General features: G+C 32.2%; 7 protein-coding genes across 7 annotated transcripts; 2 read left to right on the forward strand and 5 right to left on the reverse strand.

The window, feature by feature from the left end:
* Positions 1–3,569: 3,569 nt before the first annotated feature.
* On the forward strand, positions 3,570–20,910 carry LOC130447376 (dnaJ homolog subfamily C member 21). Its single transcript, XM_056784169.1, has 4 exons — positions 3,570–3,668; positions 9,944–10,144; positions 18,564–18,651; positions 19,573–20,910. Exons 1-4 carry the CDS (start codon positions 3,593–3,595, stop codon positions 19,721–19,723), a joined length of 516 nt encoding a protein of 171 aa, XP_056640147.1. The 5' UTR covers positions 3,570–3,592; the 3' UTR covers positions 19,724–20,910.
* Positions 11,546–16,849, reverse strand: LOC130447375 (adipocyte plasma membrane-associated protein Hemomucin-like). The gene is made up of 5 exons (XM_056784167.1): positions 16,656–16,849; positions 15,049–15,374; positions 14,266–14,434; positions 12,888–13,296; positions 11,546–12,044 (listed from the first exon to the last, which is right to left on the reverse strand). The coding sequence occupies exons 1-5, from the start codon at positions 16,763–16,765 to the stop codon at positions 11,814–11,816; spliced, it is 1,245 nt and encodes a 414-aa protein (XP_056640145.1). The 5' UTR covers positions 16,766–16,849; the 3' UTR covers positions 11,546–11,813.
* A 1,474-nt stretch (positions 20,911–22,384) lies between the features above and the next one.
* On the reverse strand, positions 22,385–27,100 carry LOC130447225 (cAMP-dependent protein kinase type I regulatory subunit). The gene is made up of 2 exons (XM_056783926.1): positions 26,249–27,100; positions 22,385–24,300 (listed from the first exon to the last, which is right to left on the reverse strand). The coding sequence occupies exons 1-2, from the start codon at positions 26,700–26,702 to the stop codon at positions 23,636–23,638; spliced, it is 1,119 nt and encodes a 372-aa protein (XP_056639904.1). The 5' UTR covers positions 26,703–27,100; the 3' UTR covers positions 22,385–23,635.
* Positions 27,101–27,387: 287 nt separating this feature from the next.
* On the forward strand, positions 27,388–28,699 carry LOC130447226 (39S ribosomal protein L19, mitochondrial). The gene is made up of 6 exons (XM_056783927.1): positions 27,388–27,500; positions 27,557–27,766; positions 27,826–27,959; positions 28,019–28,178; positions 28,234–28,411; positions 28,498–28,699. Exons 1-6 carry the CDS (start codon positions 27,455–27,457, stop codon positions 28,622–28,624), a joined length of 855 nt encoding a protein of 284 aa, XP_056639905.1. The 5' UTR covers positions 27,388–27,454; the 3' UTR covers positions 28,625–28,699.
* Positions 28,700–30,562: 1,863 nt separating this feature from the next.
* Positions 30,563–40,610, reverse strand: LOC130447794 (ubinuclein-2). The gene is made up of 12 exons (XM_056784813.1): positions 40,362–40,610; positions 38,381–38,491; positions 38,059–38,320; positions 37,795–37,967; positions 37,463–37,736; positions 36,236–36,425; positions 35,800–36,039; positions 34,678–34,761; positions 32,321–33,688; positions 32,032–32,225; positions 31,582–31,978; positions 30,563–30,818 (listed from the first exon to the last, which is right to left on the reverse strand). Exons 1-11 carry the CDS (start codon positions 40,530–40,532, stop codon positions 31,599–31,601), a joined length of 3,447 nt encoding a protein of 1,148 aa, XP_056640791.1. The 5' UTR covers positions 40,533–40,610; the 3' UTR covers positions 30,563–30,818; positions 31,582–31,598.
* A 929-nt stretch (positions 40,611–41,539) lies between these two features.
* LOC130447503 (uncharacterized) lies at positions 41,540–45,556 on the reverse strand. Its single transcript, XM_056784361.1, has 3 exons — positions 45,485–45,556; positions 45,127–45,368; positions 41,540–42,579 (listed from the first exon to the last, which is right to left on the reverse strand). The coding sequence occupies exons 1-3, from the start codon at positions 45,540–45,542 to the stop codon at positions 42,289–42,291; spliced, it is 591 nt and encodes a 196-aa protein (XP_056640339.1). The 5' UTR covers positions 45,543–45,556; the 3' UTR covers positions 41,540–42,288.
* Positions 45,557–52,845: 7,289 nt separating this feature from the next.
* On the reverse strand, positions 52,846–54,032 carry LOC130447868 (cytochrome c oxidase subunit 4 isoform 1, mitochondrial-like). Its single transcript, XM_056784905.1, has 3 exons — positions 53,875–54,032; positions 53,624–53,780; positions 52,846–53,073 (listed from the first exon to the last, which is right to left on the reverse strand). The coding sequence occupies exons 1-3, from the start codon at positions 54,030–54,032 to the stop codon at positions 52,846–52,848; spliced, it is 543 nt and encodes a 180-aa protein (XP_056640883.1).
* Positions 54,033–71,604: the final 17,572 nt, after the last annotated feature.

Genomic DNA, 71,604 nt, shown 5'->3' on the forward strand with positions numbered 1-71,604 from the left:
CATTTATTTTATAGTCGGTTTACTCAAATTAGTCAAGATTAAGATACCCTTTTCGTGCTTTGTTGAGTAAAAAATTAGGAAAAGAAACAATAAAAAATTATAACGAAATAAACTTGGGTGTTTTCCATAAAAGTTAGTTGTATAGAACTACAACTAGAAAACATTTATTTTATAGTCTGTTTACGCAAATTAGTCAAGATTTTTTTTTTGTGTTTTGTTGAGTAAAAAATTAGGAAAAGAAACAATAAAAAATTATAACGAAATAAACTTTGATGTTTTCCATAAAAGTTAGTTGTATAGAACTACAACTAGAAAACATTTATTTTATAGTCGGTTTACTCAAATTAGTCAAGATTAAGATACCCTTTTCGTGCTTTGTTGAGTAAAAAATTAGGAAAAGAAACAATAAAAAATTATAACGAAATAAACTTGGGTGTTTTCCATAAAAGTTAGTTGTATAGAACTACAACTAGAAAACATTTATTTTATAGTCTGTTTACGCAAATTAGTCAAGATTTTTTTTTTGTGTTTTGTTGAGTAAAAAATTAGGAAAAGAAACAATAAAAAATTATAACGAAATAAACTTTGATGTTTTCCATAAAAGTTAGTTGTATAGAACTACAACTAGAAAGCATTTATTTTATAGTCGGTTCACGTAAATTAGTCAACATTGAGTTACCGATTTAGTGCTTTGGTGATTAAAAAATTAGGAATAGACATAAACAAAAATTATAACGAAATAAATTTGAATGTTTTCAATAAAAGTTAGTTGTACAGAACTACAACTAGAAAGCATTTATTTTATAGTCGGTTTACGCAAATTAGTCAAGATTGAGTTACCCATTTAGTGTTTTGGTGATTAAAAAATTAGGGATAGAAATAATGAAAAATTATAACGAAATAAACTTGTATGTTTTCAATAAAAGTTAGTTGTACAGAACTACAACAAGAAAGCATTTATTTTATAGTCTGTTTACGCAAATTAGTCAAGATTTTTTTTTCGTGTTTTGTTGAGTAAAAAATTTGGAAAAGAAACAATAAAAAATTTTAACGAAATAAACTTGAATGTTTTCCATAAAAGTTAGTTGTATAGAACTACAACTAGAAAACATTTATTTTATAGTCGGTTTACTCAAATTAGTCAAGATTAAGATACCCTTTTCGTGCTTTGTTGAGTAAAAAATTAGGAAAAGAAACAATAAAAAATTATAACGAAATAAACTTGGGTGTTTTCAATAAGAGTTAGTTGTACAGAACTACAACTAGAAAGCATTTATTTTATAGTCGGTTCACGTAAATTAGTCAAGATAGAGTTACCGATTTAGTGCTTTGGTGATTAAAAAATTAGGAATAGACATAAACAAAAATGATAATGAAATACATTTGAATGTTTTCAATAAAAGTTAGTTGTACAGAACTACAGCTAGAAAGCGTTTATTTTATAGTCGGTTTACTCAAATTAGTCAAGATTAAGATACTCTTTTCGTGCTTTGTTTAGTAAAAAATAAGGAAAAGAAACAATAAAAAATTATAACGAAATAAACTTGGATGTTTTCAATGAAAGTTAGTTGTACAGAACTACAACTAGAAAGCATTTATTTTATAGTCGGTTTACGTAAATTAGTCAAAATTGAGTTACCCATTTAGTGCTTTGGTGATTAAAAAATTAGGGATAGAAATAATGAATAATTATAACGAAATAAACTTGAATGTGAACAACGATAAAAATACGGTATCACCACAAAATTCCAACAAGACGCATGGATTTGCGGTAAATTTTGGCATTAAGTTCTATTTACCCCTTGACTTGAAAATCTACCAAATACTAATATATACAAATTATTGTAAGGGGTGAATACTACCCATTGTTATCAAAATTCAATAAAATAAAAGTTGAAGCATTTTTAAAGTCAAAAAAACACAATTGTAGGATGTTTTAGGATACTATTTATGTTTTTCAAAGACAAAGTAGATGTTGCCAGTACCACACACAAACAAAAGATTTGGAATACATTGAAACCTTCAATTCAAAAACGTTCAAAAGGCTTCAAAATGTTACCAATCGCTACTTTGAACTTTGAAAGGTTATATCGCGGTTAATTCTGAAGTTAAGAAAAAAATTTAACAAAAAACTAAATTTTATTAAAAAAACCTAACGTTTCGTTTTTAGTCAAGTTATTATTGATAAAAGTATTTTTTTTTAAATAAAATCCAATAAATTACGTACACAAATGAATATTTAATCATGCTTTCATCCGTATCTGATGATACGTCAATCCAAGGCAAACATCAGGATTTCCTTACGATATACGTGGCTATACATTTTAAGAATATTCAATTTTTTGATAATATACATCTATAATCATCGTCACGTGATCGATTAACGTGTATATGGTATTCATTAAAAGAAACATAAAGTTTTCTTTGAATCACTAAATCCCTTTCCTCATTCGAAAGCAATTGATTCAAAACATCAGGAGGATATACAACATACAATCTTGTTTGAGTGCTTTCCACTAAACACTCACGACAATCATGACCACGATCTTTCCCGTTCCACTTAGTCCAGAGCGTTATAATCCTAAACCTAAGTGGAAGCGAAATAACGAGATAGATTCTCATGATTGACTTTTGGAAATTCGTCATTCATAATTTTCTGCTGCGAAGCCCCGAAGAGCCAGAGAACTCCACGATATTATCGATAAAAGAGAAATCTTCACATTTTAAGTCAACGAACTATCAGTTATCGATTTGTTTCTTTTTGGGGTTGTCAATACACAGTAAGGTTAATTGTAGACCACGAAAAATCAAAAACGTGTAATTTGAGTCGATCAACAAACACGTACCATTAGAAACAGGGTAAAATATAGCGAACTTTTTTATGACGATCCTTCTATGTGTTCATTAATGGTGATGTGTCTCTAATTAGTGAACGGTGAACGTAATAATTTTACTTGACGATAAATAAGGTATTTATTATATAAAATATTAGTTATTCCAATGTTTATAATTTATATATTATACATTATTATATTTTAGTGTTTCGTTTCTAATGGTACGTGTTTGTTGGCCCACTAGAATTGCACGTTTTTGTTTTAACGTGGCTCTCAATTACAAGATTTCTCACAACAGGAAACATTATTTATACGCAAAAAGATAATCAAATGTCACTCAGAAATGTAGGCGTAATTACAAACATAAGCAAAGGACATTCACAAAGAAATTATGGAGCAAATAGAATTTATTTTTGCAAAGTCAAAATTTGTCACACTTTTCACAGATTGATAATTTCTTCTGACAAAAGTAAATTTCCCATTAATAGTGTTTCTCCTTTCCACAACTGTCGATATTGAAGCGAATCGACATGGATTTTGTTGTCCATGTCAATACAGCATAAACCGCGGCAAATTTAAATCTTGCGTTAATTTTGGGATGGTATTCTAGGTGTTTATTTGCAGCACCCCGTATGTACTATAACTGTTAAATGTATCAGAGTCGAAAGTTTCCATCCCTAACCGCGCCGGCTTCAAAAGGGAAATGATTTCTCCAACGTCGTCTCTGACAGTAGCTCTATATTCTTCGTATTGTCGACATGTTTTGGATTTTGCAAAGGACTCGATTTTCGAACGCTGCTGCGTTGCTCAATAACTTCAATTCTAATAGTGTCGGTGAGTAAATAATTAAATCTACTTATTTCCGTTTGTGATGCACTTACATTTAAATTAAAATCGAAAAATGTGTTTTTTGATCTAATTTTTTCGAAATTAATACTTTCCGAAGCGATACCATAAATTATTAAAACTATTCTATAGTAAATTGTTAAAATTTTGTGCAGACTCAAATATTTGGCGGAGGCGTTTATACTTTTTCCAAGTCTTTAGGTCTAAGCTTGGGTTTTATTCAAGAGTTTGATAAAATTTGATAATAAAATATTAAGAGCCAGTTTTCGAAGGGGGAGTATGGAAAATACTGAAAAACAAAGAACTCAGGGACTGGTAGAGACGACCAGATATTGTGACTGTGATAAGAAGTAGAAGAATTAGGTGGTTGGACTATGTAAGAAGAAGAGATGAAGAAACAACAATAAGAAGAGCGTAGAAAGGTTAACCACTGGGAAGACCAAAAGCAAGAGGAATAACCAAGTGGGTGAAGATGTAAAAAGACTTGGTGAAGAAGTAGACAAGGCTGAGGATAGAAACTTATGGAGGCAAGGCCAAAAATCAACTTGGCTTTGAGTGGTGACTGTATTTGTAAACAATTTTATCAGAAAAATTGTTTATGTGAGTTTTTAATTTTTCACTAGAGGTTATTTTTCTATCTTTCTTGTTTTCCGTAATTCTTTATTTGCATCTTTTATCATTTAACAATTTCTGCAGCCGTTGTTAGTGATGTATGTACAAATATGGTCCCACAACAAAGAAAACCCAAAAAATTTGGAAAAAAAATATATTTATCTATCAATTTAGTTTCCTTTTAGCTCCATTCACTTTTCCCAGTTATGAAACCGTTTCATTTGTATGAAAAATTGCCAAATACTCGATGGAAACATCTTCACAACGCAGCTTTTGTTCCATTATGAACAAACGCGGCACCCAACTTTCTCATGTCCAAATTTTCAGTTAATACCACATTTTTTGAAATATCTACTTCATCTACTAGTTCGTGCAGTTCCAGTCAAAAATCATCCAGTACCGCTTTGTGGATTTCCTTCAAAATTTCTGGAATCGTCACCTCATTTGGTCGACCAGTACGATGCTGGTCTTCGCTGATAGTACGGCCTCTGCTGTTTGCGTTCTGGTGATTACAGCTTATCTATTAACCTCAATCCTTTCAGAGAATGTGCCTTTTAAGTTCAGAATGTGGGATTGATTCAGCTGCCAGACATATTCGTCTTCTTTTTGATACACTCCGATGCGTAGTGCTCTGGAATTTCCTAGTGTTTTATACTTCTAGAGGGTCTACACTGGTCTAGCTTCTTAAGGTGTCTATTGATTAACAGTGCCTTTAGTAAGTTCAGAATGTGGGATTGATTCAGCTGCCAGACATATTCGTCTTCTTTTTGATACACTCCGATGCGTAGTGCTCTGGAATTTCCTATTGTTTTATACTTCTAGAGGGTCTACACTGATCTAGCTTCTTAAGGTGTCTATTGACTTACAGTGCCGTAGGTTAATACGTTCAGCAGTTCTTCTCTGGTTATAGTTTCCCAGGACAGTCTTTGCTTGTAGTTTGTACCAATAATTTTGCTTCGAACGTTCTTTTCCAACGCTTTTCGTTGTTGGTGGTTCTCATACTGAACTGTTTACACATTACCACTATACTAACACTCACAATTACCCTTACGCACGTTTCGATAAACACGACATCGTCTTCAGAGACTTAAAGGAAATTGTTCATGTTTAATCTCTGAAGATGAATTTAGTTATCGAAACGCGCCTTAGACAGTGTGATTAAGAGTGTTGGTGTAGAGATAGTATAAACAGTGTGTTCAATTTTTTCGAAAATATACATTTTCAAAGCAGTTTTTTTTAGGTTAAAGATTTGTTTTCCTTTTTAATTCATGTTTGCTGTTGCTTATACCACCCTGTATTCATTGTTTGTTCGTTATAATCTATTACTACCCTTTTTAAGTTTTAATCAGAGTTTTTCTTAATTACTGACGTTTTTTGTTACTATTATCATTAATAATCAGTTTTAAATACTCAATAAAATAGTAGAAATACCAATTTTCTTTTTATTTTCTTCATAGAAATTATTTGAAACTGTTTAAAACTTTTCTATTTGTTCTATTGATTAAACATTGCGGTACCAGCGTGTGCTCGGGTTTTAGCAAGGTTACTGCAACTATCTTTCAATAATAAAATCAAAATTTACCAAAAAAAGTTAATTTATGTTATTTTCTAAATTAATATATATAGAAATGTCGTTTGTAATAATTTATAACTATTAAAAACAGTTTTATCTTGAAAAAAAAAACAGACTAACTTCGTTTGAATTATTAGAACAAGATTTTTGACTCGAAACTTTGTTTTTTGGGTACTTTTTTTACAATATTTTGAAATGTTTCCAGTTTTTGCTCAATATTTCGAAAACGAAGCGTTTTTTAGCAAAATATACAAAATTTCTTCATCATTTTACATCACGACAATTGATCTTCATATTAAATAATAATATATGAAAAGTATCTTTAGAACAGAAATATTAAAAATATCATTATTTTCTTCGTTGACACTTTCTTCGATCTGTGGCAATTGCAAAAACTCTCACAATTCTTGCACAAATTGGTACATTCGATGCCCGATTTTGCGCATATCTTGACGCATCTGCATAACACTAACGCAGCAGTTTTTTAGAATTAAATTTGAAAAAAAAAACCTTTTTAGTCAATATATTATAATTATTTTTCTCGAAACTCGTTTCCTTTTATCCTTAAAACGAGAATACGTTCCCTCGGGTTACGAAAATAATTTTCGCTCTCTAAAACGTGGCCAAATAGAATAAATCTCATAACGATCGACTTACCATTCAATTTCCTGGAAATCCGGAAAAAATAAACGGAATTATCCACGGATCAATTTAGGTTATAAATTACAAAACATCGAAAAATCGGAATGAAATAATTAGACGATAATGGAAAGGAAGGGAAACATAAAGCAACTTAAAATGAATGTCAATATTTTACAAATAAAGTATGAGAATTTAGACTAAATCGCTTTAGGATTCTAGAGATAAAACAACCTTGGAGAAGCTCGTCAGCTCATAGTGAAGACCGAAGCATTTAGCGACGTCCATAGGCTAATCCGGACAGTAAAAGTGAAACCAGGAAATCTGATAGGATTCTTAAGTTAATAAAGAAAGCCGTGACAAACCATTGGACCAAACGCACGTTGAACAAAGATACTCCAGCAAACTCTGGTAAACAGACAGTTCAAAGCTAGCGTAAGGAGCTGGACTGAACATTTGAAATGCAAGCTCCACACCTTTAGGATTATCACACCGTTTTCCAGACCATACCTTGGACCATAGCCTTGCTGTAGCCTCACAAGATGCCACATCAATAACGAATTGAATGTCTAAAGAATCAGATGGAGTTTTACTTGAGAAACACTGGTCTAAGCTAAGAAGAATTTTTCGTGATGACCAAAAACGATATGAGGTTGGTGGTCGATTTTCTGGCAAGTCAAATACCACCTTAAGACGACGGGGATGACTGAGGACGACAACTGCAGGCACTGTGAACAAGCCAGCGAAACAGCAGATCATCTAATCTGCAAATGTCCTGCTTAATTCGCTCCAAGTACCTTGGAGAGTAGCTTTGAACAAGGAGATGTAAAGCTATTTTGAGTATTCTTAATAATCAGACTAGAGCCTTTGCAAATAAAAATCAAAAGTAGGATAGAACCTATTGAAAGAAGAAGGGAATATACAAAAATGAAAATAAAAATAATTTACAAGCTATTTTTTCCAAATTTAAAAGTTGATTTGGAAAAATAAATATCTCTGATCAATTGTTAAAATTCCAATCAAATCCAATATTGCAATTTAATAACGAAATTCAATTAAAAGTTTTAATTGTATTCCAATTCGCACCTGACCGATTTATTTTCTCTCAATGTGTCTTTTTATATATTTATTGAATTTTCTGGTGGACGATGAACGACACATCATAATTTCGTACGAGCAATCACCTCCAACTCGTAAAAACAAATAAAAAAGAATTTTTCATACAAACATACACGACTCCTGATATTTGGTTCCAAATCGCTGTCCTCTGAGTGCTCGTTTGAGAGATCCAAGCAAAAATCTTGAAGTGTTTTCCTACTGGTGTATGAGTTCTGGCGCTATCGTAGAAGAACAACCCTTAGCAGAAGGGATAATCTCGTCATTCGTTTGGATATTGGAGCTTAACTTGCTCCAAGAGGCCGCAGCTGTAGGTCTGACATCCTCCAATCCCTAAAAACCGTTGCCAATACTTCCCCTGGAGACAATCGAGTTTGCAGCACGCACGACCTCTGATGATTACTTCCAAATCGCTGTCCTCGTTTGTGAGATCCAAGCAAAAATCTTTAACAAAGTGTTTTCCTACTGGTGTATGAGTTCTGGCGCTATCGTAGAAGAACAACCCTTCGCGGAAGGGATAATCTCGTCTTTCGTTTGGATATTGGAGCTTAACTTGCTCCAAGAGGCCGCAGCTGTAGGTCTGACATCCTCCAATCCCTAAAAACCGTTGCCAATACTTCCCCTGGAGACAATCGAGTTTGCAGCACGCACGACCTCTGATGATTACTTCCAAATCGCTGTCCTCGTTTGAGAGATCCAAGCAAAAATCTTTAACAAAGTGTTTTCCTACTGGTGTATGAGTTCTGGCGCTATCGTAGAAGAACAACCCTTCGCGGAAGGGATAATCTCGTCTTTCGTTTGGATATTGGAGCTTAACTTGCTCCAAGAGGCCGCAGCTGTAGGTCTGACATCCTCCAATCCCTAAAAACCGTTGCCAATACTTCCCCTGGAGACAATCGAGTTTGCAGCACGCACGACCTCTGATGATTACTTCCAAATCGCTGTCCTCGTTTGAGAGATCCAAGCAAAAATCTTTAACAAAGTGTTTTCCTACTGGTGTATGAGTTCTGGCGCTATCGTAGAAGAACAACCCTTCGCGGAAGGGATAATCTCGTCATTTGTTTCGATACTGGAGCTTAATTTGCTCCAAGAGCCCGCAATTGCAGGTGTGACATCCTCCAATCCTTAAAAACGATATAGAGCAATGAGATCTGGAGTCTTGTATGGAATATCTTCTAGGTATAGTAGGTTTCAATACCTAGGAATCTTGTTTTGGATTTGGAATAGAGAAGGTGAACAAGGGGATCATAAACAAAAAAATCTCCAATCCTCCTGTGAATCTTAAGTATTGACAAAGAGAGACAGGAGTGAATTTGGAGCAGCACCTACAAAATATAGATAAAGAAGTGCCAGTTAAGAAAATTGAGGATTACCAGCTACATGGGACAACGCGCCTACAAACATCAATACAGAATAATTGCACATTTCATCTCACTCAAAGTCTTTTGAAATTAAAATTTTATTTACGTCAAATTCATTTATATAATCAAGTATTTAATTAATTAATCTTTTATATATCTTCTCTTTCTCTACGTCCTTTTTGGTTCATTTGAATACTACAAGACTTTAGATGTTTGATAAAACATAATTGTTTGACTGAAGTTTAATGAAAGCTCCAAACTTTCTCTAAAACGATTTCGGTGATCGCTCTCCGTGCTCGGTCTGGAATAATCTTCGCGTTCACTGAATATTCTCAAACGTCTCTAATAAGTTTTCGCTCACAGTTAAATTTTCTGCTATTTTGAGAGTTGTTGGAACAGAAATAAAAATAAACTTTTAATCACGATTCATTATATACTTTTTATATATAACTTTGAGCAGTGAAAACTGGAACTATCGCCATGATTATTACCTGTACTATCCTGGGAAAAGACTTAGTACGTAGTAGGTGTTTCTCAAGATCGATGTAATTTCGAAAGATTACCATTGATACCAGCTCAAAGTTATGGATGGTTTTTAGACAGTAGACAACAACTAATGGTAGCCAAAATATTGCTATCGCTCATTTTTTTTACTACTTTTGCGTGCGTTTGAACTATTTTTTTCATTCCGGTATTGAGGTATCTTGATTTGAACGCATCAACCGCTTCCAAACAACTCAAACAACACTCGTTTGACAACACGTTCTGAGTACGTCCAATGTCAAACTTTTTGACACCAGATTTGACATATTAAAGACAGTGTTACCATATCACAAAACCATAGAAGATCCAGTATGTTTCAAAAATGATTTTATGATTCTTTTTTGGTGTCGAATAGTCGTCAGACGTTTTTTGTTCTAGTTTTTAAAATTTAATTTAAATCCTGTTAATTTGGATTACAGACAATCGACCTTTTCGTAAAAACTACCACAAACTAAACAGTGACGAAAAATCTTCGACATATGAAGAAGAAGAAATCGTCAATCATGGATCGTCGTTTAAAAATAACAACATCGTGGAAAATTCTACCAGTACCGATACCGATTTCACTGATAACGAAATAGATAATAAAGATAACGATTTTACAGATGATTCAGATTTCGGTAAGTTATTTGTTATTAAATTCAAATTAAACAAGATTATTTTTTCAAAAATGTATAAACTTTCTCGTAGAATTTGCTTTGGAATTTTGATTAAATTAATCCGATACTGAAATTATGATATATCGATATCACTATCAAGGTATTTGTGTGACTCAGGGTTCATAGTGGATCAGAAGTTGAAAATATTTTCTAAGGCGTGGATAAAACACTCAAAGCCAAACCAGAAGATTAAAATGCGACCATCAAAACCCCGAGGACTATTTCAGGACACCTTAACATGTATAACTTTTAGATAATGTATGTTTAAACTTTGAGATAAGATACTGAGTCCGATGAAACAGATTTTTTGTCTGCTGATTGGTAATAGGATCAAGTTAAAGTTAAATGATTTTTAGACATTTTTAACAAACTAAAAAGTAATCGATCAGATCAAATATTCATATATAATTCATACGATGTTCACAGTACCAAACAGAAAAGGTTTAATCTAATTTCGAATGGAAAACTCTAAATTTGACTGGGCTATATGTGAAACAAGAGGTAGAGAGATTTAACAGAAATTAATTTACGTGACCCGAGATACACACAACATCGTCGAACGAGTATTGATTCCCGTTGAACGGTCGTATACCAAAAGGGAAATCTGCTGTAATATACTCTACCAATAAAATTGCAATTCAGACTTTTTTAATCATAATACTTCATATCAAAATATATTCCAAATATACTCCAAAGAAGGTTTTTCGGTATAATTTCTATTGACTATGTCACACACGGCCAAAATTAATAAATTAAAGTTTGAATGGCCACCTCATGCACCCGATTCGCCAAATTTAACCTCCTCGGATTATTTTCCGCTCCCGGAACATTTTGTTGTGCCAGGTACTTCTGGTATCATCCTCGTACATTATACACGTATAAAATCGCTTCCATTTAATTAAAATCAATTGTTTTAACACTATAAGAACACGAAGACAATTGAAATCTGATAATGGTGTTTTGTATCCATCGGGATATAAATAGAAACAGTCTAGAAATTGATTTTATCTATTGTTTACTCAGAGTATTGATTCTTTTCGATAAAGATAAGGATTAAACGGAAGATTTGTTACAAACTGAATTTTTTTTCCAAAATTTACAATCAAAGACATTTTGAAAGTTGAATAGCTCGAAAACAACGAAAAATAAATCAAATACAGAGTTTAATTTAACTCTCCGAAGATGATGTAGCTAAACCAGAGGATGGTGACCCACAAGCTGGTACAAAGATACTACGGTGCTTTCTGAAGAAGATGGCCAATGTACGTCACGTTAGAAGGTTGTACCTTCTTCTGGTGTATTGGCTCATCTTCGAGGTGATCTCGCACAACAGGTGGGAGGACTTACTCCTGAGACAATAAAATGATCTTTTGAAAGGTGTAGGGGACGTTGTCTTCCAAGGAAAGGTGATGACAAGTACCAAAAAGAGAGGAAAAGGATTTATCCCGAGGAAACACTAATTTTAGTTGATAGATCTGGTGTATTAACATCCAGATGTTGTTCGACTTGAATCACGTTAGTTGTGAAAAAATAGAGGTGAATTTATATATGGATGTCAAGAAAAAATCTATTGTAACATTTGTAAATTGTTTTAATGTAAATTCAAATCGTTTTCCCAACTTTTCCCGAGTTAATTTTGTATTAATTTTCCCCAACCAACTTCTGTTAATAAAATCCTCCCTATAAAATCATTGTAAGGCGATCCAAAATACAATTTATCCTTGAAAATATAAGCTTCAGAAAGTTGACTTATACGTCCGTTGAGATTATGTAAACAATCTAATATTTCACCTTCTTTTGAAAGTCTCAGTACTGTTACCCTCGATGGATTCAATATCTTCATGCTAGATCCGTGTCCAATCTTAAAGAAAAAATGATATTCCTTGATAAAACCTCACGTTAAGAGCGGTTTGTTAAAAAATTAGTGAAATCACATCAATCCCAATCATTTTTTCGAATTTTCTAATAAAGTTTGTATTTTCAACCCTTATTATTACCAAGATATCTTAGAAGGACAGCCTTAGTCCTACACCAATCAATTTTATCATCGATTGAATCATAGATATCATCAACAAAGTCCATTCAGGTTTTGAGGATGCACTAGAAGATGAAGAAGATTCAAACAAAAAAGATGATTTGATACTTTGATACTCAGCGTTTTAAGAAAAACTTAAGAGGAGGTTTATTATTAAAATCTGGACTACATCTGGTCAATGCCATCTTCACCTCTTTCACCAAGATATACGTTCCTCCAGCGTGAAGATACTCGGTCTAGAATCGTTTCAAGAAGTCCAGTTTGAGGCTGATGTTCTATTGGATTAGTGAACGGAAAAAACTTCCGCTAGAAGAAGATTGAAGATCTAGTGTCAATTGGACTAGTGAACATCACTTGGTACATCAAGATCTAAACGTATCAGAGAAAAAACTTCTGCTAGAAGAAGATTGAAGGTCTAGTGCAACTACAACTACAAGATCGAAAAAAAATACTAGAAATATAACAAAAAGTCAGAAAAATCCTTAATGATTGACAGGATATCGAATAAGGACAACTTAATCAAGTAAATCTAGAACTTCTAGAGGTTTCGAAAAACACGTCAAAGCGGTCGAGATTGTTAAAAGATGAAAATTCTTCGAAACGTTGTATTTTCGAGATTTGTATGTTTTGTACGTTCAGTATCATAATTTTCGTCCCTTAAATACTTACAAAATGCGTGATTTTTTGAAAAAAATCAGTAGGATAAATCTCGTTCAATATATTGAAAATAAATTCGATCAATCCCATGAATTTCGCTGCAATTTTTCTAACGAAAGGTTTATTTCCTAATAATTGTATTATCGATGGGTTATCGTCGCTGATACCCATATACAAAGCCACCAAAAAACCACCGCGACCATCCGATTGGATATTATCGGGCATACCAGGTAATCCGTCGATGAAAATATCAGCGGTACCTTTCAGCGTTCCCTTTAAATGATAACGTTGGATTCGATTTCTTAGTAATTCAGAATTGATTACGAAATCTTCGTCGTCAGATAACATAACACCATTTGAGAATGACATTTTATCGATTAGTATCGTATTTTCTCTGGAGGTGGCGTTGTAATGGATTAATCTGTAATAACAATAAACATCTTGTCATCTTTTTGTTTATACACGCTGTATATTATAAATATTGTTTTAAATATCTGGTTTTTTGTATAATACTGAATATGACGTACAGAAACGATAAATAACTTGAATGTAATTGAGTCTTTTCGCTTCCCTTAAAGAGATTTACGTGTCAGTACATGTTGAAAGTCATTTTCCAGTGGAAAGCGTGAAGAATAATGAAAAGAGAACAACGATTTGGTGATTTTGTGGTAAAAGGACAATTTTCAAGTGACGACAATCTAATAGTTAGATAGTTAACTTTATATACACGATTTATCATGTTTTTTTTTGTTTAATTCTTAAAAAAAGATGAAGCAATTTGAGAATGATAATTTAGATTTCTTATAACGTATTTATAATATACGAGGGTTGTCTGAAAAAATTGTTTAACCACTAGATGATGAACATAACGGTCTTCATCACCATTTCGGCAGTTTAGGCTTTTGTAATCCATGATATGTTTTTTTCGACATCTACCGTTATGAATCGACGCAAAAACAGGCTTAAACAGCGTCAATAATGCCTGGGAAACTTACATTGAAATGTACTTAGGCTCAAAGTTAATAAACACGAAATTAAACGCGTGGATTTTTCCATCTATCTAAAAATAATCCAACAAGCTTCCAGTAGCACTAACAAAGCATTAAAAACCGTCCTCGATTTATTTGGAGTCATTAAAAGCATCCAAAAGGATATGGAATCGTTTAGAGGTTAGCGCTTTTCTAGGTTATGTCCTGAACGTCAATTTGTGTCCTGAGATTTGTTTTAATTTCATTTAAAACCATTCAGAAACGAACGTTTCTTCTTGTTGAGTGTTTCCAGCAAAACAACGCAATGGAATTCCTCCAGGAAACATCTTTCAACTAAATACGTCTGTTTCTATTCCAATATTTAATGATTAATTTCACTTTTAGTTTATTAGATAACTTACCTTCCAGATGAATCGGACAATATGTCATAAACTATATCGTCGAATGTAAAATCCGAAGACGAATCACTCCAATAAATATCGCCATTTTTTGCTACAGCCAAACTGTTAAATACTTTCGGTTTTTTCCCTCCGATTTGTTCGTCCGGAGATATAAGCAATTCTTTAGTACCTATAACCACAAAAAAATATAATTTCGATCATTTTACATCTGATTCTAAATCCTAAATTAGTAGTCCTTCCTATTCTTCTTCTATTTAGTATGCTCGGGTCTTGAAGATCTGTAGTATTGAATTCTAGCTTCAATATATGTTAAAGATGTAAAAATTAAACCCAAGCGGGTAAATCATTAGAGTAGCTCGAAGTTTTTGTGCGGCTAATTCGGTTACTACACCAAAACATATTGCACCCAATCTCAACACCGGATTTTATATCCAGACTGGTCTAAATCCTGAACTGCAATAATAACAAAAACCTGTTGCATTAAACTCAATCAGATTGCTTCAAACCCACTCCAGAATGATCTGTTGCTGCGTAGAGATTTGGATGTTAACCGAGTTTATTGTCCCACTGATTTAGACCAATGCCGAGCCGCATTTCGCTCGGTTAGTTCACGTGCTGATTACGTACTGATCATTGCTTTAGTTTACTATTTTTCTTCGATAAATAGTTTAATAATTCCGTTTTTTAGGCTCCTTAGATTGGGTTATGCATTGAATTGCTTAAAGCTTGAAGTGTTTTTTTTTCTGTCGCACTTATATAGGAGGAAAAATGAAAAATCCTAACCTGTTTTGACGTCAACTTTGAATATGCCGTAATAAGAGTCGGCTACAAAAAGATTGCCGTGTATATCGAATTTTATTCCCATTGCTCTTCCACATAATTTTTCTTCGAAATAACCTCTGCATGTATTACCAGTTTTGACAACTGTTTCTATCTCGTTGTTTTCTTTTAATTTAACCACTTCTCCTTTAATTAGAGATGCGTATAATTCTCCGTCATATTGAGCAAACGTTTCTGCTCCTATCAAATCACCTTTGTGGTACAATTCGGAGGTTTTTAACTTATCCTCTAGTACCAAGGTTCCTTCTAAAGGGATTGTGGGAGCAAACCTATAAATATTTAAGATATTAAATTAATTCGAATTGTGTATATTTCTTAATCACAAAATCATTAAAATGAAATTTAACATTTCCGTTGTTATCGACTTAAAAAAAAACTGTTTCACAATTAATATTACCAAATAATTAAAGTCAAATAGTTCAAGTTCGTATTTACATATTCAAATTGTTATTGAAGTTACGAATTAAATACGTTTTTTGATGATTCTGTATGATTAAAATTCTTAAATTTCCATTAATTTTCACTAACATTCACCTATGCTCAAGGATTCAATAATAAACTGGGAGCTTATTTACGAGGGTTATCTAAAAAACTTCCGACATCAACAAGATGTCAGTCCTTATGTGACATATTCGCGCATGCGTCGAAGGATTCTCACTAATATTTCAGCCATTTTGGACGCTGAGTTTTTAATTGACAATTGTATAAGCATAACTTTTATTAAATATCTACTTGACTGCATAATTGAGAAACTTTTGAAATAAATCTGGAATATTGTTTACTAGAAATTGAATTTCCGTAGATATTTTAGGAAAATGTTTTATACTTTCATAAAAAAATATTCAAGGTCAAAACAATAATTAGTTTTTTAGAAATATCTCGTTTCCTATGGCTTAAATGCAATTTATATCTATTACAAATATTGTAGAAAATAAAATTTGCTACAACTTAGAAAAAATTCGGGAATGAATAGATGACGTAAAGATATTGCTGTGACATGAAAAGAAAATTTCTCGTACGACCCCTCGTTTCTGATCCGTTTCGGCCACTCAATTGCGTTTTAATAGCCCCCATAAGCATTTTCAATAAATAATTACAATTTATGCTAATTTTCTTCAGAATGTCTCTTTATGGCGAACAGTTCTCAACGATTTAAAAATCTACATATCTCCTAAACCATAAATTTTATCTAGTTAAACAAAGAGTACGTTTTTGTTAAAAAATCGATTAAAAAATTCATTTTTGTCATCTTTACATTATACCGTAAAAGTTACGGATTGTTAACCATTGGGCATGAGCCGCCCCTGACCTTCGGATAGTAGTGCAGAAGCATTTACTCCGTCAAACACATTATCCGTCAAACACACGTAATTATCCATTAGAAATTCATAATATTCCAATCTATGTCTATGGCTCAGAAACGTATGAGAAAATTTTTTCTATGTCACAGCATCATTTGCACGTCATCTACTCATTCCCGAATGTTTTGCATCAAGTCCCGGAACACCCTGTACAATACGCCGTATAAAAACTAAATATCTTCAACTTACTGAATTACTTCAGTGAAATTCGTATAAGGAGGAATAGGTCCATAGCCTAAAAATATCACAAACAAAACAACGTAACCACATTTTCTAAAAACTTTTTGTATTAGAAACATTCTACGTTATAATTGTACGTAAACTATATGTAAATAATTCTGATAAGTACAAGAATGATCAGTTGTAACATAAATTGTTAAACTGGTTGCCTGTCTAGTAGATACATAATAAATGTCAAGGCTTCAGACGATAAAAAAGAAGAATATAAGTTATGTCTTCTTTTAACGAGTTAACCATAGACATAGTAATTCTAAACTGCTGTATATATATATAAATTCTATATGAATGTGATTGGTGAAAAGAGATAAGCGAGTAGGAAATTATAACGATGAAAGAATTAAGATACAAAAAATTGAAAAGAACATTTAACAGAGATACCGCTAACTTTCTTTGTATCTCATTTTAATACTGGAATACGAATTTTATTGAAAGCGCAGTCTAGTATTACTTTGTCTATGGTTATTTCTTCCTGAGTTAACCAATAACTTACGAGGTTAGTCAATAAGTCGTCTCGAATATAACAATATTTGCTAAAGTGATATATTTTTCGTTATTTTCAACTGTTTAGATGTGTAATTAATTCATAATCGTTTTAAAACGTTTCAAAGCATACAAATGAACGGTGGAAATTGAAATAATTGCGAATAGGGAAAAATCTTTTGGTCCAAAGTATATCCCGCGATTTAGCCCTCGAACACGTCTATGAAAAATAAATATGAGAAAGAAAGGGAGACAGTGACATTATCCTGCGTCATTTAATATCGCGTCTGGATATTAAAAAAAGGGGGGAGTCTGAACTGAAACAAAACGAAGTCAATTCATGATATTTCTTTTGTTAACAATCGTAACGACGTGAAAGCTGCGAGAATACAGAAAAATGAACGATAATTACGAGCTGATGGAAAATGCTGGATCTAAAAGTGATGTTTATAGAATTTTTCTTATCTTATTGAATACAACTCCTATCAAAATTAGTTACGAAATAGTTTGATTTTTCTAATCGTTTTTTTATTTCATTTATATAAAAAATAGTCAATGACACAATGTTAACATAGACATAACGAAACTTTCTGGAACTTTCCGCTGAATTCCTGTAATTTCTCAAAGACGAAAACTTCCTTCACAAAGAACAGCAACTTTTCAACTTTATAGGAATAAAAACCTTCAAATACACGGAGAAGTTAAGTAACATCGACCTCCAAGTCAAATTAACCAAGTATACAAGGTGGCACAACTAAAACTTGAATTCCCAAATAGTTCGACGTTAATTTTAATCTACAGGGGGTTTAAACTTTCATTGTACATGCAACTCTTTCTTTTTATTAGAATGATTGGGATTTTAAAAATTGTCATCATATATAAAATTTGGATTGGAATAAACGTATTCTAATTGATGTCTTAGTTTTATGAAAACCATGGACAAAACTATCGGCTGTAAGGGTTTCATCGAATGATTTTGGGGGGGGGGGGGGTTTCAAGTCCAAAGTTTATTATGCTACACCTCTGAATTCCTCCCGAGATCTTCGACAAAGATGAAGAACGAAATCTGTTTGTACCTCGACATATATTAAATTAAAACTTTGCTTAAGACATCCTGTATGTTACATTATCTCTGCGTGAAGCTGGTTTTAATTTCCATGAATTAGTCACCCCTAGCTCTCCACTTTCAAAACTTTTGAATAATGGCAAAAGTTACAGTCGCCAACTTTATGATACGATCTTTCGAAAGCGAAGTTAGAAAGATGGATACATCGTTTCTTTGGTAATTTCTCATTTAATTTACAACTTGTTCATAACGATAAGTGATTGGTGAGTAAACGTCGTGTTTCCAAGAGTGAAACACCTGTTTTGTTTCAGAAGAAGCTCTTACTTGCAATGTATGTGACAGAATGTTCGCCTGTCCAAAACAATTATCGTCACACAAACAGAAGAAAAGACACTTTGGGTAAGTGATTAGAAAATTCGATGGTTTTAAAATAGAATTTATAGTCAAAAAAATCGCTAAAAAATTAACGGGTAGAGGTTATCTATTGATTCGTGATGGGTAGAGGGCATTCAGGGACCATTCTTCTTGTTATATGTCCCACTTCAAACTACCAAAGGGTGATTACCTTCAAAAACCTAACCAGGCAACTTGGTTTTAACCTTTTAATGTCCCTAAGCAAACTAGAAGGCTTGTTTAAGTGTTTTAACATCACACGTGTGTGTATTAGACATTCATTATTGATATGGTCTGTAATTTCTTTCTCATCCATGTGCCCCACGTACCAGAAGTGTTCCAGATCAACCATCATGATGATAGTATAAAGATGAAGTGAAGCAAGAGATGGAAAAGGTCCATTTATGTGTGCCATAGATTATCTAATACTTTGCACGAACATAACATCGAGTTTCATAGTTAAAAGTTGGATTAGGTCGTCGCAGAAGCCTTTAGAAATCCTCTTAAAACTCTGAAGAAAGTTGATCTTCGAAAATCGAATCCGGCACCTTGGTTTTAATCTGTCCAAGCTTTTGAACCTCAATGACTTGATCAACAGTTTCTGCTTGTTCCATGACCCTACGGCATGGATTTTAATTCGTTAATGACATGGTCTGTAGTTTCTTTTTCATCCACGGAAGCGTTCCGGATCATTCACGATGCTTATAGTACGAATATAGTGTCTTACCAGTCGAAAGGATTTGTTTGGTAAGAGATGCAGGTTTGTCCTGCGAGTTGAATTTTGAAAGATCTATTAGAAGATGTTCTGGGCGTATTGGGGGATTTGCAGATCCCAATCTGGCGAGGAAAACAGCCTCGTCATGTCAATTATGATCCTAAATATGTATTAGACTCATTTTTTGAACGTTTTTGTTTATTTTGTAATAGGTGTTCAGCTTGCGATAATATTTTTCCGTCGCTGATGTCTTTAGAACACCACAAAGATGAATTTGAACATTGGTCGGATGAAGAAGACTATTTAACTGATAGCGAAGAAGAAGACGAATCAGTTAGTGAGGAATGCGAAAGGCTTATTTAAATTAAATATACAAAGGGCCAGCTATCAAAGTACATAACATCTAATTATTTCAATATAAAATCTACATATCTTCTATTATTTTCATAAAATAGTTGAAAAGTCATTGCTTTCTTCGTTATTTAGCTAAATAGAAACTTATAATAATGGGACCTAGTAATTTGAATCAAATCATAATCGTATTTTATAGCGTGTTGAAGTTTGGAACCAAAAACTAAATATGCTGTAAATAATACATGTTTTATGAAATAAAAAAATATTTTTTCAATATTTTGGATTAACGCCTATTTTAAATATTAATAATTATATATTTAAGCTAAAATAGTTAATAATCTAAAAGTATAAGAGGTTAGAATTAGAAATGGCGATTCTTTCCAAAAACGATCGATTTTTATATCGATTCGAATCGTAACCAGACGAGTAAATCCATATAAAAATCGTGGTCTAAAAGATCGATTTCTAAAACATCGATTATGTATTTGTAATGTAAATATAAATTTTAAACAATCTTTGGTATAATATATATAATATAATAATCAGGTATAAAAGAAGACATGTATTAAATAGATAATTTAGCTTAACCTAACCAAAATGTTTGAAAATAACAGTCTGTCAAGTCTACTGGGATCTAAGCGGCTCCGGTCATAACTCCGATATTGCCAGCAATTGAAAAATAAGCAACAAATGATCCCAGGTGCACAACTGCCTGTGATAAATAATTCTTAAGGCATATATATAAACAAATTAATAAATTACAAGACAATACAATGACGCAATATCAATCTACAAAGTCTTTGTTGTTATTATTTTTACGGCCTTGGTGTTGCATCATAATCAACGTTTACAAACTTTAATTGAAGAGAAGCGCTGAAGATTAAGCACACAGCCATCTCGCGAGTTTTTGAGTAACTATCTTTCAACCGGCAACGCCGTAATATTACGAGTACATTAAACTAATTGTAAATATTTTTTTACCAAAACAGAAAAAATCGAATGTCGATTTTCAAGGGTGAAATATCGATTCAGTACAACATATCGATTTATTTGTTTGGAGGAATAAATTCTTCGATTAATCGATTCCAGATCGCCATCTCTAGTTAGAATTCCTCTCAATTGAAAATAAATTTAAATCCTTTCAGTAGAATTGTAATCATAAGCTGAATAAATAATTTTTAACTGAAATAAATATATTTTTATTTACCTTTCCTTTTCCTTGAAAACTAATATGTGAATGTAATATTTTTTATGTGGAACTCATATTTTCAAAGTATTGATACAAAATCGATAAAACTTGGAGTAGAAACACGTTAGAATTATTGAAAAAAACAGTTAACAATTATCACAAAATTAGTTTTATTCGCACAACCGTTTCAATATATTAGGCAACCAACCTTACAATTTGACAACTCTGTGTTTCAAGTTTGGATAACTATGATCCGACTTATTCTGTGAAAGATGAGTGACAATTGACATTTTTGACATTCTAACCGACTTTTGTTAATTCTGATTAAATTGTTAATTATAATTAAACACATAAAAACCTTTGATATAACAGTCACAAAAATATAAAAAACCAAATTACGTTATTAAAAATGTTGAATCATGTACAATATTATGAAGCTCGTACACGTCAAAAAATGTTGATGTGGACGTAATTCTTTATTATCATTCATATATTATACGAGGGTGGTTCAATATAAACTGGAGTTTACCTATAAAAAAATTTATTATCTAGTTGGAGTTGAAATTTTTTTTAATATAACGTACGCCTTCGGTATGGTATTAGCTTGTGATAAATTTATGATCGTTTTATTATACTGAAATATATCTGTCCCTTACTATTTTTAGTTTGATTTAATTTTAGTTTGGTGTGACGGACATCGAATGTTAAAAATAACTAAAATTTTGATTGCCAAAGCTGCATTTTTCTCTCGGTTATACGTAAAAATAAATTTATATTTACGACGAATTTAAAACATATAATATTTTTCATTATATTTAAAAGTATCATTGTGAATCATTGGAATACTTGACAGAAATAATAAGAATATAAATAAGAAAAAAATAATAGTTTTTACTAGGTATATTTTTATTTAATATTCAGATCGATATATTACATAATATACTTACGTCAATAAAAATAATTACTTGATTTACTCACCATGACAGATAACCTATAAAATCGTGCGTGGATAAATATCGTATAATTTAATCGATTTGGTGCCATTTTTATTATTTGCTAATCGCAAATCTAGGGAGAAATCTAGTTACTTTTTGTTTTATAACCAACGTAATGACAGTTAAATCACCTGATTGATTCAAAACTAACCTCGATTCGTAATTTTTATTACTGGCAATTATTCAGAAGAAAAAATCCACGAAACATCATGGAAATTTTAATGAAAAAAAAAAAAAAAGAAATTTAACAAAAATTCGTAAATAATTGTGGTGGGAGCATGAGTATACTGAAATTACAGTTAATTTTAATATTGAATAATACAGGATCTCGTTAATAAATTGCAGTGTTGCCATGTTGGTTAGTTTATCCTACAAGTCTGGTAAAAAGTTTTGAAATTAATTTTGGATCGTCAGCGCCCAAAATAATCTCGCGGCTACGAATTGGAGAAAGGGGGGCGAGGGAGGGGGTTGTTATTAAAACTACAATTACCAATTATTTCTTTAATGGAAGATATATACAATACACAAAAATATTATCCATGTAGCAGACAAGAAGACATCAAAAGTACCATTTTTTTTAAAGATTAATTATTCCGTTTTCGTGGTACTAGCTTTTAATGAAAGCAAAGGCGAATAAGTTAATGATAAGCAACATTAATTCGTAATATAATATATGAATGTTTGTTTTGGCTCGCATCTTTATCTCAAAACTGTTTCGCAGGCTCGCAATCCTTATATTAATAAAAAAATTCCTCCAATCCGTTAATAAGGTTTAATTTGATTAAATTACATTTGAATATACAGGCAATTGCTTGAAATATCCTAATTTTAATCTCGGAAATTTTGAAACCATCAAATGGTTACACGATTTTTTATTTTTTTTTTTTCGGGAAGCACCATATTGGAATTTGTAGTCAATATTTCCGAGAAAAACCATCTACTGTTAACTAAAAAAAAATGAAATCTATATATCATTTTTTTGTAATTATATACTTATTGGCACTAGAAATGACAGATTTTGATTATTAGTGACATATATAATAACATAGTTGGTGCTTTAATTATTTTAATCTCATATATATCGTTTTTACAAAAAAATTTCAATATCTCGTTTTAAAAACGATTTTTGGTGTAAAAATATCGAAAATTACTTTGAAATAAGCGAAAAAAATCTCGATATAAACATGAAGATGAACTAGAACTGATTAGAAACGTTTGTAATTAACTGACGAAGACGAAGGAAAAACATAATTTTATGGTTATGTAAAATTCATTCAAACAGTGATTTAAATACAATCAATTTTTATGTTCACGTATATATATAAAAAGAAACTAACCAATAGCTGATCAATTTCAATGACAGATTACGATGCAAAAAAAAGAAGAATTCATCCGAAACGAAAAAAAAAAAAAACAAAACGTTTTGTGGTTATTTTAAAAGTTGTGATTCATTTTAATGGAAAATTAATGGATTCCAAAGTGAAAAAAATGCAAGCAACCAATTCAAAATCAATTTTCACCATTACCAACATTTTTCTTTTAAATATTTCTAAATACTTACTCGATAAAACTTTTAATTTACGACTATAACATTATAAGGGACACTTAAACTGTAAAAATTTCCACCGAAACAGTCAGAAAATTTTAATAAAGTCACTAATTTCGCAATCACTCAACACCTTTCTTGTAAGCCTGCCAAACGGTCTCGAACAAACACGATCCAAAACTTTGTAGCCGTTAAACGGATAACGAAACGTAACTGTTATACTGAGTAATATTTCTTTTCAAAATATCGGCGCAAAGTCCCAAAACTCGTTCGAATCTAGCCCTATCTAATTTGACACATTTGAGGGGCCCGCTGGCTACGACCGTAGCGGCCCTAGGTCGGTCCAATAGCAGAGCAATCTCCCCGAAATAATCGCTCGGTCCTAATCTACCGACTTCCGTGGGTTCCTCACCGTCGATTCTGCTTTGTTTAACCACGGCGGTACCTTCGACTATTATGTAAAAATCGTCGCCGCGTTCTCCTTGTTGCACTATAGTTTCATTATCTTCAAAACTGACGGTTTCCAAAGCGTCCGCTACAGTGAGACGTTCCCATTTATCTAAATTTTCTAATATTGAAACGCGCGATAAAAATTCCTCATACATTTTTCTTTTACGGATAGTCGAACCCATCAAAATTCTTCTGTAGGAATCTCTATCGATTCCCCAAAGTTTCACGTCCGTTTTAGCTTTCACCGTAGCTGCTCTCGGGGTACCGTAAATCAGAGCTAATTCACCGAAACTGCCTCCTTCGCTTATTGTAGTTACTAGTTCATTATTTACGTATACTTCCACTTCACCTTGATCTATTACGTAAAAATTATCCCCTTCATCTCCTTGTTGTATTATAGATTCACCTAAAAATTTATTAAAACCACATTCATTCACAAAAATTTAGTCAATAATATAAATACACTGCTGAACATACAATTGTTTATTGAATGTAAGGAACAATTTAACTTTAGTATGATTTTTTATTAAACAAAAAGCTTTCAAAAGTGATTATCCCCTCATCTGGTAATCATAACAGCTTACAAATGACGAGACATACTTTGGATCATATACTACATAAAACTGTCCCATTCCTGTACCAATATGTCGCTAATTTCTCTAGAATTTCTAGGTAGTGGTACATGTGAATGTCTCCCCATCTCATATCAATTAGATTCAAATCTGGAATTCAAGCAGGGCATAATTTGAACCTCGTCAAGGTACTGGATAACGTCCCATACCATAACTGATTCTCTATCTAATGAAGCATATCTCTCGCCTTGTCGTCACCACACTCTTAAAAGACTATCTGAACCCATAAAACAGAATATATCTTGGTTAAGAGATAATCCATCAGTCAACTCTGGATAGCCTATTAAGTCGAATAGCTCTCTTCTGTATTGAGTAGAGCATCATCAGTGTATGCTTGGGAGCTGAGCTCCATAAGTGAGCGCAATACTTTGGGTCTTAAAAAGAGCTAATTCAACCATGAGGCTATACCAGGCCTAACCTCAACACCGAGAAGATGATATTTTATGTCCAAACAAGACCAAATCCTGAGCCAACATGGGTCTTTGCTACATTTAACTCAGATTGCTTCCACCCCACACCCAAATGTTTTTAAGATTGGTATTGATGGTAGTGTTGGGCGAGTTTATTGAGGTAGTTCAGTTGATTCAAACCAAGACACCAGTGTGCTAAGCCAGGATAATGCTACACAATTTGTAATAGACAGATAAAACGAAAAATATACTGATTATGGAAGCAATCAGATAAGAAACTATGGTAAAACCAAACAAAAAACTAAAAAAATTGAAATTTATTAAAATAAATAGCTCAGCAGTGTATTTTTTATAAGTACATAAACAAGAACTTGATAATCAAATTTAAAAAAATGATAGTTTCTAATATTATAACGTGTCAAAATTCACCTAGGGGATTGGGCAAATGATTATCCAAGATTTTCAGATTCTTCCCATTTGGAATACTTAGAAAGTACTTCATGGAAAAATCCTTGAATTCCCATTGACATTTTACAATAATGAGTCCTATAGAGATTTTCTGAATCCTGTAATGTTCATAAAACACCAGTTTATCATCGATTTTATCAAAGGGTTGATTTTTCTTTCATTTTCATGTACATATTTTAGCCCTTAGAACCCTCTCACCAAAAAAATGTATCAATAAATTAGTTTTATGAATTCAGAACTAAGAAAATCGCGACAGAACACACTTTTTATTTTTGGAAAATATCATTTCCCACGAAAACATTAATTCAAGTTTTCCTTCAATTGTAGGTACTCTTCGTACTTATTCGAGATGGAAGGAAAAGACCAAAAAACAGCATTTAACACTAAAAATTACCATAAGGACTTCTTGTACACGCCTTTTGGATTAGAAAATGCGTCAGCATCCTTCCAATATGTAGCCGAGAATATACTAAGAAGTGTACAAAATGAGATATGCCTAGTATACTTAGACAACATTATTGTATATTCAACTTCCTTACAAGAATATCCAGAGCGCCTAAAGATGATTTTTCAGAGACTCAGAAAAGCATACTTTCAAATTCAGTTGAACAAATTGGAGTTCTTGAAAAAAATCACATAATTACACAAAAAAATGTATGCAATACTCAACTATACAATTCCTAAAACACTTGGGATAAAGGACTTTGTACAACTAACCAAACAATTCATGGAATGTTTGAAAGAAGGTATAAAAATTGAACTTAATAACAAATACTTTCGAATGATATATTTAGACATTTAATTTGACCTACTTATGATATTTATATAAAATAACGATATTTACCTGGAAGACAGTTAACTGGAAACATAGCATCGAATATATCGGATCTCTCGTTTTCGTCCAAATGCGAAAAAAGAACATTCTTTGCAATTGCCTTTGAAAGAGCAGCCATGGTCTTGTAATCTTTAGGTACGACTTTTTTCACATAGCTCGTAGCGTCTTCTTCCGAAACTGGTTCTGCGGAAATTCCTCCCCGACGTCGAACTGGCTGTTGGGTAAGAGCTGGTAGCGGAGAAAGATCCTCTGTATCTTCAGGAGACATGGCTTGTTGTTTAGCGTCTAAAGCTTGTTCTCGTTCTAATTTTTGAAAATGTTCTTTCAGAAATGAAATGGGATTCGACGGACGGTTTACACATAACTGAACGATGCAATCCTTGAGAATTTGCTGGATGTTGTGAGCTTGAACATATGCCTCGCATTCACGAAGCGCTTGTTCTTCGTCGACATTTGTTGTCATTATTTTATATTTTTAAAATGTTTTTTATACCGCACTGTTGAATCACTAGATATTTACGTATATTTTAAACGTTTTGATAGTATTATGGATTTATTTTTTCACATAAGGACGAGCCTATATTTGTCAATGTCAATTTAAATAAAAATGACAACTGTGGATCACTGTAACAAACACTAGTCGATTCTTTATTTCGATTATTATTAATATTTTATAAACAAATTTTTAAATATAAAATATAAGTGATAGTTTTGAAGTTATCATTGTTTATATTAAAATAGGTATATATAAAACTAATTTCAAAACATTACAACAAATCATGATAATCGATATACTATATTTCATTTATTTATCGATCGATTTATACTAGACAATGCCCACACCCACATATGATTATAAACATGCGCATTTCAATATCAACAAATTACTGCTACCATAGTGAAATAAGTCAAATTTTCGAGAAATTCGTAATTTTTTATTTAAATTTCTAACGTATATAGATGAATTAGGAATCAATAAATATTATTTGAATAGTTAATTTGAAATATATCATATCGGGTAACTACTATGACGTCATTAATTCATTGATAATAATGGTAGTTTATTATAGCATTAATTCATGACGTCATTATCATCGGCATTTCGAATTGTAGACATATATATGCCTAACAAAATATTTTCAACAATAAAAATGTCAAATAAAAAAGAAGAAGAATCCAGCTTATTCCGTAGTGATCGTTTAAGATTTTTAAATAATGTTTTGTAGATATTGTACTAAAAATTTACCGACGAAACTCAATAGTTAGTAGTATATAGATACGTGTCAATTTAAACAACATTGAAATATGTATTTACAGGCTTTAAAAAATATTCAAGTGCAGTCAAAACTACCCCAATCCAAGTAAATGGAAACAACGTACGTAAAGAAGTATTAGAATATAGACACATTTATCCCGAATTCTTACCCGATCCTAAAATTGAATTCAGAAATGCTTTACGGGAAAAACTGGAAAGACACGATATGTTAGCTAGAAGAGCTATTATTAACATGCCCGAATTTTATGTTGGTAATTATTTAGGTTAATAACGAAGGATTACAGGTAAGTGATTGAATTTTAATTATTAGGTACAATTATGGCAGTTGAATCGTCGGATGAACACTCTCCTGGTAAACCTCACAGATTTGTTGGAATTTGCATACAAAGAAGAGGATGTGGATTAAGAGCAGAATTTATTCTCAGAAATGTTATTGATCATCAGGTTAATAACTTTTATAGTATTATTTATATAGAAAACGTTATGTAAAATAATTTTTTTAGGGAGTTGAGATACTTTATAAACTTTATGATCCTTCTATACAAAAAATAGAAATATTAAGATTAGAAAAACGCATAGATAACGAACTTTTTTACTTAAGAGACGCCCTACCAGAATATTCTACGTTCGATCCAAACATGGAGGTGGAAATATTACCAGAAGGTAATAATTTATAATTAATGTAAATGTATTCAATTTTTATTTAGTTATTTTTTAGGTTCTCCTATTCCTATTAATAAAACAAAAGTGAAACTAAAACCGAGACCATGGTTGGAAAAATGGGAAAGGAAAAACCTTTGGGGTATCCAAGATTTAGAATTGCCGGAAAAATACTATGAAAAGGCCAAAAAAGTTGCTACTCCATGGGAAAAATACGATTTAATGAAAGAATATATGTGAGTATATTTTTTTACAATGGGAATTCAGAAAGTAGGACTACTTTGTGTACAGCTCTTGTTTTTTTATTAACTTTGTTTTTCAGGAGAACTATTCCTGAAGAAGAACAGTATGAAATATATAGTGAAATCGAGCCAAAACTGCAAAAACTTCAAGTACAAGGAAAGAAAATGAAGAAGAGAGTGTTTGTTAGGCCAATGAAATTAGCCTAAAAATTTCTTTTTCATTCAATTTTAATAATATACCTATTATTAAATAAAATTCGATAATAAAAATCAAATATGGATGTGTTTTAATATATGCTTCTTAATTCCTTCTTAAACATATTGAGATGTTTATATACTATTTTTATAAATTGGGGTTTATTTAGTTAAAAAGAGTTTTTTTTTGTTAAAAACAGTTGAAATAACATTTTTTTTGAAATTAACTTTTGTAACTCTTGAAATTTTCGGATTATTTTGCGTTTTTTTTTGAAACAATACTTTATTGAATTTCCCAATAAACTAGTAACTAATATAAATGGGTTCAAAAATCAAGTTATTTTTTTATTTTAAATCAAAATATTAACATTCTAGGTATAATTATAAATTTGGCAAGGTTACACTTTTATTAACGCATTTCCGATGTTTCAGTCGACGGGATTATTACAGCATTGCCAATGTAGTGAACCGGCCATTTTGAGTGTCTGTACCAATTTATTTTTAATTTATTCGTTTATTAAATAGTATTGTTGTGGAATATTGTGTAAAATATAAACAATTTTAGTATGTGCTTCTGTAATTTGCAAAAACATAGTTCATTTCAGTCCAGATTCAATCTTAAGTTTTTTAGGTTAAGTTATATTTTCTTTTGACGCCATATAGTAGACAAACGTTTCAAAGTTATAATTTATTTTTATAATAAATAATTATCAAAAAACACTTATAATAACTATTTCAAAACAAATTTAGGGCAAATCAACGTGAAAAAGATAAAACTGTAATTTTGGAAATTATTAGCATCTACAAACTTTTTTACCAGAAAATTTCAGTACTCGATGATAATTCATTTATTTTTATGAATTTTCGTATTTTGGTAGAAATATTATGATGTATTGAATGTTTTTGTATAAAATACCAATAAAATAAAAATTAACGTGAATAATTGATGGTAATTTTCACTTCACTCCATGATTGTAAACTTTGTTACAATTTCACGTTTCTGGTCGCCTGATACAAACGCGCTCAAATTCTTACTCAACAACGAAATCGCAAAAATACGTTGAAGGTTAAATAAAAAATGTAAATATTGCAAACACTGTTTATTTTTTATATAAAATTTAATTGCGTCGATTCACATTTCACATTGTAATAAATGCGAAGATTAACTAGAATTTGAATTTCAGTATTAACAAATGTTTTGTAGGATTTTCTTTCGCTTTCCACGTTCTTTTTACTACATATTTTGAATAATATATTATGGACACTTCATTTTACTTACTCTACTATTTTTCCTCTTTTGACAAATATTTATCACACCTAATGCAAGATTAGAATAAATGTCAATATACTTTGACAGCTGTAGAATAGAAAAGTTGGCCTTGATAATAATAGTTGTCACTGAAGATTTTGCCACACAAGAACTGTCAAATTATTTTAATTTTCAATGGCTAAAATTATACGGGGGGAAATCGAATTACTTAATGAGTAATCAATAAAACATTCCATTCGTGTGAGTTATACGAGGGCGTATAAAAGGAATGAAATAATGTGTAACCTTGATATAAATATAAAATGGCCGCACTTCGTACGAAGCTCGTGGATGGTAATATGAGGTATTGTACGAGGGATAGTTAATAAGAAGTGTCAAATTATTCCATGGTCAATGGCTAAAATTATACGAGGAGAAATTGGATTACCTGATAAACAATCAATTATACGAGGAATTAAGATATTAACCTTGAGATCAATAGTTGTTATATGAGCTTCTGCCAAAAAATGGCGCCAGTATTGTACGAGGGATAGTTAATAAGAATACTTGAATCACTCGGGGGGAGATGAGAAGTAGTGAAAAATCAGAAGGTTCCAAATGCAAGTGTTATAGGAAGCTAGATGAAAAAGTGTCCAATAGATTGATTAGGTCTGCGATATGGATTTTGACGAAAAAAATGATGATTATTAAAAAGTTTTATCTATTTAAAAAATATATTTAAAAAGTACAACACAGTTTCAATTTACATGCCGAATAAAATAAATACAATGAATTGATAAAAATTATGTGAACTTTTTAATGTACAAATTGAAAAAAAAATGGATAATTACAATAATTATATCTTAGATTTCATAATAATTTTTTCTCTTTCGGGCAGTTTACTTATTTATTTACAATATATTATAAAATTAATCACTCCACAATATGCTGACCATGCTGTAAAAAAAACCAATGAGGGGGTAAAAAAAATAGCAAAATTTGGGACATTCTTTATATAACAATTGTGATTTGAATAAAAGGTTGATCAGCATTTTGGGTCCCTTTAACCACAGTACTTAAAAGGTACTTTCGATTGATCTAATTGGAGCATCACATGATAATATAATGTCAACAAGATGGCGACGCTTCGCATTGAATCTCATAAAAGTGATTATACGAGGGAACCTCAAAATCAACTGACCAACGAGTAGTCGATGATTTTTTGTACGAGGGAAATGATCAAATGCTTTCGATAATCAGCGTTATACGAGGGTAAGTTATGGGAAAAATATTTTTTGGCCAGAATTATACGAGGGGAGGATAAGAAAAAAAATTTGACGATTTTAAGGTTTCAATAAGTTTTAAACGAAAAAAAAAAAGCTAAAATTATACGAGAGACAGTTGAGAAATATTAAAAGAACGGTTAATAAAATCGATGGGTTCGAATTATACGAGGGGAAATTGAAAAATTGCAAACAGAATTTTGACGATTTTAAAGTTTCAATAACGAGAACTATACGAAGCAGCGTCAAGTGAGTTTTAAACGAAAATATAATAGTTAAAAATTTTCGATTGCTTAGAGTTATACGAGGGAAAGTTAAAAAGACGAACAATAAGTACAATCTTCGTTTTTCTACGCGTGAACATAAGATTTTGAAGAAAAAAAAAACTATAATTTCAAAGAAAATATTTTTCTCCTTTAGAAAAAAAATCTGCTCACCTCTAAAATGACATGGACTAACTACCGTTATTATAACTCGATTTATTCGCGGCCATTTGTTGTAACGAATTGATAAAAGCCTTTTGGAATTCGTCTTGGAAACCGGACGCGAAATCGCCGCCTCCTCCTCCTCCTGCACCGCCGCCTCTACTATTAACGTCGTTCCTACCGCCGTGACTGTGATTCGATGTGGTTTTCGAACTGGAAAAACTTTTGTTGTAAGCTATAACAGAAACGGGCGAATTCGACGAATTGTCGTTTTTTACTGGCGAACACGCCAATTTTTGTAAAGCTTTCAAGTTCTCCATAACCATCTGGATGTCTTTCTGACCGTCTCCGTCCGATTTCGAAGTGACTAGAGGAGTGTGCGGTACGTAATCTTGGTGTACGGGGAATACTGGAACGAAAAAAATTATATAGAAAAAAAAAAACAACAACCACGTGACATACCGGGCGAATAATGATTTGATGGATTGATATCGTTGGGATTTCTAGAGTACGTTTCTAATAATTTTTTTTTAACGCCTTGGCAGTGAGATGTTGTCGGTATCACAGTCGTCGGGGGATTTTCTTTTTTTTCTTCTCTAGTCGGAAGATTTTTAACTATTACGCCGCTATCGTCCAACATTGAGGATAGATCGTTACTAAAAAATTAGACAAAAAAACTATTTAGTTGTTTTTCGGAATCAATTTGGAAAATTTTGCAATTTTATCGGTTTAAATTTAATTATTTACTCACACATTATTTCCACTTTGATAACAATGCGCGGCGGCGTTGGCGGTTCGATGTTTCGTAGTCGAAACGTCGCATCTCGTCGAAACGAAATCGCCAACAGGAACGTTAAATTTATTAGTCAAATCCTGAGATACGGTAACGTTCGAATGATATTTTTCATCTTGTAACGGTTTGTAGCAATTCACATCTTTCGATTGATAAACGGTTAAATCGTCCATAGCTACGGATTTCGGCGTATCCGAATAGGGTTTGAACATTTGAAATTTCGATAAATCCGTCGGTTTTTCCACGCATTTCGACGAAACAATCGGTTTTTCCATAGGTTTCGACGAGACGATCGGCTTCTCTATAGGTTTCGACGAGACGATCGGTTTTTCTATAGATTTCGACGAGACAATCGGTTTTTCCATAGATTTCGACGGTTTTTCCACGTGCCGGACGAGATCTATCGGGGGGGTGATTACTTCTTGACGGTTGATCGGTTTCTCTTCGGGTTTTTCTTTATCGGGGTAAGTTTGACGGTTTTGTTTATCCGTATACGAATGAGGTTTTTCCTTTTCGGTATTATAAGTATAATCGGGGTGTTTTAGTTTTTCTCCGTAGTTATGACCGACGTATTTACTCGATACATCTTTATCCGTATAAGAACGTTTGTCTTTGTCGAGGTGGTGATGGTGGTGGTGGTGATGGTGTTTACTTTTGTCGTGGTAATGATGATGTTTGTCCTTGTTGTGATAAGATTTTCCGGGATATTTTTCTTTTTCTTCAAAATCTTGTTTGTTTGATCGGATGTTTTCCGAGGTTTTTTCTTTTTCCACATATTGGGGGACGATTTCCTTGTTATTTTCGAATTTTTTTTCCGGTTTAATTTCGTCAGCGTACGGTTTGAACATTTCGTGTGTTTTCGCGTAGATTTTTTTCATTTCTACATACGGTTTAAAAACTTCGTCGTTCGAATCGATTTTCGATTGGCTCTCGTTCGATTTCGATTGTTCTTCGGTATCGTCGATTTTTTTGTTATCTAAAACGATTTCGTTGTTGTTAACGACTTTGGTGACGGTGATACTATTCGTTATTTCGGTTTTATCCGCGTCGTTTTTCCCGTTGGTGATTGGCGTTATGGAAATATTGGAATGTTTCGATGAATCGACGCTGACATTCGAGGGATTCGATGAAGAAGAAGATCTCGAATGACCCTGCATACTATTGAGTATCTTCTTGATGTTGTTTATATACATCCAATTTTCCGGCCACAGTGGTAAGATGTCCTTTCTAAGGTAATCGACCAGTTGTTCTTCTAATAAACTAGCCTTGTTACCTTCCAGGACGAGACAACGTTTTTTAACACTAACGACATCTTTTAAATGTTTCCTGAAATTGGAAAATCGATAATTATCTGGAAAATTATAACGTGTGACTGAAAAAAACCTCGCTTCTCATGGAAATTGGATTTCAACCTGAAACTTGGCACAAAACCTCTCCGACCCCCTCAAAACTATCACTTTCGAGGGTACTCTAGAAGGAAGTGTCCGGAAATGGTTCCTTCAGACTCTTAAGGGAGAGTTTCAAGAAGATTTAGGGGTTTTGTAGCCATTGAGTTTCATAAAAATTGGCCAAAAATCAATTTTCATAAGGATTGTGCGAGGTCTTTTTCGATTTACTATACAAATGGCGTTATTAACTAGTTCTAGACACAAATAAATGAAAATTCTCGGAAAAATCAAGAAAAATGTGGAAAATGCAATCAAGTCATCATCAAAATGAGCGTAAACTTCAATAACGCCATCTATTAGACAATACTTTAAGATCGTATCAATAGACGAAATAGAAGAACCTCTATTTCATACATTTATCTATGAATTATTTTGTACTTTATATACTGTTCGAAAAAATTAATTTAATTTCCAAAATATCGAAGTAAAATTAGTTTTTGTATCAATTTCCTCTATTAATTGATGATTAAATAATAAAACTGTTACAGTACATTACAGAAATCTATAAATTATGTCAAATTTTATATTTTTAATACAGACCAGCTTAGATAGATGGCGCTGGAAATATTTTCAAATTTCGTTTAAAGTCAAAAATACAGTAAATAAATTGAAGAACTTCTAATTTATATAAACGTTTTTCTATGGATTATTTTGTACCCTGTATATCGTCATAAAAAACATTCGATTGCCAAAAAATCGATTCTAATACTAATGCCCTCTATTAATCGATGATTAAATCATAAAACTGTCAAAGTACATTATAGAAATCTGTAAATTATGTCGAATTTTATATTTTTAGTATAAACTAAAATAGAAAGATGACAGTGGGATTGAAAAACTGATTTGATCAATTTTTTTTCAACTTACTTAGTTTCTTCATTCCAACGGAATTTCCTCTTGGGTAATTTGAGATTTTTCCATTCTTCATCGTTCTCGTTCTCCTTAGAAAACCTGTACCCGTAAAACGATATTTAATTCAAGAAAAATAATATACGAGGGTCGTTTAAAAATTATTAATCGTTACTTGGAACAGTTAAATGACAAAATCGCAAGTAATAATCAGATGAACAAGAAAACGTAGTTTTTCCGCAGGAACAACGTATTTTCTCACATTTCAGTCACGAAAATTAGTGAAATTTGTAAAATAATTACTTATTTTCTAGATCTGATTTCAGGTGATGTTTTTCTGTTTCTTAACCTAAAAATCTGATTTTGCCGATATCATTGATATCGTATTTATATGTTTTGAGCCCGTTTATTTGTGGGATCAGTAATTTTTAGTACAGTCTTCGTATTATAATTCTAATATTTTTGATTTTTATTGTAATTTACTTGAAAACAACGCCTAAGGAACACGTATAGATAAAAATGCGATCACTTGACAGGAAGTAAATAATTCCCTTATTGAAGGGTATTTTCAGTTTTTACTTTACTTTTCGATAAATTTCCATTGATTTTTCTAGTATTTCACCTCCAAACAACACCAAACGAACCCTTATAGTTCTATGGTTCCAAAATATATGATAACAAATAGTTTTATGGAATAACTGTAACAAAAACAAATATCCTTTTCCGTTTTTTATATCTAATACATTTCAGTAATTTTTTCTCATAATTCACCTACAAAACACTTTAAACGAGCTCGTACAGTTCTGTGGTTTCATTTTATTTGATAAAACTCAGTTCTATGGAATAACCGTGGCAAGAAAACAATCAATTCCCTAATTTTAGGACGAAAATCCTTTTTATTCTTCTTTATTCGAGAAAATTGACTTTACAATGATTTTCTAATCAATTTTTTCCTATAAATCACCACCAAACAGCACCAAACGAAACCTTATATTTCTATGGTTTTTTAATGTAATAAAAATAGTTCTACTGAATAGATTGGTGATTTTGTTTTTCGTTCAGTCTCATTAAAAAAATCGATAAGTAGAAATCTAATCAAACGAAACAAGAAAAAAATACAAATTCAGTCAAAAAACTTACTTTTTCTCCATCACTTTCTGACTCTCCTGCCGGAAGTTCTCCTCCAAAGCAGGCATGACAGTATCGATGCAATCCTTCAATTTCGTCTTCAAATTTCTCAACCGTCTTTCGTTATCCTCCAAATCCAACACCCTCGCCCTTCTTATTAACGTGTCTTTAGTGCAATTCACGTACTGCGCGAGATGTTCGTAAACTTTCACCCTCGACGATTTCGATATGATCCTACTCTTCTTTTCCAAACTGAAAACAAAAAAAAATCATCCACAAATATAAACGACGAAATAATCGAAAAATTGTACAGAAAAATAACCAGCACTCAAATAATTATCGATGTCTATTACGAGGGTATTAAGAAATATTCTACCACTAATTTTTGTTCTATTAAATTGTCGTCTCCAACTGAAAGAAAAAATCATAGAAATTGTAATTTACTTACTTCAGTAATAACCCATTGACTTCTTGCGTAAAAAACGCCTTCTTCCCTTCTCCTTTATAATTAATGGCAGCTTCTTTTAATTTCGTAAGTATACCGTCGATATCCCCCGGTAAATTTTCTGGTAACTTCACTATTTCTTCCTTTTCTAACCTACTCAAAGTCGGTTTGTCTTTATCCTTCAATTGAGTATCTAAAACGACATATCCAAGATTTTTTTCATAAAACTATTGGCAACATCGCAATTTTAAAACAATATACGTTTCTGATAAGTTTTAATGAGATACGGTAAGTGAGTTGACAGTATAATATCAGATCATATGTAAACAACGTCGCTACACTTCGTAATTAATATGGAAATTGAAGAAATGTGAAAAAATGAGGTTAGGTTGGTCCTTCGACCCGGCTCGAAGGACCAGATTGTGTAATTGTATGTGTGTAATCGTAGTAAACACCAAATTAAGCCAACAGAACTTGATGATTATTAAAAAATGAGAAATTTGAGGAAATTACGAGTTTAAAAAAAGTTTTCTTGTAATTCTGGATGAATCGATTTGGTATTAACAGCTTAAATCAATTTATATTATTTTTTATATATTCCATGAACTTCTGGGCAATTTACACACCCACAATTGCACTTCGAATCATCCTTAAATCGCTAGTTAATACCTGTCTCGAAGGACCAGATAATGTGATTGTTTGACTTTAGTTGTAGCACACGATAGCAAAATACGATAAAATATTTCAAAACAGTATATAAATGGAATTTTAGCCAACAGAATTTGGAAAATTGATGAAAAAATTGGAAAATATATGAACACTTAGGTATTTTTATCGCCCTCAATGAGTTTTTATCATTTTATTGGATGAATAAAGTAATAAAATTGTCCGGAACTATTAGGTTGCTTTCACACTCCCTAATGTTTGGTCCATCGAGCCACTGGTTAATACCAGACTTGAAGAACCATCAAAAGTGATTTTTAAGCGCAGCTGTAGCGCACCCAGTACGCAAAATTTGATAAAATATTGTAAATTAGTTTGAAACCGTATATGAATTGGATTTTAGCCACCAGAATTTAGAAAATTGGTAAAAAAATGGAAATTATAGCCCTAAATGTATTTATATTATTTGATATAGTAAATAAATTATAACTTAAAAAATTTTTAAAGTGCGACAAAACGGTCCAATAACATTTTTTTTTGAAAAATGATATTTTTCAGAAAACTTACCGATTTTATTTTGCGTATTATTTACATTATCCTCAGCCGGCGATTTATTTTGCTTGGTATCGAAATCTTCTACCACCTGCTTCAAAACGGATTCTATGGCATCAGTTACACTGGTTATGTTCATGGGTTTTTTGTTTTCTTTCGAGGATTCCTTTTCGATGGTATCCTCCACTGTTTTTAACTCATCCGGTACGGATAAATTGAGATCTTCGCGTTTTTCCCTCAACAAATCTTTAACTGTCTTATTCGGATCTATAGATTTCCGTTTTTTCACCTGAAAAAAATTAATCAAACACATTCCACTATTTCAATAAAAAAATTAGAAAACTCACTTGAATTTTTGCTGTACTAAACATTTTTTTCTTGATGGCTTGTTGCATAGAAGTAGTCGGCGATTGTACTTTGAGTTTCTTTTCCTTTTGAGCGGGATTGGCAGTGTCGCTGTCGCTATCAGCCGAAGTTTCCAATATCCTCTTACGATTTTTACTCTTCTGTTTATCCTCACCTGTAAAACTCGCATATTTTCAAAAAAATAAAAAAACTATAAAATCACACAAAACCGTATAACATAACTTCTAACAAATAAATTTACTAACCCTCACTTTCCGACGCAGAAGATGTACCGGAAGAGGAAGAAGCGGAAGTGGAGGCGTCGGAACTAGCCTCGTCATCAGTCTTAAATTCAAGCGCGCCGGAATTTACGTAAAAACCACCATGAAGAGTAGTGACGTTTTTCGGTATAATTTCGTCGTAACCATCGGTATTATCAATAAATGAATCCGATTCGTCGTAACCCATACCAATATCCGCGTAATCATCTTTTCTATCTTTCCTCTTTTTCTTTGTCACCCCGGAGCCCTACAATCAGATTCAATGATACACAGAATGGTATCATTCCAATTGATATACGACACTCACATATTTTGCTTCCATTTCGAGAGCAATTCTTCTAACATCATCATCATTATCACCGAATGGATCCAGTCCATTTTCTAAACCGTTCGTGTCCTTCACCGGTTTTGTTTTCCTCTAAAAGTATATTAAATCTCACTGATACACTTTATTAAGAATATTTCGTTAAAATATTTGTTTTTGTATCATAATTCTATAAAATCCTTGACACAAATCAATTTAGATAGTAATTTATAACGAATAACCCCGTATATTGTTCAATTTTTATTAGCGTTATCAAACAAACAAGTTAAATAAATTATTTTTATATTTATATGATATACAAAATACCTACATCATTTGATACCTGATTATTACTATTTAATATTAAAATGCATCTCAGAATATCTAAGGAAAATATAGGTTAGAACATTTCCAAACATAGACGTAGTTAAGAAATTAGAAAATATGCTAATCAAAATGATTTTTGTTTTCATATTAGTTATAAATTTAAACGATATACTATTTTTAACGAACTCTAAAGTGGAACAAAAAAATTTAATATATATATATATATATAATTCCGGTTATTAAATACATTTAATTGAAAATAATTTTAGATTATTTTCACCCAAAGCGCCGACTATGTTCGCATATGTGCATGACTCCCGGATAGCGGCGTGACGTTAAAGTTCTAACCTCCTCGTGTTTCTGTTCGCCTGATACAAACGCGCCTAAATCCGATCTCGATGACGAGGTTTTTGCGAAGTTTTTGGATATAAAATAAAATAAACAAATTAATTATTTTCTAAAATAATAATAATGTAATAATGAACGTTACTAATAAGATTTTTTCTATTTTTCTAACTAGTGCCGTAAACGAGTACACGTTTGAATTTACAAGACGTGTTCAAGGTATTTGACGTATTTGTCTCCAAATATAATTTACAAATAAAAAAAAAACTATAATACTAACATCTTTTGAGCGATGTTTAAATTATAAGGACAAATGGTGGTTTATTCAAAAGTATTGTTGAATAATAACAGCGGAGGTAGTCTATTATTAAATTTTCATCATTTTCTCCCTACTCTCGTTTAAACTTCTAATCAAATTGGAATTTTAGCAAGGAGCGGCTTATTATAATAAAATCTGTTAAAACATCTCAGTACGTACAAGTTATAAATCAATTATACTATTAGTACACGTAACTAATATGTTTATTTAAAACTTATCGAATTTGGTAAACCCACTTTTTATTTGAATATGTAATGAATTAAAATGCATCTAAAGTTCATGAAACTATTGAGAATTACACAATTATTAAAATTTGCTTACACACTTAACACTGATGACCAAATTGTCTGTCCTCACACGTTTGCAGGCTTTACGACGTGGCAACGTCGGGAAAAATGGTTTATTATAATTAAATTATCAAAAGCAATGATATAAATAATGTCATATTATCGACGTTTACAAAAATCAAGCACTTCAATATTTCCTAAAAAAGAATTGTCTGTGCTGTTGTTGCTTAGTGTTCATTGGAGGTGGGAATGCAAATGTTGCAATATCAACTCCAGATTGGTAGGAATAAAAGGACATAAACGTGATCGATCTCTCAGAAGAGCCCTGGGAGGTGGTTTTCAAACTACAATGTCCAAAATAGTCACGTAGACCACAATCTTTTTATACCAAAGAACAATGTAAATATCTATCCGAATTTAAGAATGTACTTTGTGCGGAAGCAACGTTTTTGTTTTTTTTTTAATCAAATCTAACTTAAACATGGCGACGTAAATACTAAGCTGATAATTAAAGTGGATTTTAAGATACTAAAAAATCAGTTATTGCAATAAGGTTTTGCAAAGGGGCTAAACCTTCCTCAAGAATTTTTAACGTGACAGCTGTCACCTGATGCCTTTGCTTTGCAAAAACTACAGCAATAACCTTATTTTACTGTATTTATTCGAAATTAAACAGAAATCGAGACCATTTTCTCTCATAACTTACCTTTACAACAGCAGCTAGTTGGTCCTTATAGTTATATTCAGGGCAGTTGTCTTCATTGGATTCGGGTAAAATCACAGATATCCTCACTGTTTTACACAGTTTTTTTATCACTTTGTCATTCACTTTTTGCGGTTCAAGAGTCGTTAGAGCCACACGTTTAATGTCTGACATATTTCATTACAAATTTTCATTAAAACAACACAACCCGGTTTCGCTCCAACATGTTTAAAATACACTACACTCAAACAAGCATACGAATACCAAATTTGAAGCTTTGCGCATATACGAGCGCATTGCATGGCTTTATGAATATAAATGTAGGAATTGTATAAAAAGGTATAGAACTTTGATGTGTTCGACTATGGTAAAATAGATAGCAGCACAAACGAAAATTACGGAAATCTATCAATACATTTACGATTTTTTCGAAAGATACCACCATGAATTTCATATTATTTATTTTAATATTTTTAATAAAGATTTTATATTCTAATTATTAATATGAAAACAGTATATAATATACAACAAAATAAGTATCAGGGTAAAACTATTTAAAATTATACATTATATATTTAAACAAAGACGTGTATTGTGTATTGCATATTTATTAGTTATTGAATTTAGTAGTGAAGTAATATTGGTTGCCGGCTTATAAACTATTTCGATATATTTGAACTTAATTTTGAAAGTATCTTATTTTAATTTTCAATTATTTTTTTTAGTTTAAAAATTAGAAAAAAAAATAGTATTGAGTTTTATATTTGTTAATGATTTCAGAATCACAACGTTCTTGATTGGATTTAATATATTAAATCTGAAAAATTCAGTCGTAATCAATGACTTTATTAAACGCTATATTAATTTTTTATGAAGTAATAAAAAAAACTTTTTGAAAGATCGCTAAATCCATAATCCATTTTCAAACAACCACATTGTAACACATACATAAGTTGAAGATATAAGCGAATTCGGGAAAGCTGGTGGAAAATCTGTCGAAAACCCAGCGAGCCAAAGGCCCATTGACTTATTGTTATTATTCTCATAACACGCTATATTACACCGATAGAAGGAGATAGGGAAAGGAGTCAATTTCTAACATAAACGTAACGGAAGGGTGGCCATAGAACGCCACAATTATATAAATAGAACAAAAATAATTTGTTTGAGTAATGTATTGAACGAAAACATATGAAGAAAAATGATATTACGTAGTGGTTAATAACAAATTTTAAAATTGATTACTAAACATACGAGGACCGTGTCTTTTTCAACATCCGATCGCTCCGTGCAGACGGTACGCGGGCAGAAAAACGCAGTAAGTGACTGCGCAGCTCTCGCACTACATACTCCGCCATTTTTGACATTCAGGCATGATTCGGCGTTGTACTACAGCCACGTAAACATGTCCGCCATTATTCTTCATGAGTGATGGTGTAGTGCGTGATTGGTGTCGTTTATTTATAGCCTATCGGTTATAAATATGAACTTATGCAACCAACAATTCGTTTACTTGCTATTTCGTTGTTAGTTTTGTTATTTTCGTCGATACGCCTATGGAATAAGAATGTGAAAAGAGAGATAGAGATAAACCAGTGGACTCGGCTGAGCCAGCGTTTTGTCACATCAAGAGATATGAGAGGCGACTGCAAGAAATATTATCTTCAGTTGGAATATTATTTGAATTATACCGGCCAGATATCGATATATATATACTGCTACTTTTCTTAACTGGAACCACTTTTTTACGTCGGACTATAGATTTATTTCGAACGAATTGTTTTTATTTTATTTTTTTTTCGGATCACAATACGAGTGGATTGTAAACGTTTATGATCTTGAGATTAGATATCACGTAATGAGGGCGTGTAGTTGTTTATACACCGAGGAATAAAAGTAATAGATAAATCAATAAATTTTATGTATAAACTTAAAAATAATAAACTAAAACGTCGTATTTTTCGGCCGTGTGGAATTCGCCTTGAAAAGCGTAATACAAAATTTTATTTTCTCCTGCATTAGCGATATTTAATATCTTCCCAAATACGTCACTTCCTTGGTGATTAACTCTTCCTAAATAAACGGTCGAATTGTATAGGAAACCATGAAATTCATTTCCCACTATCACTGGATGATATCGAGGATCGTCGAACAATTTAGGAAATTCGAAGGACATCACTTCTTTCCATTCTAAATGTGTTTCTTCATTAGCTACAAGTATCTATAATAATATAGTAATTTATCGAGTTGAATACTATATTTAATCTACGACTAATGAATATTTATTAATTTCATTATGAAAAATATTAAACTTTTATAATATTAACGTTAATATAATATGGAAAGTGAAGTTTTATATTTTAAAAAAAGTGTTAGACAGTTTTTAACCTTTTTAAAGAATGTTTTTTTTGTAAAATAAGGCAAAAAAGGTTTTCGAGTTACAGGTCATCGATAATACAAACCCAAAATATATTGATTTTAGGTAGTAGGTAGTTAGTTCTCCCCGATACTTAATATTGTAAAGACATACCTTCGAAAATCTATTACTGTGTTACCTAATTCATTATTCCAACAGAAATTAATGATAATAGATTCTATGGTAACGAAGAAAATATACGCCATCTAGTGACAAATACCATTGGAATGTAGAAATAATCTTATATATTAAAAAAATTGATGATTTTCATTCCAAGTCCGTTCAGGCGTTCTACCCAACAGATTTGCTTAATTTTTTTTTTTCAATGAAAAGTATTGATGCACAGATCAGTCATCAACCATCGGGTTTCATCTAATTTTCACCATTCTCAAGTTATACTCAAATGCGATTTCCCCCTGTACATTAATTATGGGAGTTTTTCACATACACACGTTCTATCCTCAATATCTCAGGTTCTATTCAATATAGAGACTTCGTTTTGGTTTAAGAACACTCGCTGAAACATCCTCTTTCTTTTGAGTGTTTGAACACTTAAATCGGTTGAGTTGGAGAGGAGCTAGGCGCGGACATTCAATGTGGAGTTATGGATTTTTGTAGGTTTTTGACAATTTTTCTACATTCCAAGATCTATATCTCAGGTTCTAATATAGCTACAGAGTTCGTTTTGACTTAAGAACACTCGTTGAAACACCTTCCTTCTTTTGAGTTTTGAACACTTAAATCGGTTGAGTTGGAGAGGGGCTAGGCGCGGACATTCAATGTGGAGTTATGGATTTTTGTAGGTTTTTGGCAATTTTTCTACATTCCAAGATCTATATCTCAGGTTCTAATATAGCTACAGAGTTCGTTTTGACTTAAGAACACTCGTTGAAACACCTTCCTTCTTTTGAGTTTTGAACACTTAAATCGGTTGAGTTGGAGAGGGGCTAGGCGCGGACATTCAATGTAGAGTTATGGATTTTTGTAGGTTTTTGACAATTTTTCTACATTCCAAGATCTATATCTCAGGTTCTAATATAGCTACAGAGTTCGTTTTGACTTAAGAACACTCGTTGAAACACCTTCCTTCTTTTGAGTTTTGAACACTTAAATCGGTTGAGTTGGAGAGGAGCTAGGCGCGGACATTCAATGTGGAGTTATGGATTTTTGTAGGTTTTTGACAATTTTTCTACATCCAAAGATATATATCTCAGGTTCTAACATAGCTACAGAGTTCGTTTTGGTTTAAGAACACTCGCTGAAACATCTTCTTTCTTTTGAGTTTTTGAACACTTAAATCGGTTGAGTTGGAGAGAAGCTCTTGTTGAGTTGAGTTTTCTTCAATCAAAGATTTATATCTCAGGTTCTAATATAGCTACAGAGTTCTTTTCTATTATAATAATTTCTGATACTTATTTAATGGATTCGATGAGAGCGAAGCCGCGGGTAAAATCTAGTAAATATTGAAATACAAGTAGTTATAACGAACTTTCCGTTTTTGCTTTATATTTAGTTCACTTAAATATGTTGAAAGTATGATAAACATTCTTCATTTTGACATATAGCAGGTACTCTACCCCTTTAGAAACGAACTGTAGTACTTTCAACGTTTTTAATTCATTACGAAATTTCTCCAGTGCAGATCAAAAAAAAGTATTTGGCAATCAGCAAAATCAAGCTCATTGAGAAATTGATGATAGTAGATTCTATGGAATAGAAGACGAAAATCTGCCTCATCTAGTGACATAATTAAAGACAAGTCACCTAAGAATTCTAGCATCCGATAAAGGGCTGATCCGTGAAGGGCTTTCACGTTGTTTGGTGGTTGAAAACTGAACAAACAACCTTTCAACAAAATTAGGCTAATCCAAACAGAAAAATTTTAGCATTGATAGAGCTTTTCGAAATGGTCAATCATGGGTCAATAAAGGAGCTGAATTGAACATTTTTGGACTCTATGAAATTAGGAACATCACTCGTCATTTTTCAGGTAGTATTGCTAACAATAATCAAATGAGAAAAGGGACAGCATCCCAGAGTCTTACTGGAAAGACAATCCAAGCCTAAGAAGTCCGAGGAACGTTTTTTAATAACCAGTTTTACATTTCATTACTCTTGTTTTGTCCTACACTCTCCCCGTTTTCATTCTAACAGATTAACACACTGTTTTGACAGATTTACCTTCCCTGTGACAGATTTAAACTTCTGACAGATCAGTCAGTACTTTAAGACACTAGCCATGGCAGATTCTGTCGATAATGTCCTTCAAATATCACCAAACGCATTGGGAACCGAGAAGAAAACGTCCTGACCAAAATATCTTTTAGATACACCATCATCATCGTTACTTACTTCAATTCCTTCTGTTATTGTATGAGGTTCTCGGTAAACAATCACTTCGATTGATTCGGCTCCATTTTGGAGAACACCGGGGAAGTACCCTTCGGTACTGTTTTCGGTCCATCCATCGGTGAAAGAATCCGTGGCGTAGAACGCCCTACCGATAAATTCGGGATTGTTTTTTGCGTCCGAGCCTCCGGGAACGGCATTATTCGGAATCTCCCCCGTATAGGTTATCCACTGGACATAATCACCTTAAATATATGAAAATAATTCGGTTTAAGAAGCTTTTCATAATAGTTGAAACGTGAAATTTAAGGTGACGTCGTTACTTCTCTATATAATGACTCAATTTGATTTGGACACGTACCTTGGGATGCAAACGTTGTAAAAAAGCAAAAAGTTAATAAAACTACTGATGCCAACATTGTAAATAACACTATCATCAATATATGATATTTTAGGCTTTATATCAATATATAAATTAATTAATGTATCTTATCCTATTTGATAATGGTTATTTGTAATCCTAGATAACATATATCATCCTAAGTGACATTTTTATTATGTTAAATAATTATTTCCTCTGTTTAAATACCATAAATTCATCATAAAACATTATTTACTTTAAAAAATTTAGTTATAAAAATCATTTACGTATACTAAACTTTGCGGTGATCCCTCGTATATAAAGATTTTGTTTTAACGTTAAATTTTTTTCATATAATCGACGAGAAGTATTTGGACTGATATTGTATCAACCGGTTAATCTTTCCGCTCCATTAATGTATCACGTACGTTGGAAAAAAAATACTTAATCTGGTTTCTTTTCAAAGTCGTTTAACACGCGTCTCTTCTTCTTTTCGAATGTAAACGTAACGTGTATCGTTCACAATCTCTTCCTTAACACTCAGCCTCTTCTGAATTGATCGTTCCAACTGACGAATCCGAGTCTTAAGCCAAGACGTTTCGAACGTTTAGCCTCGATCTACAGGAAATAATTTACTCTAATGTTCATGGGATTTCGAGATTTGATGCTTGTTTATACGATTATTTTGGAAACGGAAATTTAGATTCACATTTTTTTTGGTAAAAAATTTATTTAGAATTAGCGTTATAAGAAATATACCGGGTTGCGCAATTAAGAACGGCAATATTTCAGGACCGGATTATATTATAACTTCGGGAAAAACATTATAACAAAAATAATCGCATGAAATAGAGAATCGTCTTCATTTTAGGTTTCTTCTGATTAAAAATTAGTTTTTTCTATTTTTTTTAAACACAAAATCAAGATTTGGTAGTTTGTTACTACATTTTATTTTTTTTATCGCATTGATGATCTTTTATTCTACTTTCTAAATATTGCGATGTCTGTCCTATGTAGATAACTTCACAATTAGTACAAGGAATTTGATATGTAATATAATTTCATTTGTTTTTGGGTGTTTAAGATCGTGAATCGAAATTTTTTATTTATATTTTGAATTCGATTTTTTGGTACAGGGAGATCTAAAATCGAAACTATTGAGAAATAAAAATTATCAATATATACAGATTTCAGCATTTCATTTTTACGAGACTAATTTTTTTCTTGAAGCATGAATAGAATTAGCACTTAACTAACAATTTGAAAATCGTAATCGAATGAATTAGAAATGGAAAAACGAGTTTTTTTTACTGATAAATGGCTATTAACCTTTTAAAACTCTATTTGTATGAAAGCGCCCTAACCCTTTATCAAGTCGAAAATGCATTGCTAAATGAAGCAAACAATACCTCGGGGTGGAATAAATTTTAAACTGGTAAAGAATTCTAACAAAAGCTGTCCGTTTAATTGAAATATACCAGTTGCGGTATAAGTAGCAATAATAGCAGCGTGCTGAAAAGGAAACTGGATGCATTATCTTGGAAAATAATGGAACAATTCAACGGGGTACGTAAGACATATCGATATAAGTTTTTAAATACGAAGCACGTCCGTTGATTTATTTACAATAATTTGTAAAAACGAAAAAGAAACAACAGAAATAGCTTCACTTAAACTGCTGTCATTTTTTTTAATAATCGAAATACAGTAGAAATTCGATTATCAGGTCGTCAGTTGAACGGATTCACGATTATCCGGTCTATCAACTGCGACAAATTAAATAATTAATTAATATTGAGTCAAAATGTACTAAAAGTCAAATTTATGCAATCACGAACGCAGGAGCAGCGGGAAATGCAAGAAGATGAAACAGAAGAGAATCTAGACGTGGAAAATGATGTAGGACCATGATGAAGCACTTCAGGCTGTGAAAACAACACTGAAATGGTTTGAAAAACAAACTTATACTGTGAGATTATTACAGTTGAAACGAATTTATGCAATCACGAACGCAGGATTATCAGGAAATGCAAGAAGATGAAACAGAAGAAAATCTAGACGCGGAAAATGATGTAGGACCATGATGAAGCACTTCAGGCTGTGAAAACAACACTGAAATGGTTTGAAAAACAAACTTATACTGTGAGATAATTACAGCTGAAACGAATTTATGCAATCACGAACGCAGGATCAACGGGAAATGCAAGAAGATGAAACAGAAGAAAATCTAGACGCGGAAAATGATGTAGGACCATGATGAAGCACTTCAGGCTGTGAAAACAACACTGAAATGGTTTGAAAAACAAACTTATACTGTGAGATTATTACAGCTGAAACGAATTTATGCAATCACGAACGCAGGATTATCAGGAAATGCAAGAAGATGAAACAGAAGAAAATCTAGACGCGGAAAATGATGTAGGACCATGATGAAGCACTTCAGGCTGTGAAAACAACACTGAAATGGTTTGAAAAACAAACTTATACTGTGAGATAATTACAGTTGAAACGAATTTATGCAATCACGAACGCAGGATTATCAGGAAATGCAAGAAGATGAAACAGAAGAGAATCTAGTCGCGGAAAATGATGTAGGACCATGATGAAGCACTTCAGGCTTTGAAAATAGCTCTGAAATGGTTTGAAAAACAAACTTATACTGTGAGATAAATACAGTTGAAACGAATTTATGCAATCACGAACGCAGGATTATCAGGAAATGCAAGAAGATGAAACAGAAGAAAATCTAGACACGGAAAATGATGTAGGACCATGATGAAGCACTTCAGGCTGTGAAAACAACACTGAAATGGTTTGAAAAACAAACTTATACTGTGAGATAATTACAGCTGAAACGAATTTATGCAATCACGAACGCAGGATCAACGGGAAATGCAAGAAGATGAAACAGAAGAAAATCTAGACGCGGAAAATGATGTAGGACCATGATGAAGCACTTCAGGCTGTGAAAACAACACTGAAATGGTTTGAAAAACAAACTTATACTGTGAGATTATTACAGCTGAAACGAATTTATGCAATCACGAACGCAGGATTATCAGGAAATGCAAGAAGATGAAACAGAAGAAAATCTAGACGCGGAAAATGATGTAGGACCATGATGAAGCACTTCAGGCTGTGAAAACAACACTGAAATGGTTTGAAAAACAAACTTATACTGTGAGATAATTACAGTTGAAACGAATTTATGCAATCACGAACGCAGGATTATCAGGAAATGCAAGAAGATGAAACAGAAGAGAATCTAGTCGCGGAAAATGATGTAGGACCATGATGAAGCACTTCAGGCTTTGAAAATAGCTCTGAAATGGTTTGAAAAACAAACTTATACTGTGAGATAAATACAGTTGAAACGAATTTATGCAATCACGAACGCAGGATTATCAGGAAATGCAAGAAGATGAAACAGAAGAAAATCTAGACACGGAAAATGATGTAGGACCATGATGAAGCACTTCAGGCTGTGAAAACAACTCTGAAATGGTTTGAAAAACAAACTTATACTGTGAGATTATTACAGCTGAAACGAATTTATGCAATCACGAACGCAGGATTATCAGGAAATGCAAGAAGATGAAACAGAAGAGAATCTAGTCGCGGAAAATGATGTAGGACCATGATGAAGCACTTCAGGCTTTGAAAATAGCTCTGAAATGGTTTGAAAAACAAACTTATACTGTGAGATAATTACAGTTGAAACGAATTTATGCAATCACGAACGCAGGATTATCAGGAAATGCAAGAAGATGAAACAGAAGAAAATCTAGACACGGAAAATGATGTAGGACCATGATGAAGCACTTCAGGCTGTGAAAACAACTCTGAAATGGTTTGAAAAACAAACTTATACTATGAGTTTACTATAGCTGATACGAATACCAAATACCAAATATTTAAAACTATTTATTAATAAATTATTTTATTTCAGAAAACGCGCTTTCCTTTCTATTATCCGGGCTTTCGATTATCCGAATCCCTAACGACAACAAATAGTTCGGTAAATCGAGTTTCCACTGTATCATGAAACTTTACACCTAGTATTTTGTTACTTCATAAACCTCATTTGGATTTGGCAACCATTAGATTTGACAATGGCAGCCACATTTGGTTTTACATCCTTAGATAAAACTTAATTCTGAATTTAAATGAAAATTATCAGTCCGCTTCGTTATGGACGCCTGCGAAAGTTAAGAATCAGAGCTTTAAGAGTTGGTTGTATGATGATTTGAGGCTCTATTTTAATGTTCCCATTCAAAGTTAAAAATAGATTTTCATGGCACATTGTAAAATGAAAGGGTACATCATAACTTTCAATGATGAAGTTTGTAAGGCTGCTAAAAATACCAAAAAGATTCAATATCAAGATTTATCATCAACAACCCCTCCAGTTACCGCTATCAAACATTTCTAATAACAGCAAATGAAGTCTTACACATCTCATATTCTCAAAAGAGTTCAATGACTTGGTGACATGTCCAAAACAGTGGAATTTGTTCAAGAAAGATGTTGATGTGATCGAAGAAAGCGTAAACTAGCTGTGAACGAAAGATCCACTCAACAATTTTGTATTTAGGAATATTTAGGAATCGAGTTCACAACTTACAACATGAGGTACGAATCCAAGTAAAAAAGGCCTTATAAATCTCTGGTTATTACTTACATATGCAGTAGAAACTCGAGTTGATACAAAAAAATAATATAATGAAGACAGCAGAGATGAAAAGATGGAGAACTATTAAAGGAGTGAGTCTAAGAAGCAAATCTGTAAGGGAAAATATAAAAATTCAGAATACGATTCATAAAATCGAGACGACGGGCTAAATGGGTGCAGGATGAAAAACCTAAATGGGCAAAGGATGAAAAACCAACTTCAAGAAGACCTCCCGGCCGACTCACCAAGATATGACACGAAAGCCAGCTCAAGAGGCTGAATATTAGACTAAAAATCAAAAAAAAGAAAGAAGAAGAAAGCGTCTCGTAATATTTTGAAAACAGATTTTGTTAAAGGCTTCTTTGTCTTTTCTTCGTTAGTTCTACAAAAAGTTTGAAACGTCTCTAGACTTTTTTGTTTTGAAGAAAATTGAGAAAATGCTGAAAGAATGTTTCAATTTTTAAGTATGAAGAGTCTGGCAGTGATAGAGGGTTTCAAGATGGTAGAATTTAAGGTAGAAATGCGATTGCTTATACAAAAAATATTATATAGCGTAAATTAAAAGATGCAATTGTTTTTATAACGTTATTATTAATTTCAGCTTTTACGTAAAACTAGCCTCGATAGTTGTTTGAAGAATTTCTGTTCTATCTTTAAATTTATATTGCACATGCCAGAGACTAACTTAGTTAATATTAGTAAAGTGCAGCTAGAGGTAAGGGAGGTTAATAACAGATGCTTTCCAGTGAAGGCGTCGAGACAGTTTTTACTGTACCAAAAGACATTGATACTTTATAAAAAATCTGATAAATCCAGCAAACCGAATAACATCATTGCAGCTAGGAAACGTGTCCAAATACCACCACATCATTGAACCAATTTGAAAGCAAAGACCGTGTTTCTCTTTCTTTCCGCAAAAGGAAATTTATTCATGAACTTTCAAGAAAAACACCACCAAAAGGTACCTTGATGATTGAGGACAACGATCCAGTTCACACTGCTTTCCATGGCTACTGGACACGCAGATTAAACACCAACTATATAGACTTGATCTCGCTTCATCCGATTATTTTTGTACCGAGTTAACAGGTACAAGAATTAATAGGTACGATGTGCGATACAATTTAATTTGAAATAAAGGTGATCCCTTGTCAAAGATGTGTAGGAAACTGTAAAACTGGGTTTTGCTTGTAGCGCCATCTGTATTCAAGATAGAGGACGTTGAAGAAAAAAAATATGCAAATTTCTTGTGATTTTGCTACTACTGGCAACGTTGTAATGGAATTTATATTTTGGAAGCTGATATATTTCCGATAGAGGGCGCTAGCTACACGTTTCGTATGAAACAGTATTGAACATAAGATTTTTTAGGTTAGATTTATTAAAGTAAATGTCAAAACGTAGAAATCAGTTTAGTTCAGACTCTAATGGGAACCATTCCATGAGTTTGTTTTCATATCTGATTCCAATAGAGGGCGCTAGCTACACGTTTCGTATGAAACAGTATTGAACATAAGATTTTTTAGGTTAGATTTATCAAAGTAAATGTCAAAACGTAGAAATCAGTTTAGTTCAGACTCTAATGGGAACCATTCCATGAGTTTGTTTTCATATCTGATTCCAATAGAGGGCGCTAGCTACACGTTTCGTATGAAACAGTATTGAACATAAGATTTTTTTAGGTTAGATTTATCAAAGTAAATGTCAAAACGTAGAAATCAGTTTAGTTCAGACTCTAATGGGAACCATTCCATGAGTTTGTTTTCATATCTGATTCCAATAGAGGGCGCTAGCTACACGTTTCGTATGAAACAGTATTGAACATAAGATTTTTTAGGTTAGATTTATTAAAGTAAATGTCAAAACGTAGAAATCAGTTTAGTTCAGACTCTAATGGGAACCATTCCATGAGTTTGTTTTCATATCTGATTCCAATAGAGGGCGTTAGCTACACGTTTCGTTTGAAACAGTATTGAACATAAGATTTTTTAGGTTAGATTTATTAAAGTAAATGTCAAAACGTAGAAATCAGTTTAGTTCAGACTCTAATGGGAACCATTCCATGAGTTTGTTTTCATATCTGATTCCAATAGAGGGCGTTAGCTACACGTTTCGTTTGAAACAGTATTGAACATAAGATTTTTTAGGTTAGATTTATTAAAGTAAATGTCAAAACGTAGAAATTAGTTTAGTTCAGACTCTAGTCGGATCCATTCCATGAATATGTTTTTAAATCAGCTTCATTAGAGGTTTCGGTGGGAACTAAATCGATACAAATCATCAAAAAAAGTTTATTTTCGTAACGTATGAAAATGTAGTGTAAATTTCCGGACTCCCCGCCAATGTTTTCTGGGCTTCAACTACTTCCATCATCATGTTCCGAATGAGAGCGAACCTTCCGAGCTTCGTCGTCAAATTTGCTTGATAATGAAGAAAGCCCGAATAAGGGATGGCTGCTTTAAGCCTATTTTCCTTATTACTTCATTTTTATACATTAATGTGTACATTAAGTTAAAATCACGAGTCAAATTGGGACATTTATCATGTCGTGTTTAAAATATTTGAGATACGACGTTTGGAGCTTTGCTAATTTTTCAAGAAGTTTCATATTTTCGGTTTTGATAAATCGCTTCAACACACAGTATATTTTTTATTACGGATCATTCATAAATATAATAATTTGTTATAATTATTTTTTCCAATCATCTCGATCGTAATCCCATTTGGATGCTAGACCAGTTATTGGATGATTCCTCATATCGAGCCATCTTCGAAATTGAGCTCTTCTACTTTCCTCCGAAAAAGACTTGGGGAAAGGGGAATAGATAAATGTTTTTATAAAGTAGAATATCCAGAAAGAACAAGCCATTAATACTAACCCAACACCAATCACCGATTTCCATTCTTGCATTGGTGCCTAAAAGCAAAATTTCTAAAGAGTTGGTTTGTCCAGCAGTGTAGATTGTAAAGAAGAAGAGACTCAAAATAATAAATGGTAATGAAGAAAACAGGCAAAAGTACTTGGAGAAGAAACCGGTACCAATACCATCAGAAAAAACTTCGATTTCATGGAAAAATGTAGCAAAGCAAGATTATGGAAAGGAAGTAGAAGTATGAAGGAATCTGGAGACTGTTTTGGAAAAAGAAGAGGTTACCAGATGATAGGGATAACCTCTTAATATGCCCTATTTACAAGAAAAGTGACTGGAGTGAGGAATTACGAAATATTAGCTGAAGAAATACCACCAGGAAGTTTTTTGGAGAAGGTAAAGGTAGTTTAACAATTAAAGAAGGAACGTTCAATCTTCTAAGAGCAATAGGAATCTTCAAAGTACTGAAGATAAGATTGTAAAAAATCATTTATGAAGAAGAAGAACTGAAAGAAGTATATAACTAGCCTGATAGATCATAAATCGAAGGAGAGGAAATCAGTAAAAGAAGTAGGAGCTGTTGCTGGCGAAACTTACTTCAAATTCGGCGAAAGTTTGACAAAATGAAGCCCTATATAACTGTTTCTTTTCTTCTAAAGTAAGCTGGTGCCAGTCGCCTTTTTCCTTTTCTCTCAACGCGCATATTTCAGGTGTCGGTTCCCTCCATCTTATTGCAGGCATAGGGAAGTGAACTCTATCAATAATTATAGTTAGAGCAGAAATCGATAATATGAGTTTACTCTAAGAAAATTTAACCTCCTCTAGTTGTATAATAATAAATGACTTACCTATCGATATAATTCGGTTGTCCGTTATATCCAAATCCGACGATTTCTCTATTACCTATCATTTTACGATCTTGACAACTCACGGAAGCGCATTGAAATTTTGGTTTGAAGATTTTTCTTCTTAATATCCCGTTTAGAATACGTAAAGTCCCCGGCATTTATATCAAGTTATATAATACTTTGAAGAGAATTGACATTCAAGTATTGACATTTAATATTTCTATTAGACAGTCGCGTTATCACACAGGACGAATCAGTTTTCATAATCCTCAAAAAGTATTTTATCCATTATAAACAAAATATCCGATGATTTAATACTAATATAAAACTTTTTGTTCTCTGACGAAGCTCATTTTTACTCAAATCAATATATCAATTAACGTATTTTTAGTACTAGAGACCAAAAGACATAATCTGTAGCAATTCAGTGCAGAAGAGATATTCCATGGCCTTTTCGTAGCCTAGATCTATTTCCAGGTCATTAAAGAAGAATATTTTTCTTCTTCTGCAGCTAGAAGCTACAACATAAGTTGGCAACAACCTTGGGAAAACCGTATGTCGTTAGATTTCCCATTCAGATGAATACGGTTTTACAAAGGCACTTCTTCTTCTTCTTCTCCTCCTTCAACGCATTGTGGACCTATAGTTTCCAGCTTGTTATCCTAGAGATGTTGATGCCCATGAATCCATCCATCATTTTGGAGGTCTTCCTAAAGGTCGTCGTGTCCCTCGTGCGATCTTTGCTAATCTTTCTCTGATCATTTTGTTCGTTCCAAGCTCTTCTACGTTTAGATCCCCCTCTGACTATATCTGCCACCTCACAATCGTGTCTTATATCTGTATTTCTCTTTCTGTCTCTTAGTATGTATCCGCATATGAAAAGGAAACTAAAAGGTCGAAACTTGTCTTGAATTCAACATTGATGAAGTAGGTCATCAAGATTTTTTATTGAGTTATCACCATCATGGAGCCCAATAAGAATTTAGTCTTCATCATCGTTTCCATCGTTAGTTTTGACATGTTTAACAAAACTTCTGGAAAGTATTAGATGCGGAATCAACATTTTTGTGAGGTCAAAATCGATATTTCCGTTGCGACCCGTATTTTTCGAACGAGAAATTTTGGTAAACCGCCGTTTGGTAAAAAGGTGGCTCAAGGGTTCCTCAAAAACATATCCAAAATTCGCGCAAAATAAAAGCGAGGTTTTTGAGAAATCGATTATTGCATAAGTCATTTTTTTCCGAATTTTCCGGAAAATTTTGTTAATTATGAGAGCTCTAGTTGAAAGTAGAGTGAATGATGTACATTTAAAAAAATATTAATCTTGATACGTCAATTTGAGCCAAAATGGTGTCGGTCTGAAATGAGTGTACCACTTGAAATGTTTAAATATATTTCCACAGGGCTCAAAAAACGTTTTTCGGAAAAATGAAAGTAATCATATTTCTTAAAATCGAATATAGAATGATATACCGTTTAGAATGGGTAATTTTTTAATCGATCTGTAAGCTTCACAGACCTCGAAGGTCTTAAAACAACTGTAGAGGCTTCTGAAGAGAAGCTGCTGGTAGGTGGATTTTATTTATTACTTCCAACAGACTCGGTTGATGATGCGCTTTCTTCAGTATCTGGAAACAACTTCCATTTCTTCAATATCTATACATTAATGTTCAAGAAAAGGATAAACAGATACCATGATAGACATCAAAACGTAAAACATTTTTCCTTGCCATATGTATAAAAACCTTCTTTCCATCTTGCCACCGTAGAGCTCTCAATCGCAGAAGACTAATCATTCTCCACCACATTTGCGAACTATGACACTTCAGTTGAAAAAAAAACATCAAATTGATAAGTCACGTTTTTTTTGTACCCAAACATTTATTTGATCAAAAATAAACTGGGTTGGTGCGTTAAAATCACAAATTTTGGAAGTACCTCAATGGCAATGGGAAAAAATGCTTCGACAGTCGGTTCAAGTGCACAAAATATTTTGAAAAACAATGATAGCTATCAAATCATAATAATTTGTTTTTATTTGTCTATTTCAAAAATTAACTAACAACCCTTGTACTTAGGGACTAAAGTTAAAACAATGCGTTTTCAATTACTCGAAAATTGATTTCCAAAATTTGTATAGTTCGAATTTGATGGTTTTCGATTCTATTTTAAAACTTATTGATTGTGGCGTTGTTTCCTTAGGACAGACATCTCGGTATTTAGGAAATAGACTAAGAGATCATCAAGAAAAAATGATTTTTTGTGGTTACAACAGATTTTTTTTTAATATCCATGTTGTACGTGATATTTTGATTGATATAATTATAAAAATTGTCAAGTCATATTTAGATAAAGACCGAAATAGGTCAAAACTTGATTATTTTTACTGATTTAAAATTTTTAAAATTCTGATATGATGGTTTTCGATTCTATTTTGACACTTATTGATTGTGACGTTGTTTCCATAGGACAGACATCTCGGTATTTAGGAAATAGACTAAGAGATCATCAAGAAAAAATGTTTTTTTGCGGTTAAAATAGATTTTTATTTTGATATTCATATTGTACGTGATACTTTGATTGATATAATTATAAAAATTGTCGAGTCATATTTAGATAAAGACCGAAATAGATCAAAACTTGATTATTTTTACTGATTTAAAATTTTTAAAATTCTGATATGATGGTTTTCTATTCTATTTTAAAACTTATTGATTGTAACGTTGTTTACATAGGACAGACATCTCGGTATTTAGGAAATAGACTAAGAGATCATCAAGAAAAAATGTTTTTTTGTGGTTAAAACAGATTTTTATCTTGATATTCATGTTGTACGTGATATTTTGATTCATATAATTATAAAAATTGTCAAGTCATATCTAGATAAAGACCGAAATAGATCAAAACTTGATTATTTTTACTGATTTAAAATTTTTAAAATTCTAATATGATGGTTTTCGACTCTATTTTGACACTTATTGATTGTGACGTTGTTTCCTTAGGACAGACATCTCGGTATTTAGGAAATAGACTAAGAGATCATCAAGAAAAAATGTTTTTTTGTGGTTAAAACAGATTTTTATCTTGATATTCATGTTGTACGTGATATTTTGATTCATATAATTATAAAAATTGTCAAGTCATATCTAGATAAAGACCGAAATAGATCAAAACTTGATTATTTTTACTGATTTAAAATTTTTAAAATTCTAATATGATGGTTTTCGACTCTATTTTGACACTTATTGATTGTGACGTTGTTTCCTTAGGACAGACATCTCGGTATTTAGGAAATAGACTAAGAGATCATCAAGAAAAAATGTTTTTTTGTGGTTAAAACAGATTTTTATCTTGATATTCATGTTGTACGTGATATTTTGATTCATATAATTATAAAAATTGTCAAGTCATATCTAGATAAAGACCGAAATAGATCAAAACTTGATTATTTTTACTGATTTAAAATTTTTAAAATTCTAATATGATGGTTTTCGACTCTATTTTGACACTTATTGATTGTGACGTTGTTTCCATAGGACAGACATCTCGGTATTTAGGAAATAGACTAAGAGATCATCAAGAAAAAATGTTTTTTTGTGGTTAAAACAGATTTTTATCTTGATATTCATGTTGTACGTGATATTTTGATTGATATAATTATAAAAATTGTCAAGTCCTATTTAGATAAAGACCGAAATAGGTCAAAACTTTATTATTATTTTAATTTTCAATCAAAAGAGTAATGAAACCAAGACAATTCAACAACGAAAACGATATCGATATGGTTGAATAAGCAAATTTGGATTAATCTTTTATCTCTTTGTTTACGCTGTTAGTCAAAAGTAACAAATTCTAAACAGCTTTGATGGTGAAGTGGTTAGGTAATAATTGCATAACTTCGAATATTATAATGAGTTCAATTTACACTAACAGAGACCAAAGTTTCAAGTGAAATCGTTGAAGTTCAAAGCTCATTACCCCAATTTAGTTTAAACATGATTCGTCGTTAGGGGACACAATAACAACCCTCTTGCTCTTACGAAGCTAATTCATTTGCGTCAGGTCCACTTCACGTTTTATAGAGAGCATCTAATAATCAATTATTATTCCCATATATCTATTTTTATTCATAAATAAAGTTTGATCTATATAAAAAATTATTATCTCTTTCGCGAAATTAATCTCTCTAAATCCCGATGGGTAATTTGGGGTTGTCCTGCGGGATACGTCGTTCCATAAAAGTTCGTCTTCACTTGTAAACAACTGCTGAATTGGCCGTTCTGTCTTTACAAGGACGAATACGACTATTCGTCTAAGGACGAACAGCTAACCACATCCCAATTCCAATTGCTTTCAGACAAACAATTTAACACCGAGCGAATGAAACGAAGGGTTGGTGATGGGATCACCATCATAACGATTTTAGTGTAACGGTAACAGGTCAGAAAATTTTCAAACAATCCTCGTACCTCAACTAAATCTTTTATGGGGTAAAAACTGTTTGTTTTAACGATTATTTATTAGTTGAAATAATGTTTATTACACGTTAATTACACATATTAAAACATAAGGAAAAATGACAAGGAAGATGGTAAAAAAAATGGGAAGATGATGTATTTAAGAAAAGTAAATTTGGTACAAGATTTACAAAAAATATCGTAGAAAATGTAGGGCTGATGATGGTTAAAATAATGTAAAGATATCAAGGTTAGATAAACAAGAATGTCAAGAATAATTATTAAAAATATAAGTGATAGAAATAAAAAAAAAGAATCCTGGAAATGATAATGACAGAGTCAAAGATAAAAATAGAAAAATACGAAAGATAATCAGAAGAAAAGCAGATGAAAACAAAGAAAGAAAGAAATGTCGACGAAAATTGCTTAAGGAAAATAAATTAGTGAAAGTTGTTAAAGAAACTGAAGATAAAGGAAGTATAATAGTAAAATAGTGAAGATACTTACAACGATTGAATGAAGAGCAAAGCGAGAATTGATAAAACTGAAAGAGAGGTAGATCAAGGAAAACGTAGGATGGAGATATACCAGGAGGATTGAATAAACGGGGAATACGATGGAAAGAAGTGAAGGAATGGAGGAAATTTACTCCCTACACTAATAAGTGATAGAAGGGATTACATATATCCTTTTGGTTCGTTTTTAAATAATGCGAAACGTTTAATTGAACTTAGCTAAGGTACATTAGGAAGATTCCTCAGTAAACGAAATATTCAACTCTGCGAATACTTCCAAAACGTCCTTTGCATGAAGAGTAGTTGTAATATCTGGTCAAAACACGAAAAATTTCTTCAGGATATCGTCCACCATACAAACAATTTCGAGTTGAACTTTTCGTGTCTTTCGAAACACATTTCTGAATGGACTGGAAGTAAAATATGACTGGTTGTCATGATTTACAAACCTTTACGGGCGAAAATTCGTCTCTGGGACTTAGTTGGTTAGATATTTTTTATTGATTTTGAATTTTCTGCCCAATTTTTGCAAACTGTCTCCCAGTTTTTCGTGAGTCGATTCAACCAAAGCTCTTCTTTTTTGTCTATCAGAAGATGTCTTGTTAATCTTCAAAATTGCTCTAATGGGACTCTTTACTGGATGGAAAAGAACATACCCAATACCCTAAAAATAATATTTGAGTAGGAATTTTTGCAAATGTCGTTGGGTCCTTTTTTCAAGCTAGGGGGCAACTCGAATGGGAATGAATATTTAGAACTGTTTCCGAATAATGTCGTGTCAACTTTGGCAAACTTATATCTTGATCAAACACACCGTCAAGTTTTACACAAGTAGGCACTGCACCTTTACTATATCAATATTCGTCAGTATTTGAGCCAATTTTTGTTTTCAAAGCGTGGATTGATAGTATGGCTAGCGCGATCTCATGATCTGATTCCGTTAGACTTCAATTTGTAGGGATATGTCAAGTATACTCAACTTAGATGACTTAAAAAGATAAATCACGCTTAATAATAGATCAGTCAGACATAGTTTTGACTCATTTCAAATTAACTTGCCTCTATATCGCTGGTAGTGGCACAAAAAACAAAAAATATGAAAGTTACATAAAAAATTTTGACAAAATCCGGTATAATACATGAATTATATTTTCTGATACAGCGTTATAACTTTAGGAAACTTCTTGATTTCTGTGGGGAAGTTGAGTGTCTCTTATTGAGGTTAGGTTTCAAATCAAATGATGATAATGAGCGGCCATTTTGTTATACCTAGATAGATGTCATTTCAGCATCATTGTTTTGTCATTCTATAATAGCATTGATGGATTGTTAGTAAACGAGAAAGGATATTTTTGAAAAAAGTTTTTTTTTTTAAAAAAATAACAGTTCCGTTTATCGTTTTAACGTTTACCGTCTCTCTTTCAACACACAAACTACGAGGCAAAACGAACTACGGCCGTTTCTAATTTTCAATCTCTTTCTGTTTTCAATTAAACGATTTTCGTGTAATTGAAATCTCTGGAACATAGATGGAATTTAGTAGGGATTAGTTCAGGTCGAAGCGAGTGCAAAATTGAAAGGACCAACTCGTTTTCGTGTAAATTGTATTTATATTTCATGTTGAAAATGTTTTTATCGCTGCAACTTTCGAAATTAATCAGAATGAGTTATCTAATGAAATGTAATTAATTCGGAAAATTTTAATTACTATTCCAATCAGGTAAATGATTGTTTATGTGTACGAAAATTGAGAGAATAATAAAATGGAGAAGCATTCGTAATCCATCGGCGTGGACAGTTGTAATATTTTTTCAATTTGAGTATACCTAACCTAACCTAACCTAACCTAACCTAATCTAGCCTAACACTTCAAAGGGACATAATTTTATGTCAAAATAAATCAGATGCTGTTAAAAAGAATGAGTAATATTTTAATAGCCTAAGAACAAGGATGTAAACAAAACAATTCTACCAATAGAGACTGACCTGACGCATTCTGTGCTCATAACCTCACAAAATGAAGGAATTAAATTAAGTAGTTGAGAATTCATGAACTTGTTATTTTTAATGAAGTTTCATTTTGTTATTGTTGAAGTTTATTAACAAAAACATTTTTAAAATGACAAGAAAAACGTTTATATCGAATGTTCGACGACGAAAAAAAAAAAAAAAAAAGAAATCTTTTATCGAATCCTTAGCAATTAGGCAAACGAGCTCGAAAACTTGAAAAGATATTTTCTTTCCTGAGAAACAAGAAAAAAATAAAAGAGGTTTTCCAATCTACATTTAGACGTCATTACCATATCCAAATACAAAAGAAATTGCTAATAGCTTTCTCGGTATGTGGAGGTTTCTTTCGTTTTTTTTAACTATACAAGGTGAATTGTTAATAAATTTTATCGAAATATTCGTAGGCTACAGCCACGGTCAGCGTTTCCTTTCACAATAATCTTGTTTTGAAACTGATCGATTTCAATTTAATAATTGTCGTACAACTTGAAGTATTGAGGGGAACTATTTCAAATGGGATGAAAGTTGAAAAATCTGTATACGATGAATGATAGTTGAACAACTTTCCAGAACGCTCAAAGATCTTGTAAATTTACGAACTTTGTACGAATGGGGCTCTGTTTTAGGTTATCACAAGAGTATTTGTGGTTATTTTCTCTATGAACCTAACCTAACCTAAACTAATCCAACCCCACCTAACTTAACCTAACTTTAGCTAACCTAACCTAACCTAACTTAATAACGAATTGGAATCAAAAACACGGTAAAACTTGTCTACAGATGAAAACGTGGGGTTTTATGTAATATTTTCCAACTATATCCACCCAGTATCCACTTTCAAATAAATTATTTGTGAAATTGACATAATTGACAAGACACCCTAAGTGTTTTTCTTTGATATTTTCTCAAAAGAAAACTTCTAAAGAATATTCGAGATGACTAAAGATTGTTTGTTTGGAAGTGGATTTTGCAAGTGAAAATAAAATGAGTTTGACAAGAAGCATAATAAACGCAGACTAACAAAAAAATACGAAGAAAACATTTAACAAAACTACTTAAGAATTGAGAAATATTATTCGTGATATACGAGGTGTATTCTATATTCACTTAATGTTGAAAAAAAAAAATTGATTTTAATTCGATATTTCGTGCGATCAATTTTCCAATCGCTAGCAGTGTATAAAATGGATCAAGAGCGTTTTCGTAGTGGGATTGTGGCAAAATTAAACACCAAAGTGTACTAACTCTAATATATTTCAGAGCTTTCGAATGATTATGTATTAATATAAATAATTTTTTTAAATTCTATACTTTTACTTATATTTTTATATTGTACTCGACCAAGTAGTAAAAAAAAACGAAAAAAATTAACAATGTAGATAAAAATTCACGTGAAATATTTTATATATATATTAAAAAACCTCTTTATTATTATTTTCGTTTCAATTTTTGATTCAATCGAAAATCAATTTCGAATTCTAATTTCTATCTGTCTACTTGACTGTTGATATGTAGGATGTGTGCGATTGAATTCGTCCTTTACCTGAGCTTGCTGATACGATGCCCTAGGGAATTACTTTTCAAGAATTTAAACGGTTTTTCGTATAGACTATACGACCTGCAGTGTTTCCTAAATGGATAAATTACTTTTTTTTAAATAAATATACAAATAAAAAATGTACTACAAATTTTGAATTGAATAATAAAACTACCATTCGATTGATCAATATTTGAAATTTTTCACTAGTTTCCAAAACGTCTGACTGAAGCTTCCATGCCACTATGAAAATATGATTTAATTTCATCGTCGTTATTGAATCTTTCACCTCTTGAGTCCTCCTTCAGCTTTGCGAATAAAAAATAGTCGAACGATGCTAGATTAGGGCTATATGGTGGACGTTCAATCTCTGTAAAGCCTTAAAAAGCAAAACGAAGTAGTTTACTTTGTATTTGATATTTGATTCCTTAAAATCAATCAAAAAGGATACTCTCGTAGTCTAAAAACAATGTAGACATAACTTTTTTGGTGCTCTTCGTGACCTTTGCTTCTTTATTGGGTCTCCAACGAATCCTTAAAACACAGTCTGTGCTGTTTTCTCTTTATTTTTAACGAAACAACTCTGACCAATTTTTAATTGTTGAAATTGATGCATAAAAGACAACTGTAAGCAACGCCAATTTGTGTGGGTGATAATTTTTCTTTAGTCAAAGTTTTACTATGATAAAATGGATCGAAGCAGCAGGTTTAAACCGTGTGTAAAGCTTGTGGCGACTCGTCACTGACGCTTAGTTGTCCGTTTCGTATGAAATTCGAGTTCCATTGATATAGATTAGATAATGAAAAAGTTTTGCATTCGATATACATTTCAAGTCGTATTTTCCGTTGTAAAAATCAAATTCAAAAGAAATTCTACCCTCTTGCGAAACGTTTAAATAAGGCTCGACATCTCACACGATCTCTTGTGTCGGCTAACTTTATGAAAATGCGTTTTAACTTCAAAGAGATGCTGAACCCGAATGATCTGAAGAACATCGAGTCGTTGTAGAGAGCAATTTGTAAATGCAGATTTGATGGAAGGAGCTCAGCTTTTATTGAATATCCGCGACGTATTATTCCATTTGCTTTGTATAAAATCGAAATGTAGTAGATGAATTCATTAAAAAATAAATTTCGAAACAATATATTCCCTTTTGAAAGTAACTAACGAAATGCGTTGGAAAAGGAAATGATAAGTATCTCGGTTCATTAGATATTTAAATGAGGCTATATTCGATGACATGCTAATGGAACATTATTATGAATAACTTAAGACTTGGAGACTTTTCAAATTCTAAAATTCAAATTTTCATTAAGATATTTCTATTGTATTCTTCCTGAATTATGGTAATGATGGAATTTAAATTGAAACTTATCAATCATTTACTACAAGAACTTATTTATAGTTATCAAATTTGACATACGAAGTTTCTTATCTCAATTATTGTATATTAACAATGAAATCAACAAATTTTCTTCATGCACATCGTCCATCCGCCTCTATTAATAAGGATAATTAATTTAGACATTCGACTCAAAATATTTTGCTCATTGTTTTGGGTCTAGTCTGCAAAAGAGATTCTCTGAGGAGCCAAATGCTGGTGACGAGACGTCGCTTTATCAATATGACATCGGAAACGTCGAAAATGAAACAAAAACCCTTCCGAAATCACCACGAGAGGGTGCAATACGTGCGATGTTAATAGATTTTTATTTTCCGAGAAAGTCAATGAAAGTTATCCCAAAAAATAGACAACTTGCAGATGGACCGGTCTTTTTAATCGACGATCATTTTAAATAAAATTATTGCTTCACTAAAAATTTTCACTTTAATGCCTGCCAAATGGATACTAAATAAGATGGCGTCTTCAAATTTGGAACGTTTCTGATACCGCCATCTTTAGGTCATGACAGGTACTTTTACGACCTCCCTCGTATTTCAAAACAGAGCATTATACTAACTAATACGAAATTTTATGAAAAACGCGTTTTTTCGTTTTGAAAAAACTTGCTTAAACTGAACGAAATAGATATTTCAATTTTATTTTCTATTTTCTACTATATGAATGTCGTCGTAAATTTTTTTGAATGTTCTGGGAACTAACATTCTCTATTATAAATATTTGTCAAATAAATTTGACGCGTCGATCAATTCACGTTATTTTTACAGCTTCTTATTCTGAAAATGTTGATATTTCATCAATAAAAACACAATTCGAGGAAAACGAATAAGTCCAGCAGGCCTCGCACCCGATAAAACGAACAAAGAATTGTACTATTTTATTCATGAACGTAACCGAAAATAATTTCTACCCTTAAAATATGAGTTATTTAATTTGTCTCGTGGATTAGCCCTCCATATTTTTTCTTAATAATCTCCAAAATCGCCGTTTCTATCTTCCACCTTCGCAGCTTTGGAATCGCAGTCCACCACCACATCAAATAAATAATAGTCTTATGACTATAAATCGGGACTATAAGGAGGATGTTCCAAGGGCATATAAATTATTTCTTGTAATACTTAAATTTGAAATCAAAAGGTGAAAAATTACTGAGATTTGAAACAGACGACTCCAATTAAATCAATCTCATTATACAATTTTGGTAAGGATGTACGTCAAGTGTTGTCTTTCTAGGTAGAATTCGTCCTAAAATCTGGAAGATTAGCCATAAAAACTATCCTCAGGAATGGTCTAGATTTCTTTTCACCATTTCTCAGTAAAACTTTTGAAAACAATGTCTAATCACTAAACGAACTCATTCGCGATCCTATTGACTGCGCCAATTACGTTTTTGGTTGTCAAAATTTTATTTAAAAGTGTAAAATTACAAACTGCGAGTTCTATATCAGATTTATTTCTAAAGATTTTAACATAAGTTCTACTTTACTTTACTTTGACTTCAGCTTTGACACTGAGATGGAGAAGCAGACGACTGCGATAAAATCAATCTTATTATACAATTTTGGTAAGGATGTACGTCAAGTGTTGTCTTTCTAGGTAGAATTCGTCCTAAAATCTGGAAGATTAGCCATAAAAACTGTCCTCAGGAATGGTCTAGATTTCTTTTCACCATTTCTCACTAAAACTTTTGAAAACAATGTCTAATCACTAAACGAACTCATTCGCGATCCTATTGACTACGCCAATTACGTTTTTGGTTGTCAAAATTTTATTTAAAAGTGTAAAATTACAAACTGCGAGTTCTATATCAGATTTATTTCTAAAGATTTTAACATAAGTTCTACTTTACTTTACTTTGACTTCAGTTTCGACACTGAGATGGAGAAGCAGACGACTCCGATAAAATCAATCTCATTATACAATTTTGATAAGGATGTACGTCAAGTGTTGTCTTTCTGGGTAGAATTCGTCGTAAAATCTGGAAGATTATCCATAAAAACTGTCCTCAGGAATGGTCTAGAATTCTTTTCACTATTTCTCACTAAAACTTTTGAAAACAATATCTAATCACTAAACGAACTCATTCGCGATTCTATTGACTGCGCCAATTACGTTTTTGGTTGTCAAAATTTTATTTAAAAGTGTAAAATTACAAACTGCGAGTTCTATATCAGATTTATTTCTAAAGATTTTAACATAAGTTTTACTTTACTTTACTTTGACTTCAGCTTCGACACTGAGATGGAGAAGCAGACGACTCCGATAAAATTAATCTCATTATACAATTTTGGTAAGAATGTACGTCAAGTGTTGTCTTTCTAGGTAAAATTCGTCCTAAAATCTGAAAGATTAGCCATAAAAACTATCCTCAGGAATGGTCTAGATTTCTTTTCACTAATTCTCACTAAAACTTTTGAAAACAATGTCTAATCACTAAACGAACTCATTCGCGATCCTATTGACTGCGTCAATTACGTTTTTGGTTCTTAAAATTTTATTCAAAAGTGTAAAATTACAAACTGCGAGTTCTATATCAGATTTATTTCTAAAGATTTTAACATAAGTTTTACTTTACTTTACTTTGACTTCAGTTTCGACACTGAGATGGAGAAGCAGACGACTTCAATTAAATCAATCTCATTATACAATTTTGGTAAGGATGTACGTCAAGTGTTGTCTTTCTAGGTAAAATTCGTCCTAAAATCTGAAAGATTAGCCATAAAAACTATCCTCAGGAATGGTCTAGATTTCTTTTCACTATTTCTCACTAAAACTTTTGAAAACAATGTCTAATCACTAAACGAACTCATTCGCGATCCTATTGACTGCGTCAATTACGTTTTTGGTTCTTAAAATTTTATTCAAAAGTGTAAAATTACAAACTGCGAGTTCTATATCAGATTTATTTCTAAAGATATTAACATAAGTTGTACTTTACTTTACTTTGACTTCAACTTCGACACTGAGATGGAGAAGCAGACGACTCCAATTAAATCAATCTCATTATACAATTTTGGTAATGATGTACGTCAAGTGTTGTCTTTCTAGGTAGAATTCGTCCTAAAATCTGGAAGATTAGCCATAAAAACTATCCTCAGGAATGGTCTAGATTTCTTTTCACCATTTCTCACTAAAACTTTTGAAAACAATGTCTAATCACTAAACGAACTCAGTCGCGATCCTATTGACTGCGCCAATTACGTTTTTGGTTGTCAAAATTTTATTTAAAAGTGTAAAATTACAAACTGCGAGTTCTATATCAGATTTATTTCTAAAGATATTAACATAAGTTGTACTTTACTTTACTTTGACTTCAACTTCGACACTGAGATGGAGAAGCAGACGACTCCAATTAAATCAATCTCATTATACAATTTTGGTAATGATGTACGTCAAGTGTTGTCTTTCTAGGTAGAATTCGTCCTAAAATCTGGAAGATTAGCCATAAAAACTATCCTCAGGAATGGTCTAGATTTCTTTTCACTATTTCTCACTAAAATTTTTGTAAACAATGTCTAATTACTAAACGAACTCTTTCGCGATCCTATTGACTGCGCCAATTACGTTTTTGGTTTTCAAAATTTTATTTAAAAGTGTAAAATTACAAACTGCGAGTTCTATATCGGATTTATTTCTAAAGATTTTAACATAAGTTTTACTTTACTTTACTTTGACTTCAACTTCGACACTGAGATGGAGAAGCAGACGACTCCGATAAAATCAATCTCATTATACAATTTTGGTAAGGATGTACGTCAAGTGTTGTCTTTCTAGGTAGAATTCGTCCTAAAATCTGGAAGATTAGCCATAAAAACTATCCTCAGGAATGGTCTAGATTTCTATTCACTATTTCTCACTAAAATTTTTGTAAACAATGTCTAATCACTAAACTCATTCGCGATCCTATTGACTGCGCCAATTACGTTTTTGGTTGTCAAAATTTTATTTAAAAGTGTAAAATTACAAACTGCGAGTTATATATCAGATTCATTTCTAAAGACTGAACTTGCACAATTAGCGTCCTTTACAACAACAATAAAATTGAAAACAACGTTGTTATAAATGAGAAATGCGTTGTTAATTAATACAATTAAATATTACTAGTTAGAAGATGCGTTCAAAGTTCCAAGCGGATGAATTTCTGTTAAAAATTTAGAAGGTTTTGCACCCATCTGTGCATTCGTGTCCTTTATGTGGGACCTGTCGGTCTTTCTGGTTTTTCCCAACGTTTTTCATTCCCTGTCTCCTTACAACTTTATTTTGTTTATCAGTCTTTCTATATATAGTTATGATAGCCGTTTGGTTCCAGTCTATCATTTCAGACCTTTCTTCACCAAATTATTTCTTTTGGGGTCAATCAACCTCTCCATTAATGTCTATTTATAGCCAGATTCTCATCTCCAAATCATCTCCAAGGCATATCATTTTGGAGTTGTTTCTATTTGAATTATTCAAAAAAATTTCTCTTGAACATATTGTGTAGTTTTTAATGGTTTAAGCGTTCATCCATCTCTGAAGAGGATTATTTATTGACATTAAGATGAAAGTATATAGAGAATAGAGAACGCCGCTGAGTTGCAGAGCCCATTCGATAAAAGTAACAAAGAATGGGTCTGTTTCTATCAAAATATGATCGGGTTTACGATTCGCAGGACACGACGTAAGGTCCTTTGTCACCGCTTTCGAGTTGGCCCATAAATATGGCCTTAGGGTCTTGAAACACTCTCGAGTTGACGCTAAAAGTGAAAAACGTTCTTTTTCTAAATAGCCGCGCTCTTTTGATCTTTTATATATATATTTTTGAATTGTTTCACCAATTAGACGCCTAAAGGAAGACCCTATCGGAAACGGAAAAAGGAAAATATTGTTCTTATAGCTACCACAAATATACAGAATGTCGCATATAAAGTTTCCGTCCAATAATACAAAATATATAAAATCTAAACTATTTAATAATACTAGAAGGCGTTGTTTTATATACTGCGATTTCTCTTGGTTTGATTGAAGTAGACTGAAGAAATTTTTAGAATCTGTTGACACTACCACGAAATCATTTAATAAAATCTTAAGAACACAAAAAATTGACAATGGAATCAAAGAAAATAACACTGGATCATCAAGTCCTTATCTTGTTTGGAATTGACCAAAAAATTTGGTGCAAGCTGGGCTCTTATTAAATCTACGCTACCCCCTCTCGACACAGGCGTCAAAAGGACGAAGGACGTAAAGGTTTTAACCGCGTCCAAATTATCTCCTTCAGCTCTAGGGAAAATCTGATCCTACGTCTTCTGAATTGTCTAATTTGAACGCTTGCTAAAGGAGATATCATCGCAAATTCTTGTCCATCCTCTTATGTGAACCAAAAAATTCTTCATCTTTCCTAGGAAAAATAATTTGAACATTTGGTTTTTTTATGGTTGATCTTTGTCCAAATCTTTTAATCCTAGTAGTTGTTTCAACTCATTTGGGTAATCGTCTCCCAGAAATAGTAAATAAAAGTAGCTTTCCTTTTTGATGGCAGATTGTTGAAAGGATTTCAATTTCAATTTTCCTGTTATTGCTTGCCTCCCAAGTCCGGGACAATCCTGGGGGTAAACAAGACACAGGACAAGAGAAATTGAATATGGTTTAAAAACAAATTTCCTGATATTGTTTAGGATTGCAACACGAGTCTGCGCGATGAATATTAGTTAAAAATTTAGTAATTAACTTTAGTATAGTGACATTCTTTTTAAAATCATTTGGTTCAATTAATTCCTTTCATATTCAATATTTATTTATGGTTATAAAAGTTCCTCGAAACCGGTAGGTAATTACTGATTTTTCCTTTGTAGTTTTTCTTTCAAACTTGTCGCTATTGTCTGGAAAATAAACATCGTCTATTATTTTAAACCTTTGCTTGGTTTCTGTATTTTGCTAATGATGTATTTTCTTTATACAGTTATATCAATTATTTTGAAGGGCATTGTTAGTCGAACTTTGTACAGGGACTCATCTGCCGAGAAATTTTTAGAAACTGGAAACGAAGATGGTTCCAAAAGTACCTGGTCTAACCTAGATATGGCAGTAGTTTCTTCAAAATATCAATGTATTAGAAAAGTACACGATCCATATAGTTTCAATATTTCAATTTTAAAAACTGAAAAGGAAGAAACGTCTCCAAGGAAGACAAAGATCGTTCTATCTGCAGGCAAGATCATGTCGTCGGTTTTTTACAACGTTTGAGTGAAGAAATCAAGCATTTGACTCAATGTAATGAAACTAATTAAGTTGAAGCACCTCTGGTTTTATCTTTTTAAGTTTTCTTTTCAACCCAATATTATCAAGCAGCTAATTGGTATCGAGATTGACGTGATGATGGATTCTGTCTTCATTAATTTTGGCTGATTTCCTGATGGTCTAGTCCAGTTCCAGATCCCTTAAAATATCATAATTGCGAATATATCATGAGATACATAAATCATCGACTCAGCTTGAACATTGAACTTGAAAAAAATTTTGTTTGTAGCGATTTTGAAAATTAAAAATTTCGACAGTTCGATCCTGATAAATCTAAGACCATTTATATCAAGTTACTCTTTTGGTAAGGACTTTCCGACTAAGGGTTTTAGACTAATGAACCCGCTATGGGGAACGTTTCGGATTCGTTCGGTAAACATGAGAACAGAAAATTCGCTGAAGTTTCAATTTCAATTTTAAATGGACGATTTAATCTTATTAATCTACGATTTATAAAGTTATTTTTGTCGAAATGAATTTCACAATGCGATGGTGTTTGGACAAACGAAAATTTGATGGATTTTCACGAAAATTCAATGCCGTGCATATCTTGCACATTATCATAATGTTGCGATGCGATTTCTTGACCAGATTTAGTACAGAATCAACTGTGAGCGCAAAATTCAGAAATGGGAAACATCTTCTTGAAGCGAAAACAGCAGAATTAGATTTAGAAAAAGTGAAATAAATTCATCCTAGACTGAAAATTCTCAAAAAAAAGCGAGTAAAACAGTAAAATTCTCGCCTTGAAGTGAATCATGATCAATTTAGGTAGAAGTTACTGGTTAGGAAGACTACACCATACTAAAACTTATCGAAAACTGAATAGCATTGTGTTTATCAACATTTTAAATTAATTTTTGATCAACCAAAAATGACTTTTATAACATTCAGCTCGACCAGGTATGTGGAACAGCCAACGCATCTGTTTCTTGCAACTTTCTTGTATGCAGAGGTTTCTTCAATATAGATCGAGTATTTTGGAGCACTCTGAATCACGAGATTTTCTCTTAGAGTCTTCAAGATTTGATTCCTTTTTTGGAATAGGCGCAAAGCTAAAAAACGATTTATATGACGCGGAATGGGATGAAATAACTTCCCGTGATGTAGAAGATGTTGATGGTCTATCTGGTATAGAAGCTTCGACTACCAGATGTCTAATACGATTTGCAGGTGCAAAATCATCCTCAATGAATTTGGTCTAGAGCCAGAGAGATTAGTAGCTACTTTTAATTAAGTTTAGACAAGTCGTATTCTGTCTATCATCAATTTCCTTGGAGAGTTTGTTTTTAAGAAGAAGATCCAATTGCTGATGGAGACCAGATGTATTGCTTTTACAGGATAGTTATAGCTCTAGCTCACTGAAATGATGGTCTGGTCTAAAATTAGAAACTTCGTTTTCTATTAGACGTTTTTCCCAAAATAAAATGTTTTAACTATTGATGGATAGCTCTGAATTGATTAATCGATTATTGGAACAGACTTGAAGATCTCCAATCGGTCCAATGTTTTTTAGGGATGAAAATGAA

Source organism: Diorhabda sublineata, chromosome 8, assembly GCF_026230105.1.
Source record: "Diorhabda sublineata isolate icDioSubl1.1 chromosome 8, icDioSubl1.1, whole genome shotgun sequence".
Taxonomy (NCBI): Eukaryota; Metazoa; Arthropoda; class Insecta; order Coleoptera; family Chrysomelidae; genus Diorhabda; species Diorhabda sublineata.

What these genes read in the sequence shown, in the direction of transcription:
- LOC130447225 (XM_056783926.1), bottom strand. Translation starts at nt 26,702, where the DNA reads ATGACAACAAATGTCGACGAAGAACAAGCGCTTCGTGAATGCGAGGCA. An exon ending in TCCAGTTAACTGTCTTCCAG is followed by an intron (nt 24,301 to 26,248) that starts GTAAATATCGTT and finishes ATAAATTTTTAG; the next exon opens with GTGAATCTATAATACAACAA.
- LOC130447503 (XM_056784361.1), bottom strand. Translation starts at nt 45,542, where the DNA reads ATGTTGGCATCAGTAGTTTTATTAACTTTTTGCTTTTTTACAACGTTT. An exon ending in TACAACGTTTGCATCCCAAG is followed by an intron (nt 45,369 to 45,484) that starts GTACGTGTCCAA and finishes CATATATTTAAG; the next exon opens with GTGATTATGTCCAGTGGATA. An exon ending in CAATAACAGAAGGAATTGAA is followed by an intron (nt 42,580 to 45,126) that starts GTAAGTAACGAT and finishes ATATTATTATAG; the next exon opens with ATACTTGTAGCTAATGAAGA.
- LOC130447226 (XM_056783927.1), top strand. Translation starts at nt 27,455, where the DNA reads ATGTTTTGTAGATATTGTACTAAAAATTTACCGACGAAACTCAATA. An exon ending in TTTACCGACGAAACTCAATA is followed by an intron (nt 27,501 to 27,556) that starts GTTAGTAGTATA and finishes ATGTATTTACAG; the next exon opens with GCTTTAAAAAATATTCAAGT. An exon ending in CATGCCCGAATTTTATGTTG is followed by an intron (nt 27,767 to 27,825) that starts GTAATTATTTAG and finishes TTTAATTATTAG; the next exon opens with GTACAATTATGGCAGTTGAA.
- LOC130447794 (XM_056784813.1), bottom strand. Translation starts at nt 40,532, where the DNA reads ATGTCAGACATTAAACGTGTGGCTCTAACGACTCTTGAACCGCAAAAA. An exon ending in TTAGTACAGCAAAAATTCAA is followed by an intron (nt 37,737 to 37,794) that starts GTGAGTTTTCTA and finishes AATTTTTTTCAG; the next exon opens with GTGAAAAAACGGAAATCTAT. An exon ending in CAGAAAGTGATGGAGAAAAA is followed by an intron (nt 34,762 to 35,799) that starts GTAAGTTTTTTG and finishes TTACGGGTACAG; the next exon opens with GTTTTCTAAGGAGAACGAGA.
- LOC130447868 (XM_056784905.1), bottom strand. Translation starts at nt 54,032, where the DNA reads ATGCCGGGGACTTTACGTATTCTAAACGGGATATTAAGAAGAAAAATC. An exon ending in CAACCGAATTATATCGATAG is followed by an intron (nt 53,781 to 53,874) that starts GTAAGTCATTTA and finishes AATTATTGATAG; the next exon opens with AGTTCACTTCCCTATGCCTG. An exon ending in AAACTTTCGCCGAATTTGAA is followed by an intron (nt 53,074 to 53,623) that starts GTAAGTTTCGCC and finishes TTTTGCTTTTAG; the next exon opens with GCACCAATGCAAGAATGGAA.
- LOC130447375 (XM_056784167.1), bottom strand. Translation starts at nt 16,765, where the DNA reads ATGTTTCTAATACAAAAAGTTTTTAGAAAATGTGGTTACGTTGTTTTG. An exon ending in TTGTCCGATTCATCTGGAAG is followed by an intron (nt 13,297 to 14,265) that starts GTAAGTTATCTA and finishes TTGTTATTACAG; the next exon opens with ATTAATCCATTACAACGCCA. An exon ending in TTCAAAAAATCACGCATTTT is followed by an intron (nt 12,045 to 12,887) that starts GTAAGTATTTAA and finishes TTTTTCTTTAAG; the next exon opens with ATTGGACACGGATCTAGCAT.
- LOC130447376 (XM_056784169.1), top strand. Translation starts at nt 3,593, where the DNA reads ATGTTTTGGATTTTGCAAAGGACTCGATTTTCGAACGCTGCTGCGTTG. An exon ending in CTTCAATTCTAATAGTGTCG is followed by an intron (nt 3,669 to 9,943) that starts GTGAGTAAATAA and finishes TTTGGATTACAG; the next exon opens with ACAATCGACCTTTTCGTAAA. An exon ending in TACAGATGATTCAGATTTCG is followed by an intron (nt 10,145 to 18,563) that starts GTAAGTTATTTG and finishes GTTTTGTTTCAG; the next exon opens with AAGAAGCTCTTACTTGCAAT.